We start from the raw sequence: 59,511 nt of genomic DNA, 5'->3' as shown, positions 1-59,511 counted from the left end.
AGAATATGTCCATGTCATTAAAAGTGAGAAAAGATAAATTCGAGAATTTTTACGTCCAGGGGCAAAACAGTAATTTTACACTTAAGAAAATACGAAAACGCTTGGCAGCGTCCTGAAGGATCATAACTCATGTTAAATGATATTATATGATTTAAAATGATGATTTTGATGATAATATGTATTTTTATGATTTATGTTAAAGCTGAGCAATTTATACTGTTTAAAATGCTATTTTTGGAAAATTGTCGTATTTTATGATTTTTAAAGAGAAGGAAAAATATTTTGAGGGATGTGAATTGACTGTGACAAAATATATGATTTATGATATATGATTTTGTGGGGATAACGTGAGGGGAAAAGGCACCAGAGGGAACCCATTTACGGGAAAAGGCCCTAGAGGGAACCCATGTTTGGGAAAAAGCCCCCGAGGGAACCCGTCTATGGGAAAAAGCCCTTGAGAGAACCCCAACGATCGTATTTTCACGGTGGAGCCTAGTGCACACCCCCATAGACCATGTGGAGCTAAGACTCCAGTCGACCAAAGGATAAAAGCTAGTCACTTTCAAGAATCAAACTTTACCCAAAATGATATATGATTGAAAGTTTTATGATTTTAATGATTTTATGATATATGATTCATGAAGGTGATTAAAGCTATTTTTAAATGATTTTTTTAAAGGATTAATTTATGCTTAAAGTTATTTTAAAATCATTTTACTATTTATGATTTAATTATACTTAAATGATTTTTAATGATTTATTTATGTTCAAAAGATTATTTTAAATAAAAATATGATTTTTAAATGCATGTGGATGTATAAGTATTATTTGTTATCCATGTTTAGAACGTGTTGCATCTTTAAACTCACTAGGTTTGTATGATGCAGGATTTGATGATTTTTGGAGGCGGTGATGATTGAGTCGATCGAGTGCAGTAGTACACACCCGATGGCCTTTATGTTTTCGCACTAGCTTATTAGATTAAGGATTTAAAGATTATGTTAATGATTTTTATTAGAGATATTTTATGCTTTATTTTTATTGTTAGTGATCTTTTCAAAGGTCGATTTAGGATTTTATTTTATGCACCTGAGATTTAAATTGTTAAATTATTATGATTCATGATTATGCAAAATTATTTTATTTAGTAATTTAGAATTTCCGATTTAATATTAGAAAAAAAAATCGAGGTCGTTTCAGTTTTTCTTTACATCAGTAACCTTTGATTATTTGATTGATTGTGTTGTCTGGTGAACCGAGAGTTCTTAAAATTCAGAAGTGTAAAGTGATCACTAAAAGTTCCAAAATAGGCAGTGTGATAACTCCTGATTAGAGTGGGTTGTTGCAATAAGTTCGTAAAGCCAAAGTCTTTTAGTGGAATCCTTCCTAAAGAGGAAGAAAAGGTGACGTAAGAGTTTTATCTTCGTACATCCATAAAAATCACGTGTCTTTACCCTCCACGAGCACTTACATTTCAAACCTTTTCTTGTTAACAAGTCGGCCAACCGGTTGAAGGCATCATTATAAATCTTGAACCGTTTTCCGCACTTTTCAGGTGGTTCATATTTCTAACCGTTCGAGAAAAAATTTCAACCACCTAAAAACATTTGAAAACAAATTTTAAAATCAACGATTTTTAAAAAGAATTTATTCACCCCCCTCGAAACTCTTTCCCAATCCTAACTAGTGGTATCAGAGTGAGTTAGTCTTGAACGTTGATATCTACAATCAATATGGCATTATTTAACAAGATTCTTATGTTTTCTAAAGAAGATTACGATGACTGAAAAATTCGTATGCAGGCACGTTTAGCAGCCCAGGACGATGACATAAGGTATGTCATGCACTGACGGACCTATGAAGATCTTGAAAGTCAATCCCCAGTTGTGGCTATAACTGAAGGTGCTTCCCAAATGGTGGAAATGCATCGATCCGAGTGAACAGCTGAGGTCAAGAAGAAGACGAACCTCGACAACGTCGTCAAAGATATCCTTTATAAAACTTTGGAAAATAATATGTTTGCAACAATTAAAACTTGCTAAACAACAAAGGAAATCTGGGGGGAAATCGCACAATTGTGTGAGGGCGACGACCAGACCAAAGAAAATAAACTGACAGTTGCAATCCAGAAGTTTGACAACGCTAAGATGAAGCTCTCTCCGAGGATTTAGTGGTATTATTATTGAACTTATCTCTCTAGGCAAAGAATACTCTAATCGTGAAATTACCTTGAAGGTAATGAGAGCTCTTCCTAGAGAATGGGACATGAAGATAGTAGCAATGCGAGAATCAAAAGATTTGAACAAGCTTGAGCTTCACGATCTCTTTGCCGATATTAAAGCGTATGAGTTCGAGCTCGGAATACAAACTGAAGAAGAACCATCCACTTCTCAACAAAACAAAGCCCTGATTGTTACCACAGTGACTCTTCCGGTCGAAGAGTCCACAAGTAAGAAATCAGTTGAGCAACTGAGCAATGAAGCTATGTCTCTATTTGTCAAGAAATTTGGTAAATTTATGCATAAAAATCAATCTCAGTTTGCTAAACCATATTTCAAAAAGAATCATACAGATGATGGTCAAGCTTGTTTTAATTGTGGGAAAAAGAGGCATTTTATTGCAGAGTGCAACAGGCCGAAGCAAGAAGAAAAGAGACTAGTTGATAGGAGACAATCCAAAGATGATAAAAAGTTCACCAAAAAGGGAGATCAACGAGTTTTAATTGCAGAAGAAGGAAAAAGCAAATGGGCCGATTCAGACTCAGAAAGGTCCATCTCCGAGGAATCTTCGAATTATGAGGCAGTAAAATGTCTCATGGCCGATAAAGTGTTAGAATCCACCGAAGAGATGGTATTTGACTTCGAATCTCTGGAATTTACATGGGAAGACCTTATCACGGCACTGCATGACATGATGAATGAGTTTAAGGGACTATCGCAGCAATTCGATGAGGCTAAGCCAAAAAAACAAAACTTGAAAAACAAGTTAACCCTCTCCAGCTGCTTGCAGCAAAATGAGGTTGGCGGTTTGAAAGTGAAGTGAAGTCTACTAGCGGCTGAGAATGATGACTTGCAAAGATTATTCCATGTCACTTTAAAATAAAATAAACGGTTGATGAACACAGTCAACTCATGGAACAAGTCTTATGCTTCCCTTGTAAGGATGCATGAGATGCAAAAACCGGCCGGAGACACAACTGGGCTAGGTTACAGCATCAATGAATGCAGCACCTCTGAAGCACAAACTCAACCACTACTAGAGAAAGACAGTTTAAAATCAATTAAATTTTTCAGATCAAGTATGGTACATGAACATAACGAGACTGAAATCTAAAGCAATCAGAACGTAAGACTTGAGAACAATGGAAGGCAACGTGGTCTAGGATATGTCAAATTTGAGAGTGCGAAATCCAATTGATCGTGTCTTAGACGCAGGTCAGATCCAACCGCTCACAACAGTTCAGATTGGTCCCGCAGTATAACGCCCAAAAAGTCAACCCACGTAAACCACATGTATGAAAATGATTTAAATCGCTTAATTATTTTATTTAATTGATTTTAAATTCTTACATGATGCATACTATATGATTAAGGGACTAATAGCATGATTTTATGAAACTGTAGAATTTACTTGAATATCGATAATAGGCTGGGGAAAAGAGATCGGGGACGACCAAGATAAAATAAATATTTTCAAGGCTTGTTAATATGATTAAATATGATTAAGTTTTTCTTAAAATGGTAGATTTCAAATTATTTTACGAGACGAGCTTGATTTTATCCGGAAAAACTGGTTTTGGGCAAACGAAAGACTTTTAAAAGATCAAAATTATTATTTTTAAAACTAATTTTTATAAAATTTTATTTTTCAATTAAATAGGTGTTATTGGGCCTATTTTACCTAAGATTAGTAGGCCTAATTGCTCCTAAATTCAAAGGCCCAAAACCCAAGCCCATTAACATGCAAATTAAAATTTATAAAATAGAAATCCTAGGTCTTTCTTGAGGAATAGCAGTCGAAACACACACACACACACATATTTTCAAAAATATCGAGAGCAAACTCAAGGGATTCATTCGTCGTCCGTTCGTCCTTCTTCGCGTCCCACGCTAACTATCGTATATTCGAGCATTTTAAAACGCCAAGGCACGTTTCTAAATTTCTTTAACGTATCATTCAAATCATATTATGCTTGTTTTATTTATTTTTGCATGAAAAATAGTTATGCATGATTCTTTTAACGATAGAACATATATTTTCAAAGTTTGATGATTTTACGCTTATTGGAAAAATGTTATGATTCCTAAGGACACACTGCCAATAGAAGGTGTTTAAGGGATGGGGAAAGAGTCGTTAGGGGACAAAATACATGCTGGAATCGAGCTTGGCAATGGAGACAACCAACCTAGGGTTTTCTAGGGCTTCATGAGGGAGGAAGGCTACGGATTGGTGCATGGCTACGTGCGGCTGGCCCGGGGCTTGGGCAAGGGCATGTGATGGATGTGGTTCAGAGTTAGGAAGATACCTAGCATGGCTAGGACTCAAGAGCAGCCGGTAGGGAATAGTCCTTCACCGCAAGGACTCTTCCCATGCACGCATAGGTGCGATTCAGAGGGAACGGTTCGTGGCTTGGTTGGGGTGGTCTAGGCTGGTCCAGTAGGGTCTAGGGAGGATGGCCTGGGGCGGCTTGGTCCATGATGGCTCAATTATAGTAGGAGAGAACTCGCGCGGCTAGGGAGTTGATCCTGCATGGGCTCTTGCGTGGGCTGGGGCTGGGTGTGCTGGTCCAGGAGGGTTCAACAAGGGTCCAAGAGGGCTAGGGCCAGGTCTGATCAAGGGTGGCTCAGTGGTGGCTCGTGGTTTGGATGAGGCCGAGAGTCCTAGAGAGTATTGGGGTTGGGTTTTGGGCTAGGAAGGAAAAAGTGGTTCGAACCATGGTCCACGAGGGGTCGGTTCATGGTTCACGAGGGTAGTTTAGGTATAGAAATTTGATGTATAATGTTTGGGAAGAGAATATTAAAGTTGGGATTAATTCGAAATTTAAATACTTCACGGTTTAGAAATTAAGGAATTAAATCAAAAAGCCCGGATTTACGTTAAATAAAAATATTAGAAGTCAAATTTAAGCTTAAATAAATATTTGGGAAAATCTCGAGTCAATAAAAGTAAGAAAAAGTCAAAATCGAGAATTTTAGGGTCCAAGGGCAAAACGGTCATTTTACACCTGGGTAGTACAAAAAGGGTTGGCAATGTCTCGAAAAATCATAACGCATGCTAAATGATATTTTAAAAAGTTTATGATGAAACTATGAGATTTTATGATTTAAGATAAAACTGTGCAATTTTTACTGTTAAAATGCTATTTTTCAAATGTGGAAAAGACACGATATTTTATGATTAAAAAGAAAAGGAAAATATTTTGAAGGATATGAATTGACTGTGAAATAAAAGATACGTTATATGTTTTTTGGGAATATCGTGAAGGAGAAGGCCCCAGAGGATGCTCGTTTACGGGAGAAGGCTCCAGAAAGAGTCCAACAATCGTATTTCCATTTTATGTCGGTGCCTAGTGCCCGTCCCCATGCGCAATGGTGAGCTAAGACTCATAAGTCGATCAGATGATACAGTTAGTCAGTTTCAATGATCAAAATTTACCCAAAATGATAAATGATTGAAAACTTTACGATTTGACGATTTATGATTAAATTATGCTTACAAATTTATGCTAGCTTATTTTAAATAAAAGTACGATTTTAATGCATGTGTTGTATAGTTATTATTTGTTACTCATGTTTAGAATGTTTTGAGTCATTAGACTCATTATGTTTGAATGTTGCAGGTGAGGATGAGGTTGAGGGAGGCACTGACGGTTGAGTAGATCGAGGCCGACAGTACTCTCCCGAGTGATACTTATTTTCCGCATTAACTTGATAGTTGAAATTTTAAAGATTTTGATAATGATTTATTAGATATTTTTATGCTTTATTTTGAAGTTAGTTTTGATCATGTTAAAAGGCGGAAGTTGGATTTTTGTTAATTGACAATTTAGGGATTTTATGCATTTTAGATTTTAAATGTTAAAGTAAGTTTTTGGTTATGAAAATGTTTTGTTAATTTAAATGTCAAGTTCGAATTTTATACTTCAAAAAAAAAATTAGCAGGATTTTAAAGTTAAAACGTTATGAACGTTTCACGCAGAATGTCAAGTTCAATCGGACATCACTCGAAAATAAGACCTAACCGACACTACAACGACCGATCAGTTCAAAAGAGGTACATACTGAGTGATAAGGATAAACGGCCAAGACAACATACTACAAAAGAAAGAAACACTGCACACACCACCAGATTATGCACATAACTGCATCCATCTTGAGACACACAACGGAAAATCCCTCAGGATAATCCATGTGTGTGTCCCTAAGGGTCTAATAAATTCAGGACCCAAATAGATATGGATACCAAGTTCTTATTTCAATGATTTCAGGTATTGAAGAAGAAAAATTTGGAAGAATACATCTGATTTTTGGACAACGGTTGCTCCAGACATATGACAGGTAATAAAAATCTCTTACCAGAAGTCGTCGACTACAAAGGACCAAGAATTACCTTTGGTGATAATTCTAAAGGTAAAGCAGTGGGTAAAGGTAAGATTATCCACGGCAAAATTATTATTAAAGATGTACTTTTAGTTGAAAATTTATGTTATAACTTGATTATCATAAGTCAACTTTGTGACAACGGTTACACCGTTGTGTTTCTCAATCACACGTGCACTGTCAAATATGTTGCAGGCAATACTTTATTGATTGATCTTAGATAACAGAACAGATACAAGGTGAAATGGAATGATGATAATTTAAATGTACCTACTTGTTTCATCGCCTTAAATGGAATCACCTTAACTTAAAATCCATTGCCACTATTAGCAAGCTTAAGTTGGTACCTGGTTTGCCTAACATTGATTTTGCAAAATATAGAATCTCTAATGCTTGTCAACTAGGTAAACATGTTTGCTCTTCCTTCAAGAATAAAGGAAGGAACTCATCAGCTCGATGCCTGGAACTACTCCACATGGACCTATTTGGATCCATAGCAGTAATGAGATTAGGGAGAAAGAAATTTACCTTAATGCTAATTGATGACTTCTCCCGGTTTACATGGGTAATATTATTAAGTTCCAAAGATCAAACCGCTGACCAGCTCAATGTCCGATTAGATGTCATGTCACACCATTCAACTGAGGTGTGGCAGGTGGGGTCTACTGTGATAGAATATCATTATCCTTAAGGTAGTTTTCAAATTCAGTACTTAAGTATTTTCCACCGAGGTCTGATCGAAACGTTTTAATACTTTTTCCTAATTGTTTCTATACTTCCGTTATGAATGTTTTGAACTTTTCAAAAGTTTCAGATTTGTATTTGATCAAACACACATACTCATATCTCGAGAAGTCATCAGTAAAGGTAATGAAGTAAGAATGCACGTGTATTGTGCTAACACTCAGCGGGCCATACACATCTGTATGGATCAAATACAATAGATGTTTGTTGTTGAAATCATTTGGACATTCATTTATCATTTCAAAAACACTTTTGGACTAGATAAATTCTTATTTCCAGAATTTTTGTAGTGAAACAAACATATTCTAACTTATCGGGCTTTGTGGGTCTTTTAAGTATTCTTTGGATCACCTTATTATTGCGTTTCTATTTCTTTAAAGGTGGAGAAATATTTTTCTCTTATTTTGTAGAACCTTTTTTGTTCCAAACAAAGAGACTATCAAACGAGGAATGAGTGATAACAAGATGATGTCATCATGGAACTCATTGGGAAACATCGATTCTAGACCCACACTACCTTCTTAGTAAGCCCAATCATATATACATCACGCTCATGTGCCAAGGCCTTATCTTGCATACATATAGTCATGAGATCCTTGAAAGTAATGTGCATCACTGTACAAGTTTGAGCACGATACAACTCTTACATGTGCATTCGAATATCATAAGCATTCAATATTTCCTCAAATTGTCTCTAAAATTCATTTGACATAGAAGTGAGCATATAACATTAAGCTTGCATACTGTGGTCCCACCAACTCGCATGTTTCTACCAGTTCAGCAAGACTTACGTTTCTGGTGTGTCTTTCAAAGAGGACCTAGTAAGTGTGTATGTTATCTCTTCTCGATGACAGAACAATTTTATTTAAAATCTATCTGGGAAGTTCACGTTGAACAGATGTATAGCGGCTGGGCGGGCAGCCGCTCCACGCATGTGCGGGTGCATGTACTGCCCAGAACTATTTCTGAGCAGTACACGTAGAAAATTTTTTCTTTTGTTTCAAAATTTTTCCGAGCCTGCGATTTGTTTTGAATTTTTAAGTAGTTAGAAAACAATTTGTTCAACACCATTTAAACAACAAACAACAGAAAATCCTACGATTGAGAAACATATTCTCTAATATCACTTTTGGAGTATTGTTTTTTCGCACTTAAGACGTAGCGGATGTTTTTTTTACGTTCAAAACGTTCTTGGACGTCGTATGATTTTAAAAACAGTCATATGGTGTTAAGTTAATTTTCCTTTTCTTGTTGAATGATAACTCCAACTATCCTGGTGTTTAGACGATAACAACACTTTTTGTAAATCTCTACGAACTTTTTTCAACCGTCTAATCAGATTCACTATCAAAAACCTTGTTCATCTCCTAGATTGCAGTAGAAAACTAGGAGAAATTTGACGTTGAGATGATCAAAATCTTCGGAAATTGCAGAATTCCGACGGGGAAGCGGCTACGCTATGGTGGCGGGACAGTGGCGTAGCGACGGTGCAATGGTTGCTCGGCTGTGTACTTCCTCCAAGGTTGGTGGCCAGAAATTTCAAGTGAGGGAGAGATATGATCATATTGTGTTATTGTATATTTTTTGTTATGTCAATTGCATTTAATAAACACAACATTCTAGTTCCACCAAGATTTTCTTTTTTATCACAATTTTGTATTTCCATTATTTAAAACCTATCATATGGCATTTTTCATTCTTAAAAATACTATGCATAATAAATGATATATATTTATATATGTATATATATACACACAAACATACACATATATAATTAAATCATCATTATTTAATCACTTAATTAATTATTAGTTATTTAATTATATCTAGATTCTTCTAGAATATTTCATGAAAATTTTATAATTATTAATAGTCACTACTACTAATTTATTATTTAATTAAAAAATTCTAAATTCACTAAATAAATAATTGTGAACTCATTATAACCCCGATCGACGATCAGACAACGCCGATGTCTCGAAGATACATATCTCGTTCACATATTTAAAAAATAAAATTTCGAATGTCAAAATTTTCCAATGATCAATATTTGACAGCTGTTAGTTTTGTGATGTTTTTCAATAAAGACATGTATTTTCACTCTCCTCACTTAATTCAGTTAAGCTAACTTTCGCAACTTCTAATAATAGAATCTACTCATAAACTTCTTTATAAGCAATCTATTTGATCTTCATCATATTACAGTCACCGAATTCAACTGCTTGAATTCGACTATCTCAACGATAACTCAGAATTCAATATTTTTATGACTCTCAATAGTTCATGGATATTGTTCAAAACTTCATGTGATTCAGAACAATATTTGTTCTTATTCGGGCTTATACTAATCAACATCATTCTTTTCATAATTTTTTTGATCAAGAACGTCAGAACAAAATCTGATTGTATTCATTTCCTCGTGATCCAATAGGTAACACTGATAATGCCTGCAAGAACCATTAAGTTATGGTTAGCATACAGTATAGTCCATTCAATTTATCTATCTCGATCGAATCTGTAATCATTGATATATCGTGAGTTGTCGATGAATTCATGAAGTCCTTAAAGGTAATTTGTCAATATTTTTGTTACAAAATTATACGTACGAAGACCCTAGCCTTAAAACAACAAAAAATAAATATTAAAAATTTAAATAAATTTTATTTAAAAATAAAAAAATTACAAAATCGTATTAAGCGTGACGACCTTATTGATTTAAATTACGAAAATTCAAGATAGCTATCCCCTGAAATGTAGAAACCAAATATTCGAAATACATAAAATAAAAAATCATTTTAAATAAAAAAAATACAAAAAATATTCAATGCAATAAAATAAATTAAAAAAATATTTATTAGATAGAAAATACATAATCCAAATACAAAATGAGTATTCTAGCATACTAGCTAACAATTTGCATGAATACTAATTCCAACTTGGTTTCATCCTAAGAGTCATAATCCCAACGCATGCATGCCATTATTGTTGCCCTCTTTTCTTTGGCATTAATAATTACTCTACATAATCAATCCATAATTACAATTAAATTTTACTTATAGCCTTAACTATCTCAATAAAGCAATACAAAAATTAATCTCCTATTGATATATACCTTCCGGTTCTCATCGAAAAAATCCCTGCCCTTAATTCTTTCTTGATCGATCTTCCATGGAGGAAACGGATGTATCTTCCAATGTGAAGCTCGGGCTCGATTTGGGACTCAGTTTAACAAAATACGAGCCGGTTAAAATGGATAATTCGAAGAAAAATAAGAGGGTATTTTTTCTTGATCTTTCAATCCCACTCCATCGAAGTACTGATCTTGGTGATCATCATGCTGGGTACTCGAGCTCGAGTTGCATCGGATTCATGCAAGAAGATAAAAAACAAACGAAAAAGAATGGTGTTTTCGAAGGTTGCAAGGATGATGATATGAACTATTCCAAGAATTATAGCAGGAAAAAACTGAGGCTCAGTAAAGATCAAATTACTTTGCTTGAACATAGTTTCGGACAACATTCTACTCTCACTTTGGTAAATATATTATTAGTCACTTCAATTATTCATGAGTAAAGATGTAGAAAAATATAATTTTTAAACCTCTTTTTGTGATAAATTGTGACCGAGGGTTTATTAAAAAAAATTCATAGTATTCTGACCATTTTTCAATCGAGGCTGCATATTTCTTAGCACTGAAAATTCCTTATTTATTTTAGTTGAAGCATGTGTTTGTTACCATTAATGGTTCTCGAACCTGAGATCTTGTCTACAACTTGTAACTTTTGTGTCATTTAAACTATAAGTCATCGGCACTCAAAGATTGATTTTCTTGACATGTAAAGATGATAATCAGAGAGTTTTGTTTAATTTCATCAGAACTGTTGAGAATTTGCTTTAGTTTCTTTAAGAATAAAAATTCACATGTTCACTATCATATTTGTTTTGAATTAGTCTTTGATTTGTTTATGTTGTCCTAGTCTTATGGAATTAGTTAAGTCATTTGTTACTTTCAGTGTATTTAAATATGTGATTGAAAATAACATTGCTGATATGAGAAAATCATCCATATCAGACTTGATTTGCATTTGTTCTTCCCTAAAATTCCTTCAGCAATATAATTTTTACAACAACAATTGGTATCTGAGCTTCATCTTGAGAGATCTATGTGAGTGAGTGTAAACATGAAAGCACAAACGAGTTTCTCATCTATTTCTCCACCTATGTTCGACGGAGAAAACTACCAGATTTGGGCAGTTCGGATGGAGACACACTTGGAAGCTTTGGATCTTTGGGAAGCTGTGGAAAAAGACTATGAAGTCTCAGCTCTTCCAAACAATCCAACCGTTGCACAACTAAAAACACACAAGGAAATGAGGACAAACAAATCCAAGGCAAAAGCTTGTCTGTTTGCAGCAGTCTCATCAGCCATCTTCACTCGAATTGTTGGCCTAAAATCAGCACACGAGATATGGAATTATCTCAAGACTGAGTATGAAGGAGATGAAAGAATTCGAGGTATGCAAGTTTTGAATTTGGTTCGTAGCTTTGAGATGCAAAGGATCGACTTCTCAACATAGCCACTCAAGTCAGATTGCTTGGATCTAGCCTTGAAGATAAAAATCCTTGTAACTGTGCCTGAAAGGTATGAAGCTACAATAACAACTTTAGAAAATACAAAAGATTTGTCTAAGGTTACAGTAGCAGAATTACTTAATGTCTTTCAAGCACAAGAGCAGAGAAGAGCAACGAGGCAAGAAGGAGTAGTTGAAGGAGCCTTGGCAACCAAGCATCAAGATGATGGAAAGCACAAGAAATACAAGAACAAAAAGAATCAAAGAGCAAACAGTCATGATGTTGCAACCAACAACAAAGACAAGCAAGAAACAAAAGGTGCTGGCAACAAAGGAAATTATCCTCCATGTCAAAATTGTGGAAAAAAAGGGCCATTCTCCGTACAAATGTTGGAGAAGACCTGATGCAATGTGCAACAAATGCAACCAGCAGGGACATGAAGCTGTGATTTGCAAATTAAAAAATCAACAACAAGAAGTTAAAATTGAAGACCAAGGAGATCATGATCAACTATTTGTTGCATCGTGTTACACAAGTCATGTTTCATCTGAAGATTGGTTGATTGATAGTGGTTGCACCAATCACATGACCAAGAACAAGGAGCTGTTCAAAGAATTGAGGACTGCAGATTCGAAGAAAGTTAGAATTGGCAATGGTGACTGCATTGAAGTAAAAGGCAAGGGCACCATAGGAATAGAAAGCTGCACAGGAACCAAGTTAATACATGATGTACTATATGTTCCTGAAATTGATCAAAAATTGATAAGTATTGGTCAATTAATAGAAAAAGGGTACAAAGTGACTTTTAACAATGGTTCTTGTCTGATTGAAGACCAAGCAGACCTGAAAATCTTCAATATCGAATGAAAAAGAGAAGTTTTTCTTTCAATCCACTTGAAGAGGAGCATGTTGCATTCTTGGCAAAGGAAAGCATCACTGAAATATGGCACAAGAGGCTGGGTCACTATCATCTTCGAGGTTTGTAATACATGAAGTCCAATCAGTTCACAAATGATTTGTCTGACCTTGATAAACAAATTCCAGATTGTCAAGCTTGTCAGTATGGAAAGCAAAGCAGAAAGCCATTTCAAAAGACGGCTTGGAGAGCAACACAAAAATTGCAGCTAATACACACTGATGTGTGTGGTCCTCAAAGTACAGAATCACTGTCAGGAAGTAAGTACTACATTGTTTTCATTGATGACTTCACACGCATGTGTTGGATTTTCTTTTTGAAGTACAAGTCAGAAGTTGCACGAGTTTTTTGGAATTTCAAAGCGAAAGTTGAAAATGAAAGTGGATGCAAAATTAAAGCTCTTAGATCAGACAATGGGAAGGAGTATACCTCAGAAGCTTTCCATCAATTTTGTGAGGAATCAGGCATTCAACATCAACTAACTGCTCCATATACTCCACAACAAAATGGAGTTAGTGAAAGAAAGAATAGATATATTATGGAGATGACAAGATGTATGTTGCACGAGAAGAGTTTGCCAAAGAAATTTTGGGCAGAAGCAGCAAACACAGCTGTATTCCTTCAAAACAAACTTCCTACAAGGGTAGTTAATGATCAAACACCATTTGAAGTCTGGTATGGATACAAACCAACCTTAAAATTTCTTAAAATATTTGGTTGTTTGTGTTACACTCATGTTCCGCAGAGCAAGCGTGACAAACTTGACAAAAGAGCATCACCAAGCATCTTTATAGGCTATAACGATGCGAGTTAAGCTTATAAAATTTTCAAACCACAAGATGGGAAAATTGTTGTAAGCAGAGATGTGCATTTCGTGGAAGACAAAAAATGGGACTGGAATATTTCAGCAAAGGAGGACAAAGTTTCACAGCAACTGAAGTTTCAACATCTGACTAATGGTGAAATATCATATCAGATTGATGATGATTGGCAAAATGAAGCATTTGATGATGCTCCTATTAGAGGTACTCGATCTCTTTCTGAAATATATCACAGGTGCAACATAGCAGTGTGTGAACCAGCAAGTTATGAAGAAACCAAGAAAGATCAAAATTGGATGGTTGCAATGAAGGAAGAGTTGTCCATGATTGAAAAGAACAAGACTTGGTATCTTGTGAAGAGACCTCAAGACAGGAAAGTAATTGGAGTCAAATGGGTGTTTAGAACTAAACTCAATGCCAATGGTTTAGTTCACAAGTACAAAGCAAGGCTAGTGGTGAGGGGTTTTGCACAGATATTTGGTGTTGACTACTCAGACACTTTTGCACCAGTTGCTAGGCTTGACACCATCAGAATGCTGCTTGCAATTGCTGCTCAAAAAAACTGGAGAGTCTACCAATTAGATGTTAAGTCAGCCTTTTTGAATGGTGACTTGAAGGAAGAAATCTATGTTGATCAACCTGAAGGATTTGTGAAGAAATGAGAAGAAGACAAGGTTTATCTTCTCAAGAAGGCTCTTTATGGCTTGAAGCAAGCTCCAAGGGTTTGGTACAGCAAATTGATGATTATTTGCTGAGCTTGGGATTTGTTAAAAGTCTCTCCGAATCAACTTTGTATGTAAAACAAGAAGGCAATGAGGTTCTTGTTATATCACTTTATGTTGACGATTTGTTAGTTACAGGATCCAACCCAACACTTGTAAAAAACTTCAAGCTCAAAATTATGAAAGTTTTTGAAATGACAGATCTTGGCTTAATGACATTCTTTCTTGGAATGGAAATTAAGCAAAGAGGAGAGCATGAAGTCTACATCTGTCAGAGGAAGTATGCAAAGGAGATTATGAAGAAGTTCAAGTTTGAAGATTGCAAAGAAGTGAGTACACCAATGAATTAAAAGGAAAAGTTGTGTAAAGACGATGATACTGATAAAGTGAATGAAGAATTTTTTAGAAGCTTGGTGGGATGCTTGATGTATTTGACAACAACAAGACCAGACATTATGAATGTAGTAAGTATTCTATCTAGATTTATGCATTGTGCAAGTGAGGTACATCTAAGGGCTGCCAAGAGGGTGATTCGATATGTTAAAGGTACAATTGATCTTGGAGACAAGTTCACAAAAAGCAAGGAGTTCAAGCTAGTAGGATTCTCAGATAGTGATTGGGGAGGATCAGCTGATGACATGAAAAGCACCTCAGGTTATTGCTTTAGTTTTGGGGCTGGCATTTTTTCATGGTGTTCAAGAAAACAAGAAAATGTAGCACAGTCCACTACAGAGGCTGAATTCATTGTTGCAGCCTCAGCTGTTAATCAAGCAATATGGTTGAGGAAAATTCTAACAGATCTCAACATGGAGCCAAAGAAAAGCATTGAAATTTTTGTTGACAACCAAGCAGCCATTGCTATCTCAAAAAATCCAGTGTTTCATGGGAAAACTAAGCATTTCAACATTAAGTTGTTCTTTGTGAGAGAAGTACAGAAAGAAGATGTGGTAACACTGCTCTACTGCAAGTCTGAAGATCAACTGGCAGATTCATTCACAAAGCCACTACCCTTCAACAGGTTTGAGGTTCTTAGGCAGAAAATTGGAGTTTGCAGTTCCTAAAGCAAGGAGGAGTGTTGAGAATTTGCTTTAGTTTCTTTAAGAATAAAAGTCCACATGTGCACGATCATATGTGTTTTGAATTAGTCTTTGATTTGTTTATGTTGTCCTAGTCTTAAGGAATTAGTTAAGTCATTTGTTACTTTCAGTGTATTTAAGATCAACTGGCAGATTCATTCACAAAGCCACTACCCTTCAACAGGTTTGAGTGTTGAGAATTTGCTTTAGTTTCTTTAAGAATAAAAGTCCACATGTGCACGATCATATGTGTTTTGAATTAGTCTTTGATTTGTTTATGTTGTACTAGTCTTAAGGAATTAGTTAAGTCATTTGTTACTTTCAGTGTATTTAAATATGTGATTGAAAATAACATTGCTGATATGAGAAAATCATCCATATCAGACTTGATTTGCATTTGTTCTTCCCTAAAATTCCTTCAGCAATATAATTTTTACAACAACAAGAATAATAAATATTTCCGAACAGATATAAATAATATTTGGTGACAGGCTCAGAAACAAGCACTTGCAGAAAAGTTAAACCTAAAACCTAGGCAGGTAGAAGTTTGGTTTCAAAACAGAAGAGCAAGGTAATAATTTCTTCTTCGTTTCTTTGGAATATCCATTAATATTTAATGCATAATTTAATCTTCTTCATTCTAATATGGGATTGTAATAAAATCTTAAACTATTTATCAAACAGATAATATATTTTTACTATATATATCTTTCAAATGCAGGACCAAACTGAAGCAAACTGAGATAGATTGTGAAGTCTTGAAGAAGAAACTCGAAAGATTAAGCGAGGAGAATAGGCGTTTGCATAACCAGTTGTTAGACTTGCGCTCTCCACCGCCCACATCCGCAGCGGCAACAGCTCCATCACTACAGCAGTTATTCTATCAAATGCCGAAAGAGTCAGCTATTTACAGAACGTGCTCCTCGTGCGAGAAAATTCTGAAGAGTAGCGATGGAAAGAAGACGAAGGCGGCGGCCGTAGACGCCCCACAGAAATGATCAATGAAGATTAAGCAAAATAATGACTAAAACGGTCTAAACAGCTAGGGCTTGTAGCCTGAGAACTGGAAGAGAGAACTAACAAGAATTAAAGTAACTGAAATTTGGATTATTGTATATTAATGATTGTTTTTTTTTAATTCCGGAACAGAAAATCCACACTTCATCCCAAATTTGAGACATTTGTATCAGATGAGATACGCGTTATTCGCGTGAATATTAACAACACTTAATACTGCTTTTTAATAAATATCAAATCTCTAATATGAATTCAATAAAAGGATTCAAATTCATAATAATTTTTTTTTTTTTTTTTTTTTTTTGAGCTTCAACTTCAATCAAAACTAAATTGGGTTTCAAACAGTAGTAGTATAGTACCATCAATAAGTGATTTCAGCAATATTTGTGCATAATAGCTTAAGATTATAGGTATATCAATTTTTAAAAACTATAAAATTCAGACTCGATTTGGTACAAAAGATTAGATTTAAAAAAACATGATTGTATCATTCTAAATTTGACTCAAATTTTACAATAATTCGAGTTAAAAAAATATTTATATTATGCTTATCTTTCAATTTATCATCTCGACGTCCATCATCTCAAAACTTCAGATTACATATCATCATGTACTTATATGCATAAATAATTGGCTTCAATTAAAATATTATCCACAATTATTACATCCAAATAAAACCCCATTCACTAATTCTAGATGATTTAAAACCTCTAGAAAAAATATTTTCAGGATATATAAAATATATACTATTTTATTTTTGTTTTAATTATTAAATTTGAGGGATATGCATATAAATATATATTATATTTTCTCTAGGCATTAATGAGTTTCATTGTAAAACTTAATCGCAGAAGTTAGATATTTCGCCAAACATCAAATTTAATTTTAAAAAACTTCTCATCAAAAGGGATTTACATGGACAAGAAAATCTTCTTGAGGTACTATAGATGTGATGCGATTATATCATTATTATTCTGATAATTTTTATATGTTTATTAATGAATGATTTAATTTATTTATTACTCAAAAATTCATAACGATCAATATTTGAAATTTTTTGCAAAAATGGCGAAGCATAACAATTAAAAATACAAAATTAGATGCAAAGAAAATAAATAGTTTTGAAGTAATTGATTTATGTAGTATAAAATGGAAAAAAAAATGTCATTTTAATTCTTCTTCTTTTTTTTGTTTTATGACATAAAAAATCGCTGCTACTATCTTTGGTATGTATGCACTAGGTAAATTTTTAAGCTAACACAGTAGCCTACAGATCACAGTAACCAAGTAAACATCATTGGATAAGACATGTGCAACATACTCATCCCAAAACGTGTTAGTAGAGAGACCGCGCGCGTTGGGTTCCACTTGTATGACAACATTATAGAAAAAATTTAGTGTATAAATAATCATTAAATCCAACTAATCAACACAAATAAATATGTTAGAACTTTAAATAAAATGAAAAAAATTGTGCTCCACAAAATTATATATCTACTTTCCATAGTCCACTAACCGTAACCAAAACTAAATATTATTATTGCTATTATTTTTATCATTATTTACACCTTCTACTCTAATTGCAATTAGCACAACTAAAATGAACAAAGAATGCAAGCATGTAGACTACTCTATCAATGTTAATTATTAATAAAGTGTCTATACTATAGGATTATTCTCAATTAATGACAAATGAGTGAATAGTACCCCTACCTTAATAACTCACGAGTATTATATTATTTTTAAAATCTAGAAGACTGATATAAAAATTAGTATCTCAGACACCGCATGACTCAGTGAAATATGATATGCAAAAATTTGTGTTAGACGGTCTCACGGGTCGTATCTTGTGAGATAAATCTCTTATTTGGGTCATACATGAAAAAATATTACTTTTTATGCTAAGAGTATTACTTTTTTATTGTGAATATCGGTAAGATTGACATGTCTCACAGATAAAGATTCGTGAGATCGTCTCACAAGAGACCTACTCAATAGATTATAAATCGAAAAATAATGTTAACATAGTTATTTTTTAATTCCAATAATTTTAACTTAAGTCAAACAACGCGAGATGACGTAAGGATCGATATTGAATCGGATCGACTCATCCTTTGATACAAATTATACCTAAAACCATGTGATACTCCGTGTATTTTCATTATAATATTGAACTACGTTTTAGATGAAATCTTATAGTATCGATTCCCTTTAATGGACATTTCGTAAGTCAATGTACTACAAAGCATAATGTCAAGAAATTACGGACAACCATAAAGTACATGATTTCCAAATGTTTTCGTATTACATTTAAATTTTCTTTTTCAAAATAGATTTTCTTTGTGATATGAATTTATTCAATGATTTACTACATGGGGATAATTTTGAAACCCATTTTTCATTGTTTTTCCCACCAAAAAAAAAAACAAAAAAACAAAAAAAAAAATTGTTCACATATTGGTGTACTAACATACATGTATATAGAGAGCCGTCAAAATGGACCAGCCGAGCTAGGCAACCCACTATTTGGGTATGTCGAAAAATTGTGAAGTCAACCCGTCTTTTGGATTATAGAAAACAAGATATTGTCAACTCATTCCGTCTATTTGGTACCTATTTTAACGGCTTTACATGCACAATTCTCTCTAGAATCAAAACAATGAATAAAATTAAAACTTCTCCATAGAAGCCAAAAAAAAGAGACAAACAATATTTACACAGACCATTTGAAAATAGTATAAATATTACATAGATCGAATTTAAAAGCCTTGTGTATATAATAATGTTAATCCAAACAAAAACACGATACAGTAATTAGAAACCGGACGAAAAAGGTATAATTAAACCAGCAGGGTTAGTTAAAAGCTTTCGACAATTTCTTATGCAAGTTCCATCACACATGCTCCTCTCCACCATCTCCATGGTGGTTCTCACCATTTTCTTTTCCAATCTTCGATTTTGATATCGGTAATGCCGATGATTGCCTCGAAGAAAGTTTGGTTGCCGATTGGTGCCGTGAATTCAAGTTGAGGTACGTGTAGAAAGACATGCCAACGAGTGCCGTGGCGGCTCCAAGAATGCTCGTTGATCCAGGATTTGAACCGAAAAGATGAAACCCCCCAAGAAGTATGACACATGTTTTGAACTGTCCAAGAACGACGTGGGTCGTAGCAGAAGTTGCCCTAATCAAGGAGAAAGAGCAACAACAAAAAAGCAATAAATCTCAGATCGAAGACATTTTAAAATCAACAGGAAACCTGAACCCGTGTGGTCGTTGGTCATAAACCCAAGTGAAAGACAATGTCTGCTCATAGGTTGCTCTACAATTGCTGGTCCAGACAATTAGTACAAAAAGACAGCCCATGAGAAGCCGCTGCACAACTCGATTCACTTTTGATGCCTTTTTCTCACCGAACTATCAAGTGCATGCATACAGCTTAATATAATATGAAACAAAGGTTACATTATCAATATTGACTCAGATGGTAGCTTTTCCAAGGATGCCACGCCTAATTTGCAAAACACTAATGAGGTTTTGGTTGAACAGCGAAGGAACAGATGTTCAAGAGTAAACTCATATCTCAATCTTGAGAGTGGAAATCATATGCTACCATAAAGCTTTTTGAAATATTTTATAAATGGGAGGATCTCTCTCTTTAAAGGAGAGGAACTAAAGAAAAATCTCTGTGTTGGATAGAACTTAGCTTCTTTTTAACACAGCTACCATCTAAGGATAGGATAGGTAGACCCTCACTCTATTCCCTCATAGGTTTGTGCACATGTCCCCAATGGAAGAATGAGTGATATTTTCCCCGGCATATCATGGCCTTACCACTCGGTTCCTGATGGCCAGCGGGGTCCAAGCGATAAGGTAGCGGAGCTAGGAAATAATCCTTAACTGCTTCTTCACCTTACCTGTCTAAAGCTCAACAGAGGATTCCTATTAATCTGTTCTTGTAATTTGCAATTTTTTATTTTTAGTTCTAATGACGGTAAATTTTCATTTTTAATACTGAAACTTTTTTTTTTCCATTTTTCGTACTATTACATTGAATTTTTATTTTTAGTCATACCAACTATTATAATGTATTCATCTTGGTCATTTAACTTATATGATTTTTCATTCGTTATAGGACCCAAAAAAATGCAAGTTATAGGACTGAAAATCTAAATTCATTGTTAACAAGACCAAAATTGAAAAAAAATGCAAATTCCAAGATCAAAAATATAATTTTTCCTTTATAAATTAGTACAATTCTTTCCACGTGAGTGGGCAAGAAAAGAATCAAGAACTTCAATCAACTGTATGATAACCAAATCACGAGAACTTATTGGTCATCTACTTCAGAATTAAACAAATCTGTTGAGGGAAAAAATAAAACTGTTTGGCCATCAGCAGATGTTGTAGAAGTAAATATAGCATCAACATTATAAAGCTGCAAAGAAATGGTCTACAAGAATAGAAGCAACAACCCATTTGTAAAAGCAGAGAACACATACCCGAGTGCTAGAGCACCAGACCATTGAAGCAAGAAGCCAAGAAAGGCTGAAGCACCAATGGCGGCAGAGTTATGAAGGTTCCAATCAAATGACAGGACACCAGGAGGGTCCAGTGATGGCATTAACATCAGCAAGAAAAACAAAGTAATCGGTGTTGTCTTCCACATCAGCCTGTCACAAGGACATAAGCATGCAAGCATGAACATTCAATCAGTGACGTTTTCTGAACGTATCAACAGAATGAATAAAAGCATATTTTACTCAAAGATCCTATGATAACTTACGCTAGGGCATTCCAGTTTTCTTGTTGTTGAAGATTAGACCACAATATTTTATTAACTGCACTTGGCACAATCCAAGCTAGTGCTACGCAAGCACCGAAGAAATGAAACTGAATATCAGTTACTGTAGCCACAGAAACACCAACTGATACGACAGTAAGAGCAAACACCTAGAGACATTGTAATAAGCATCAAACATATCGAAACCAACGTAATGCCCCAATTTTTCTTATTTAAGCAGCAATTACAAATTTCATATGCATAAATATACATGAATAACAAGTATATAAACAGGATGATGACAAATATTAGTGATGGCTGATAAGCCCAAATCTTATAGAGATTTTAAGGATTTAATTTTATAATATTGGTGCTTATCTAGAATTTTTATCCCTAATTATGTGCCTATCTGGATTAATTTTATAATGATTCTAGATTTGAATAAAAGAGGAAAAATGGCTAATTTGGGAGATAAGATGATTTTACAACACTTCAAAGGCAACAAAATACCAAAAGAAATGAAACAAAAATATTTTTATTTTTTATTCTTTGAGAATATTGAAGCTTTGGAAGAAAATCAGTGTAGATCTTGGTAAATAAAATCTCTACAATCTTATCTACAATTTTTGAACTTGACATGGGCTTCAAGGAGTTGGAGGAATAGGCCCATTACGAAATATAAAAGGCGGCGTACACAGAATGGAGAAGGAGACGAGCAAAAAAGTAGAGAAGACTACGCGGAGCAGAGCAGGAGGGAGGAACAGAGGACCACGGAGAAGACGAGGGCAGAGACGTGAGGGAAGGAGAATGGCAGAAGAGGAGGCAGAGACATAGAGAACAGAAGGGAGCAGAAGTGAAGGGAGGAAGCTGAGAAGGAAGAGAACAGATGACTACAGTGAAGACAATAATAGAAAGAAAGAAAAACACGGAAGAAGACCTCAACACACGCCAAAAATCACTGAAAACTCCTCTTATTCCTTCTTGATTATATTTTCTTCTATGAATTTAAATATGAGTTTTCACTTTTGTTTTGAATTTATGAAATAAATTTCTTTAGACTAAGACCACAATAGAGCCAGACAATATTTTGTTTGATATTTGGCTTACTTTCAATATATTATTTTTCTTGATTTTAATTATTGATGTTGGTTTAATATTTCTTGTGAATAGCCTGATCAACCATTTAAATGTTTGTTGATTAATCATGAATCGGAAGATGTTTGGTTAAATATAGCAACAAAGACGTAATCAACACATGGTTAAACTGACTAGAAATAGTATTCAATTTGAGTGTGCGGTTTTCGATGAAAACTGAAATTCCACAAAGATTTAGTGCATTTAGATCTAATTAAATTCAATAGAAATAATTGGACTGTTAGATTTAAATAGGTTTATTAACTCGAGGAAGCGTTTAATAAATAAATTGAGGATTTCACCATGATTGTCAACAATTAAATAATTAATTGAGTTTTAACACGTGTCAACATAGTAGAGTTTGGTAACGTTGTGTGTCTTAGTTCTTTATTTGAAGTTGAATCTCTCCTCAATCTTTGAATCCGTCGTTTTTAGTTGCAATTATTTTATTTAATAGTTTAGATTAATAATTCATATATAATTTTTTATTTATTTTGTCTAACTTAAGTTGAGTTATAAAATTCTAGTAATTAAATATTAGTCTCTGTGGGATCCATAGTTGTCAAGGGCGGGCGCAAGGCGCACCGAGGCGCACAAGGGCTCTGGAGCCTGAGGCACAAGGCGCAAGGCGAGGCGCGCGCCTTACCGAAGCAAGGCGCATGTTTTTAATTTTAAAAAAAATATATTTATCTTAGAATAATATATTAAAATATGAAATAATTAAGTCGCAATGTCACACAAAACAACAAATAATTAATAAGTTCATAATAATAAGTAACACGATTAAAATTCTTCAATCATCAAACTGTCGTCACGTTGTTGGCTGTAATTCTGTTGCAGTCTGCACAGCTCTTATCGCTTATTTAATTTGTTAACTGGGCTCCTAGGGTTTGGGGTTGGGCTGGGCCTTTTACATTTTAAGTTAATATTAAAAAAAACAGAGAAGTTGCATTTTCAAAATGCAATTTCTCTGTTACAGATTTTTTTTAAAAAAAAAGCAACGCGCCCGAGAGCCTTTCCAAGGCGAGCCCAGGCGCGCGCCTAGGCTCGCCTTTGTAAATTGTTGCGCCTGGGATTGCCCCAGGCGCAACACCCGCGCCTGGTGGCGCCTCTCGCCTTGAGGCGCTCGCCTTTGACAACTATGGTGGGATCGATACTTGGACTCATCATCCATTTATTATAACTTGACATAATCCGCTTGCAAGATTTATTTCCAACCGAAATCGTCGGTCAATAGCTTAAGTAATTTGTGAACAACCGAACAACCCAGTGGTAGAGCAGTTAGTTTATCATAATATAAATTTTGGATTCAAGTCATATCAGTGGGTGAAATTTAAAATACTAAAATAATAATGTTGGTCGCTTAAAAGTTTTGCATTTCAATTTCTATGATAAATAAATACCAGATCAAAAAAGATCTAAGAAATCTTAATAAGATCAAATACCAGAGAGTTTTACCTTCCTTGCTGAGATTCTTTTCCCGAATAGCATGAACTCTGCTAAAACAATTGCTGGTGTTACTGCAATTTTAGCCATCTGATAAAATCCAACACTGAAAAATATATCTACTGTATTATTCAAGAAGTAAAGATGACAAGAGGAAAAAAACTAAAAGATACGTGACGCCTCACCTATTATATTTTAAGCTGACATTGGCAAGACCGGTAGAGAGCGACATAACAATACCGAGAGAAAACAATGAAAAATATTTTGTTGACTTTGGTGGAGAAGATAAAGAGAGTATGGACAGAGCTTTTAAAAGAGCCATTATCACCCAACTAAAGAAATAATGAATAAAAGTCAAGAAAATAGGATAATTAAATCCAACTTTTATGATAACCTGAAAAACAAAAAGCAATAGTCAGAATCTTTATTATTATTTGATTTGCATTTGGCATGAAGTATGTGTGGGGGATATATGGCTTACCAATTTATTCATTAAGATTATACTGATAGAAACCAAGAAATTAAATGTAAGTGCAATGGTGGGCCCCAATAAAGTTTGTTGCGATCGCTTCGCCCCAGTAAGTGACCGCAATTTACTAAACATGGAAGCCCGTAACTCCTCCAGGGCTCTACCTAACAGAATTGGAGAAGCATCAGTGATATGCATCTTAAAACACGGTAAGAAATCCTTAGAAATTTAAATTTTTTAAAAAAAAAAACACACCTTGGCGGTTGTAAAACAATCAAGATTTGAGAACAAAATTGAAACATATGATTTATAGATAGAAGCAATGCCTCAACAAATTGTTAGCTATTGAGTCATAGCAACTACTCAAACCAAATTAAACCTAATTTCCAGGTCTTGAGATTCCATATTTTAAGATTTGGCCGTGGAAGCAAAGGATTGTAGGATATGTCCGCCATGATATGGTATCTCAAAACACACAAGTATAAAAGAGAGACAAAATTGAACAGCATGCATGCTCATGCTCTGACCTTTCATAGAAAGGTGAAAATAACAAACGATGACTGATTTTACAAAAACAAATTGATATTGACTGCAAGGATAGAGTAGAAAAAATAACACATAACAAAACTAAGAAAACAGATACTACAGAAAGCTTTTAAAAACCATAGAGATGCATCAAATTAACAATCCAAATCTGTAATATCCCACTCTTGCCCAAGTGAAATAAATTTGAGCACGATCTTTAACATCCCATAAACCAAAGTGAAAAATCAGAATACAAAATGAAAACTGAGTCAATTTGTTTCTATCATGCCCTTCGCAGGATTAATAAGCTATGTTGCAAACCAACTATCCCAGGGCAAAATTTTCAGTTGCATCAGATTCCAGGACTTATTATAGCCTCTTAGCATAAGAATTCGAAGCGAAAGATAGATCAAAGCTTTTATATAGTAGATGATAGGTGAAAGAAGGAAGATTGGAATGTGCAAACAACTGAAACAAGCGTAGATGTCTCAAAGTGAATGGGACTGCCAAATGTAAAGGTGTCCACGAGACAACATGAACAGGGCTAAAACTGGTACTTGTAAAATGACATGTTATGATGTTAAACACCAGTTTGGTTAAATCCACTGCCAAATTCCAGTTCGCTGCCAACTTTTAGTCAGAAATTCCATCATACAAAATATTTTAGCATCCACGACTCTCTTTCCTCCCTTGAGTAATTTTGTGTTAAAAATTGATACTTTTTCAAAATCAAAACAAATAAAGGGACAAAAAAATCATATCTTGCTATATTTTAACCCCTCTCAAGCAATTAAATATTCATTCTTGTTAACAATTCAGAATGGTAAATACAATTCAAGGCTTGAAACGGAAAACCATATGCTTGGAACTATGTCAATCCTACATTCCAAAATCAGTCATCTCAAGCATTCACGAAATAGATAAAACAGATTCCAAGCCAAGTGACTACACGTAAACAGAAGGAAAAGAAAACGCATACTTTAAGCACGGTAAAAATTTCAAAACTACTTCTATACTGGATCAAAAAAATTTCACCAGTGTGTTACTTTTGCTAAAATTTAAAATGAAAACTTTAGTTGATTAGTTAATACCCTTTTTCCCATCGTCAACATCGTTTCAACTAAATGGTGGAATTTGCGATTTCTTAAAGAAAACACATTTCAAATATATATCGCAAAATAAATGTGCCCACGTTTTAATCAGAATATCAAATTCAGAGGAAAAAAAAATACGAGGTAGCCCAAATCAAAAGGAAAAAATGAAAAAGAAAGCGAAAGTAATTGACCTCTTTCTCCAGCATCGCTATCCTTTCTCTTAAGAATTTTCCTTATATCTTTTCTAACGAAAAAACCCAACATTTTTTTCTGCTGAAACTGCTACTTTCTTTATCACAATCCCAGCATTCCCCTTACAGATAGATATGGGTGAGCACTGGATTAAAGAAGATAATATGCATTAATTGGATACATATCCGCAAGCCCAGCTCTTTATCGGATATACTGATGATATGATTATAGATTATTAAAAAAAAAAAAACTTTGTGCAATGCGCAGATTTAGAGAGAGTGCGAGTGTGTGTGAGAGAGTACGGCCGAGGATCTTGCGGCGAGATTTAGTGTGTTAAGGTAAGTTAAGGGCCTGTTTGGGTGGTGTTGACAATGCCATAATTCGTTATCAATTATATTACTAAATCTTTTCTTAAAAAAATATGGCATTATTAAATTAAACTTACTTAAAATCCAAAGTTAATAGAATTTTTCAAAATAATTTATTTATATAAAAGAATATTTATTTATTTATTTATTTTTATAGAAGATTGAAATATAGGTAAGAAGTCACCTACCGACAGAATCATGAGCAATATAATATTAAAAGTAGGGAACGAGGAAGCGAGTGATGGGATTGGAAGCTACGAACAAGTGTACATGTGTTGCTTTCTTTGTCTTATTTATTTTTTTAGTCCCTACATAGATTTGAAAAATCTATACGGGCACGTGCAACGTCCGTGTACATCCAATATGTAGACAATTAATCTTATCATTATATCAAAATTATATATATATATTTTTTATTTACGTTATCCATGAAAAATTATTACTTTTATAGTGAATATCGGTAGGATTGACCCGTCTCACAAATAAAAATTCGTGATTCATCCATTTGAATCTCGAGTTTATTTGAATTCAAAATCTTGGACAAATCACTCATAGCTTGAGCTTTTATGGTATTGTGATGCTAATTTGTCTTTGAAAGGTGGTTTATGGAATTTTGACGAAAAGGAAACATATTTTATCGAAAATTTTACATACAATACAATAAACACGAAAAAAGTAAGGCGAAATTCGGTTTCTTACTTCTCTTACTACAATCTATGTGGAATGTGATGCCTCACTTTCAAAAGTTCCCAAGCTTTTCCGTTTCTTATGACCAAGATATCAATATAGGGTGTTCGAAAGCGTTTGACGAGCAACCAGTGTGGCGTATATTAGCTCGTTCCAGGCGTCGGGTACTCCCGGTAGACACCAATGACTGCAATCTTGCCTTCTCGTAGAGACCTTCCTCTGACCAGTCACATTTTTGCCGTAAACGGAAGGGTGCCCATCTTTACGAAAATTAGTCAAATGTGAGACGTTTAGCAGAACTACCGGCACTTTAATTTCGTTGATGACTTCTTCCAAAATCCTCATCTTCAGAGGATAACTATCGAGAATGGCTCCGCGAGTTACAGGTTCAGTCTCACCATTGCATGTTCCACCAGAATCCCAGTCTCCGCCTCTGGTTTAACAAAATGCAAGCGGATGAAAAATATTGTGTATTGGATACAAGCTAACGATTGATTACAGTCACTCCCATTATAGTATCTATATTCTGTGATATTATTTTAATAACAATACTGTACCACATATTATGTGCTATTATTTGTATAGCAATACTGGTGTTAACAGCACGACTCGAATCTGTTATATGATACAATTTGATTTATGGGAATCCAGGTGACAATGAAACTGAGTACAGAAAAATATACCTGAAATGAGCAGATGAGTACCCACGATAGAACACCAGCTTCTTTTGGCTGACATTTTCTTTGATCCACTTAGCCCAGGTCTCGATGGCTCTTCTATACGCTTTAACAGCATCAAAACGAGGATAGACGTAATCACCTTCTTTATAGTAGTTTTTCCTGTTATGTAACACACCAAATTTTATCCAAGCAATCAATTTTACCAATGGATCGATTATATTAAACAGTAAATTTACTCCAACCACAAAAATTACAAGTTCGATAAATGAAATGGAGAATCCATGCAAGAAAGTGAAATATAAATAGAATGTGGAACTTCTCATTCTCGAAAAGTTGCTGTCTTACATACCCTCTAGAAGTCTTTCCATGGGTCCACCAGTGCCCAGTATTAAACACAAGAATGTCAGCTCTCTTCCAACGTTTGGCAGTCTTGTCGATTCGGTCTATTGATAAAGTTGGATTTGAATTTCCTTGTCCATTGACACGAATTCCTTCCCGGACAAGGAAGTGTGAACGCACAAATTCAACCGTACAATTGTAATCCTGCACAAGAACTTCAACCTTCACAATTCTTCTAACATTGCACCAAACTAGAAAGATTCATCCCCCATAGCCATTAGTAGAAAAACTTGTTTTTGGACAATTGGACTTTTTAAGAGCAAATTGAGCAGAAAAAAGCCACTCTTGCAACTACCTCAAATTTGAAAATATAATAGCCTCTTCCTTTTGTTATCTTGTAACCATGAACCTCGTACATTTTGTTCTTGTCGGGAAGACCGTCGCGTAGAAGACAAAGGAGTGATTCAAACTGGTTCCGGTTCATAGAGTCTCCTACTAGCATTAGCCTCCGTCCATTCATTCTCACCAAGAAGTCTATTGCATTGAATCTGTACAAAGAAGAACCCCGACCAAAGATGAAAACACAAATAAAAAGACGCTGAAACTAGAAGTTCTTGTGGAATCAAAACAGATTATAACATTTTCCAAAACTTGACGATAGAAAGACTAATTGTGGCTACTAATTGTGTACGTGTGATTCAAAAAATGAGGGTTGAGAGTTTTTAACCACATCTGGAAACACGTCAATTAAAGCGACCACCTCGAAAAAAAAAGTAGACTAAACAAACAGCATTCCAAGTTCCAAATCCTGCATTTAACAATACTCTGGAAAGTCAAAGAAATATATTGCTCCACAGAAAACAATTTTGCAAGTCACAGGGCTATAATTTTTAAGGGCTATCAATCATGAGCAGATTTCAAAATCAATTTCGAGTTTTCTTAACAGAAATGAAAAAAATGAAATTCACATCATCAAATGAATCTGTGGATCTAAATCTGCTTACATATGGGCCACCTAACAAGGGCAAAAAGATTGCTAAGATCTACAGACTGAAGGAATTTAAGTTCTGATTTAGTTTAACTTCGATGCTGTTGCCTTAGATATGTGAGCTGAATAAAAATTGAAAAACCATTTCAAGATGTGAGAATGGACGTGGGCTTTAGATGACAGTTTTCAAGTAGGTTGTTAAGAATTAAAGGATTACGCCGAGTTAGTATTCTCGGAACAGCAAAATCACTTCCTAGGCAACAATTTGTTGATTCACCAACAACAATTACCAACAACGAAAATGTGATCCACCACCTTCCCTTCTCAACAAGATGAAATCATGAAATGTTATGTTTGGAATATATAAATAGAAAGCAAAATATTAACTCAAATTCCCAACACAAATTATTAGTGACTGATCGCATAAACTTGATATCATTAAACAAAATTTAATACCACTTGTTTGACTACTTCCCTGCATTTCGACTACTATTTAATTAAGTTGGTGAACAAAATATATCTTACTTTATTATACGAGAAGATGCGCAGCGGTATTAATTTCCACAGTCAACAGATGAACAAAATTATGAAAAAGGAACAGCCCATGATACCGTTTCTAACGTGCAATCACAATACAGAGAAAGTTAAATAAAAATCTATCGAAGAAATGTGTGTGAGACACTAAACCTTGGAAGATCACATCCATCAGGCTTCCATCTCCATTTTAGATACTCAGAATCAAGCCTTCCGTTGCTCTGGCAATCAAAAGCTTCATCAACATAAGGGCAAGACCCTGGCCTGTAAAGTGGATAATCTTCATCTTTGACCCATTTTCCCTTGTATATATCACAATTTTTCAAATGTTCCGCCACTGCATTGCTAATGAATCGTTCACCTTCAGTGTTAGATTCAACGGTCTCCTCCGGATCAGAATTTGATGAAACGGGCACCGTTGTTTTCTCATTTGACAAAATGGGCTTTTCAGAATTTCCTTCTAAAACATCTTGAGATCGAGGTTCCACCGAAATAACAGGCACTGTATTTTCCTGGCCAGTTTCACCGTTAAAACCAGATTCTGACGAAGCTAGCACTGTAGTTTCTTCATTGCTTCCTTCTTCAAATCCAGAGTCGGAAATTCTGGAAGAAAATGGCGTGTTTTCATCGATTATGTCGTCAAGATTGGATCTTGATGAAATGGGTTGCTTTATTTCACCAAATTTCTCATGGAATGCAGTGGATCGAAGTGGAAGATGAAGGGAAGCAACAGGAGTTTGGGAGAGAACTTCTCCGTAAATAGATGATCTGGATTCGAGGGCTCTTCTGCTGAAGACGAACAGACAGAGGAAAAGAAGAAGTAATAGCGAAACAGAAGAGAGTGCATAGCGGTTTCTTCTAAGAGGAAATGCAAAGGTTGAGGAAGTAGCCATTTGGGGAAGAAATCAAGAAAGCCATCCTCATAGGCTCGTAGCCTCTCAGCTCCTCTTCGTTTTTGTCGTTATTATATTAAATTTATTATTCTCGGTTCAACAGAAGAGTTACGAACATCAATCAGAAATCAATCAATTTGTAGAACACGACAAGTTTATTCAATTGAATCCAGCTGTGTGCACTGAGGAAAAACTTTTCTCCAGCCAAAGTACAATAATAGACGTTACAGCAGTGCTTAAAGCCAAAACGTTCCAAAATGGATGTCGGAAAGTACAAGACAAATTTCGAGAAACGAATTCAAACTGCAACGTTCATATTTGATGAGTCTTGATGTACGGTCTCATTGCCTCTATAAATACCAGACCAAGATCATCAATAAAAGTGTATGGAAAACACACAAGTGTGTGAAGATCGAAAAGAAAAATAGGACATGCCAACTGCTTAGTCTAGAAGCAAAATTCTCAGTGTGTGAAAACATTTTCGTGTTGTATTCATAGATAAGTTCTTACACACACACGCACACAATTACTCACATATATATAAAATTGAGCGTACTGATAAGTTGAGTGAGTCTTGTACAAAGACGTAAAACTTGTGTATGTAGTCTTTGACACATACACGTTAAACAAGTGTTGGCTGGAAGGTACTGTCTTCAGTCTAGACTAGGAGTTCAGCTAGGCAGTAGGATAAGTCCTAAACTGAGTGAGTTTGTACAAAGTGTTGTATAAATCAAAGTCTTCTAGTGATCCTACCTATGTGGTAGAACGGGTGACGTAGGAGCAGTTGAAGTCTCCGAACATCCATAAACATATCTCGTGTAATTAACTGTTTAACTATTGTTTTAAACTGATTTGATCAGTTCAGCTGATATCAGTTTAGTTCTCACCATAACTGAATTGATACAAGCTTGAACTGATCCCCCTTATTTTAGTTAGTCGGTTTATACAAGTTAAAATTTTTAAACTGCTTAGCTTTCTTAACGAATGATTATTTCGAATATTTTTCACTTCGTTTAAAACCAAACTCGATCTAATTCATCGGTGTTTACATTCTTAGAACACGAGCTATTGCAGCTCATTGAGAATATTGTGTTTGAAGCGCATTCAAAGGTGCCCGAACCGATCCATCAATATGGTCTAGAAAAAAATGAGATCTGAAAAATCTGAGCAAAGAAGTGGATATTCAAGAATTAGGATGTCATCAGCATCGAACTCATCTCAAAGCACAAGACTTACACCTACAGAGAAAACTTCTAGAAGAGTTCACACTCAAGCTAATGAAAGCTTTAAAGATTACAATTGCTGGGCTGTGGAGCAAGAGGTCACATTTCGACCAACTATATAGAAAATGATATGAAGGTAATAAAACGCTTCGAACCAACTCTGGATATTGAAAAACGATTTGTTACCAAGATCTTGTTCAAGTATACTAATTTAAGGACATTACCTCAGACGGAAAAAAATATAAAGAAAAAAAGTCTTGAGCCGGGAAGAACATGATGGAACAGAATCAAAATCTGACTGAAAACGGAGTGTTCCGACATAAAACACATGAAGATTTGTCTGTTTCTTTAGCAGACAACTATATCTAATAACATGGTCCAAAAGTTCATGAAAGAAAATCATAGTCCTCAGAGATATCAAGGATTTTCTGCGGGACAGATAGAAAAGTTCTTAAAAAAAATTTTGACTAAAGAAACAGAAAGAGCCATCTAATCTATAAAGATTTCATAAGGGAAATGACAATCCCAGTAGAGCTTACAGAAAACCGGTGAAGATGCAATTAATTCATTACGAAGAAATAAAGGATGAATTACAAAAACTCAAGATAGAAGTTGCACGAACTATGTCCTGGGTTCACATCAGTGCAATCCGGATTATGATAAAAAGCTATTTTTAAATGAAGTATAGATTCACCATTGACATTACTATATGCGATAAACGAATGAGTAATATTAAATATTCAATACTAGGAACTAGCTCAAGGAATTTTTGTGCTGGGAAAACTATAAGAGTAATTTATCAAAAAATTGTCTACAACTTGACAGATTGAAATTTGACTCGAACTTTGACGTTGCATCAAAACTTCAAAGAAAAGGCTAATGAAAGGATTTAATAGACCATATTCTGTTATCTATCAAATTTCATCTCTCTAATGCACAACATTCATAATTGTTTATTAGAAATGAGGTTACAGAAATTTCAGCGATATTTGGAAAAATTTCTCAAGCAATTTATCCAGAAAGAACGAGTTTTTAATATAGGAAACTGATATACAGATCCAAGACAAACTGATTTTACATAGAAATCAAAGTTTTAGCATGGAACCAAAGAGACTATCTTTTTAGAAAGATACGATCACAAGTCATATGTGGGGAACAATACATGTACAAGAAATTCAATTGGTAACAAAAAAATTTTCGACAATAGAAAAGTTTAGATGTCCAAAACAATATAAGGAAACTGAAATAGTATTTGATATTATAAGACAAAGAAATCAATTTCTTTGTATTACCATATACTATTTGAAACAACCTATAATAGAACTTACTAAAGAATGATAAATATAAATGGATTGAAAGTTCATATTAAAGGAATTCCAAAAAAAAATTAAATCAATTGGTTCTTGGATTAGAGTTTCTCAAGGAATACAAACATTGGAATGGACTAAAAAACGTAATGGCATTTATGGCAGAAGATCGGATGTGAAAAATCCAATGACCATAGAGATATTCTCAATATACACCTAATAGAGATGTTATGCTGGCAAAATAAGGCAGAGTACTTTGCTGCTTATATTGATTCAGAAGTTAGAATATGTATAGCAAAACAGGGAGTTTTTTTCAAAGAATTGGAAAAAGAATTATCTCAGATAATTGGATGAGATTTCTCAAAGCGAATCTTAATCTTATGTAAAGAAATTAAGAAAGCAGAAATCCTAATCAAAGGTGTAGGACAAACACCTTGATACAAAGTAAAAACACCACCGATTTATTTTCATGGTACATGAGCTGAAATATTGTTAGGAAACAATTTCCTACAACTGTTCAAATCATATACACAAAAAATGAGACTAGAATATTATTGTTTACAATACCATGTGATCTCAAAGTCATAGTTCGGAGACTAAGAGAGGTATTTTATAAAAAAAATGTCGATCTAGTTTCGCAGCAAGCATGGTGATGAAGAAAAACTTCTAAACCAAAATATGAAAGATTTTAGTATGTTTGGAGAAACAATGCTCCAATTAAGAACAAATCAAAACCTCCAACCAGAAAAAATAGAATTCCTCAAAATATCACCAAACCAGACGGATATAGAATATGAATAAAGAAATGCCCCTAGAAGATGTCAAGAAAATGATTAAAGAGAACTACAATGAAAATCCTTTTGTATGGTGGAAAGAAACCAACTCCAAGTTAGCCCTAAAATTAAGGAAGACGAGAAAATTGAGTTTATCAAATGTAAGCCTATCCCATGAACATAAATGATCAAAATGAAATGCAGATTATTATCAATGAACATTTAAACCATGGTTTAACAAAAGCAGGGATATCACCATGCAACCGTCCATGTTTTCTGGTAAGAAATCATGATGAAATCATGATGAAATCAAAAGAAACAAACCAAATTAGTTGTTAATCATCAAGAGATTAATAAAATTTTGAATTTTGATTGGTATTTTATACCTATCAGATATCATCTGATTAGTTGTATACGTAATATCAATATATTCTCTAAATTTTATTGTAAGCTTGTATTCTGTCAGATGAAGAAAGCAAGTAAGAATTTTCAGCTTTCTCCACACCACAAGGTAATTACATTTGGGAATATTACTAATGATATTGACTAATACACCCCATATATTCCAAAGAAATATGGATAATATATTTAAAGATTATTTAAAATTTATGTTTATTTATATTGATGATGTTTTAATATCATCTAAAAATATGAATGAACATATTAAACATTTAGTTGTAAAAAAGGACTAATCATATCTGAAAAATTACAGTCATTGCAACAAGAAATATTGAATTCATCGGAATAGAAATTGATGAGTAAGAAATAACTCTGCAATAATACATTGTGCAAAAAGTGCATAATTTTCTAGATAAACTTGAAAACAAGAAACAACTACATAATTTCTCACGAGTAGTTAAATTTGTTGAAATGTTCATTAAGAACTTAGAAAATATAGGAAAATATTCAATTCATTATTAAAAATGATGTAAGATTCATATGTACAGAAGAACACATGAAAAGACTTAGCCAACTAAAAGATATTTGCAGAAAAATCTCCCAAAAATGGCTATTTCACAATAAGAAAATGATATGATATTATACACAGATGTCATTGATAACTGGTGGACAACAGTTCAACAGATGGAGAGCAACCATGCAGATATTTCAATGGATTATTGATGACATATTAATGAAAATGAATTATATGCAGTAAAAAAGACTTTTGAGAAATGATCATTATTTTTACTTTTTAAGAAATTCACTTTGAATGTTGATAACAGACAGGTAGAAGATTTTTTTGAAAAATAGAAACTAAACTCGAGAATGCGAAATTATTAAGATAAAAAAATTTAATTTTGATATTACTATAATTAAATCTCATTAAAATATTTTTATAGACAATGATGATGTTGATGCAATCATGAAAATGCAGAGACAGTTGAGAGACACCTTGAAATGCTGCAAAACGAGTTCAACAAGCTTGCCTTTAATTGTAAAAAATCAAGGTGGGCTACAACAAGCTGATAAGAGTAATGTCTCTAATCGAATTACATGTTACTTGCAGGCTTATAATCAGTTATGATCTGTAATACAAAAGCCTATCTTCAAGGCTATTGAGAAACCCTTGTTTTCTCAAAAGGAGAGTTTTCGAATACATGGCTCTATACATGTAGCAGGAGATTCCAGTACCTATATCCCAAGTAGTAATTCGGGATCATCCTTAGTTTCTCTATTTTAGGTATATCAACAGATCTGAGAAAAATTTAAAGAAAAATTAGTATCAATCTAGGCCACAATCGGAGTTGATATAACAGGAAAATATCTTAGGATATGAATGAAACCAAATTCATATCCTAAAGAAGTCAAAGCATGGTATAAATTTGGGCTCTTGCCTCGGTTTATACTACATTACCCAGCTTCCTAGATATTTCAGCACTACCTAAGTAGATCCAGGAAGTTGTTCACAAAACATGGGCATGCAATGATTATTTGTCAGGGGATATATTCTAGAACTGTATTTTTTCAGTACAGCATCAGAACCAGCCGAAAATGGCCCTCATGAAGCCTTTCATTTCATCAAGACAAGGAGAATAGACATGAACATTTTGAAGTTCATCAAAGATCCGCCAGAAATTGAAACACCCCTCGTTTTATCACTCAATGAAGATGACATCTCCACTCAATGAACATGAGAATTACGGGTTTGTCTCATATAGATAGAAAAAGTCAAATTTTCAGTTAAATTTTATCACAATTCTATAAATGGATTTTTTTTATTAAACACTATCATAGGAAAACTATAAGTTTTGCTTAATACATATTTGAATGAAAAGAAATCTTAACAACAAGCTGCCTGGGAGCGGAGCAAAGAAACTCACTGAAACTTATTTAACATGACTCATGTTGGAAGATGATAAGAAAACGTCTACCTAGAATGTCGAACCCAAAGGAGCCAGAATTCATTAAAGACTTTCGACCAAAAATTGATCGAAAGTATCTTGCAGAAACATGACCAAGTGGTGAGAGACCACACAAAAAACAATTTTCTTGAAAACCTTAAAAGCAAAAGATTCCCTAACATAAATAAAGAAAGCAAGTGAAATTTGACTAACCACCACAAAAAGATGAGTTCATTTATTAATGAAATATTGAACAATTAGCTAGTGGAAGAATGAACCACTCACACCCACTACAAGACATTGTCAGCACCAACTGGCCAAGAATAATTCAAAAGTTATTACAAGTTTTGGGGTCTGAATTTCATATTTAGATAGACTTTTATAAATACAAGGCATAAGGAAGTTGAATTCATCTACCATTTCTTCAATTTTATTTCAAATAAATTTGTAATATTTGTCTTTCTATCCAACATGTATTGTATTTCTAACTATAATAAGTAGCTAAACAAGTTTCTCCTCTTTTATAGGAGGTTACTACATAATAATATTATATATGCTTAAATAAAAGAATCAATGCTTATTCCCCTCTTATGTATTATTTTCAAAATTAAACTTATTTAATGTAAGTGTGTTGCAGGAATCTACTTCAGGAACCATCTTTTGTGACTATATGGTTAGGGTGTGGAGCAGTATATAAAACTCGGTGGATACGACTTGACGAAATTCCGGTCAAAAAATTAAAATATTTAATTTCTGACACGGAAGCATGATGAGTCATAAAAATATCTATGACATATAAACTGAAAACTATGCGTAGTTTTATGTCTCAGGTTATCTCGATAAGTGTAAAAATGATCACGTGAGTAAAACTTGAATAAAGACTAAATAAAAAAATTTATAAACAAAAAAGACTAAACTCTCAACCTGAAAAAAAACTAAATTGTCAATTGTGTAAACATCAAGTACAGAGCAGGTATTATCCCTACAATGACATTTGTAATATGGATTCTAGAAGCAAAGATCATATTTTTCAATTCAAAATATTTGAAAAAGTCACCAAAATTAATTAATTAATTAATTAATTATATATATATATCTGAACTAAATAGTTATCGTATTCAACATTGGTAACTCCACTTTAGCCTTGAAGCAACCCCTTCTTCTACAGGCGTAGGATCCTCCGATTCCCCCAATTCCCCCAATTCCGAACCAGACCTCTTCTCTTCAAACTCAAACCCTATCAAAGAATCTGAAGAAACCCATTAAAGATCGGTAGAGAAAAAGGGATGGCGTACGTGGATCACGCGTTCTCGATTTCGGATGAGGACATAATGATGGGAACCTCGTACACTGTCAATAACAAGCCGCCGATCAAGGAGATCGCGCTTGCTGTTTCTCTCCTCGTTTTCGGGGCCTTAGGCATTGTCCTCGGGGTACTCATGGCTGTCAACGAAGTTGGAGGCGACCGAGCCCACGGTAATTTTTTTCTTGAGGTTCCCCATCTTGCGATTCAGTCACCTTGTGTTTATTTTTTGGACTTGATTTGTTTTCTGTTGGAGTTGTTGTGGTTCGAGGGTTTGGATCAATTGGCTCCTACAGTAGCTAATTAATTGGTGTTTAGTGAGTTAATAATCTTGATTCTTGAATTATTCGTAATATCTGGTTTTTGCCAAATCAAGTAATTGTTGTCAAGATGCCATTATATCTGTATACCCGTGACATTTATGTTAGAGTAAACATAAAGATTAATTAATAAACACGAAATTTATTTGCATATACATTAAGAGAAACACGATCTCTGCTGAATCTAATTTACTGTGACTTTGGTTAGTTTGTGAAGTTAAAAAAGGAACAACCATAATGAAGTTTCATTTTATCATAATTTATCCTATCTCATAGCTTTTTTCTTAGATTCATAGATTTTATTCAAATTGGCAATTGGCATACAAGTGAAAAGGTTAAGTTGGAGACCATTGAAGATAAGATTCAGTTGGATGACGACGAGGATGATGATATAGATATTTTCAAATTGCTAGAGCCTCATGTTTAGAAGTTTGATGAGTTACCCAATGTCAGGTTTAAAAAGATATAGTGATACTAAAATAACTATGGAATTGTTATACATGCTTTGAATAATTGAGAAATCTGCTATACTTTATTTCTAATGTAGAACACAAAAAAAAAAAAAATGCATTTGGTCTTCCAATTATGAGTTGATTGATTTATGTTCGTAAAAAAATCGATTAAACAATTACTAGAAAAGAACACTATGATTTCCACCTTAAATTTCATCCAAGATTCGCCATCCTTACATTCAAGGTGTTGAAGATGCCTTGACCCTTTGCTGCAGTGCCTTGAACTTTTGAGGCCTAGATGTGCGAAATTGAAGGACAGATGTGTTTGCTTCTAGTCATAATGTTCAAGCTACCCCACACCTTAAATCTTGGGAACCCGTAGTGGGGTTATTAAAACTATGTATAATACTGTGAAATGATTACAAATACTAGAAGTTTTCGCCATGTGAACCTTGTACTATTAGGCATGACTTTATAGTTTGGCTCAATTGATGGACTTCCTGCTCAATGTAGAAGTATGCCCCAAGTATATTTTTTCCCCAAACTAAGATTTAAAGGGTGAAAAAAGGGTATTGAACAAATATGGGAGGCTTAGATTGTTGGGCATGTAAGCTCTCTAATGAAGTGAATAATCTTGTTCCTGTCCATGACCTTATAAATTTCAAGATTTTTCCTATATTTTGAATTAATATACCTGGTTCTTCTATGTAATGGAGAATACTGAATCCATGAAAACTTTTGTGCTCTATCCTTTGTAGTAATGTTTACTTCCTCCTTGTCATTGTATTTACCCTTTACATTACTTCCTCCTTGTCATTGTATGTACCCTTTTTGCTGTCTTCTATTGGTTTGCATGAACTAACATTGGTCTTAGTCCAAACGGCCTTATAGATGTTTAAGCTAACAAGGCATGCACTTGGGCGCACAGGAGGTGCGGGCTCGACGTCCAAGTGCATGCCAAGGTGCTGTTTGAGAATTGAACACATGCTTTGAACGTAAACTTAGTGAAACCAAGGTAAAATGTAATGTGTTATTTGTTTATATGTACTTGCCACCAAGGTAAAATGTAATGTAGTAATTGTTTTTTTGTACTGGCCAACATATTTGTATTTGTCATGTTGTTCCTCTATGGATTGTCAAAGAAATATAGTGCGATAAAAAGTTTTCTATTTACGTCTAGATTTTAGTTACAATATTATGCTCTTAGTGCCCTTTGTTGCAATGAGGTGCACATCTTTACTCTTTACTGATCTTTCTTTTGCTGCATATGGCGCTTCCATGTCGATGTTTGCAATATTCTAATACTTGTTTGCAGGGCTATTTTTCGCTCTACTGGGTGGTATTCTTTTCATCCCTGGATTCTACTACACACGGATTGCCTACTATGCTTACAAGGGCTACAAAGGTTTTTCATTTGCCAACATACCTGCTGTCTAGAGATGAGGTGGACAGTCTTTCCTCAAAAGCTCAACTGTGATTTTCTTTGTTTCTTTAATGTTAGTCGATGTGTTTGTAAATAAATAGCAGTGGACATTATCTACACGTTTCGAGTAACTTGTTTCCTTTTAAACTCAATACCAAGAATCTTTTTTTTTCTCAAGAAACTGAGTCATAACCTCAAAATGAGGATAACACCATTGCAAAATATAGAAACACAGACTAGATTGGCTCATCGAACAGCAACTAGGGACCTTACCTGTAGTGTTATTAACACAAGAGGCCAAGTGAGAATTTTGTTACATTAAAGGAATTTTCTATATGGGTGTACATTTAATATGTTTGTGAGAAACATTATTTAATTAAACCAATAATCTTGCAAAACAGATTTAATTTTAGAGGTTTTATTAGAATAATGGGTTATGCTCCATCTAATTATTTTGGTCGATAAATTTGTTCATATGTTAAAATGTTTTCTGCCGAAGTGCATATTATATGTCCAGCACAAATACCATAATACTCGGTAAACATTGTGCCCACATTAAATTATTTTTTTTATTTACTTTATGTGAAATATAAATATATTAGAGTAATTTTGTTTACAGTTAAGAGATATTTGAGACGTTAATACCATATAAACTATAAATTGTAGTGAAGCTATATCCAGTACTATAATATTTTGGCATAACTAGAAACGCTCTTTCCTACTGGTGGGAATGAACATCCCTGACGGTACGAGGCAATGGAAAAAGCATAAAAACAGCCAAATGCCGCTCCTGTAACTAAATGACAATAATTTTACATACTACAATTCTATTACATTGTAGGCTATCACCTCTCTTTTCTGTATTAACTGGAAGCATATTACATAAAGCTTCGAAAGGGATAGTGTAAAGTTGCCTTCAGATATTTGCCAAAACTCTATAGATGTGCATAGATCAGCCTGCAAAATTAATTCAAGAAAAAACGTTCTTAGAAAATCATGATTCAATATTTTCCCTGATTCGAGCAGCTAACCGTTGCAAAATTTGCTCGTCGCAACAAGTGTCCTTTTCTGTAATTTGTGACGTGAAATCCATGGCGTCTTTGTACTTTTTAGCCTTACAATAACCATCAACAGCAGTGTTATATGTTAGTTCATTTGGTCTGCAGTTATGCTTAATCATATAACTGATCATTTCATTCACTTCCACAAAAAACCCACGAGCAGAGAATCCAGCAATGAATGTATTAAAGGTGATAATACAGGGCCGAATCCCTCTATTTGTCATCTCTGTAAAAGTCCTCATCGCCTCCTGCATGAGCCCTTGCCTACAAAACCCTTTAATGACAGTGTTATATGACACGAGATCTGGCTTCCCACCAGATTCTCGAAGTTCATTGAGAACTTCTTGTGCTCTCCAACAGTCACCCGCCCTGGCGTACATATCCATCAAGCTGTTATAGGTAACCAGATCCGGCTCCAGCCCATTTTCTTGAATCAGCTGAAGTATATTGTGAGCTCGTTCGTACATCCGGTTCCGAACAAAAATGGAAAGCATGGAATTGAAGAGCACCAAATCGGGTTTGTACCCATTTTTCAAGAATTCTTGAAATGCTCTCTCCATGCCTGAGAGTGATCTAGACTTAAAATTTGTGATGATCAGAGTTCTCAAAAGCATCCAGCTGGAAAATATACGACCATCATAAATTTCTTTAGCAATCTTTTCGATTCCCCTCACATTTCCTCCTTTTGAGTAGCAATGGAGCATCAATGAATATGAGGTTCCGTTGGGCTTGAAACTCTTCTTTCTCAGGTCTAGAAGGACGGACTCAGCAGCCCTCCAATCTCCTCTGCGAGCCAATGCATTTAGAAGTGCATTATAAGTGGAGATGCATGGAGTATATCCCACTTTAATCATCTCATTATACATTTTTCCGGCATTCATTTCTGATCCACACCTACCATATGCACTTATCAGAGTATTAAAAGTATCTCGATCTGGCTCAAAGCCACAACTCTTCATCTCTTGGAAAACACGATTAACATAGGTGTGCATCCCTCTGTAGCCACACAAAGCAAGAAGGGTGTTCCAAGTGACACGATTTGGTGTACAACCATTGGATTTCATGCTGCTTACTATTTCCATCATCTCTTCAGTTCGTGACATCTTACCGAGCATCGCAAGGATAGAATTATAAGTACACACATTAGGGACACAGCCAGATTCCTTCATTAATTTGAACAAACTCATTGCTCTTTCCTCTTTTCCAGCTTTTCCGTATGCATCAATCAAAGTAGTATAAGTGACAACATTTGGCATTATACCCCTTTGTGTCATGGTGCTGATTAAAGCCGCTCCTTCCTCGTGAAAGCCTGCCCTTACATGTGCAGCCACAAGTTCATTATAAGTAACTGAGTCGGGAGGGCAATTATTCTCCTCCATTTCTTTAAAAACATTCAAAGCCTCATTGTAAATTCCAGCCTTCCCAAATGCTTGAAGCAAAGCATTATAGGTAACAGTACCCGGAACATAACCATTTAACTTTAGATCATCAAAGAATGTCTTGGCTTCCTCCAACAACCCTTCTCTCCCACATGCAGATATCACAGTACTACAAGTGAACTCATCGAATTCAAGCCCTACTCTCTTTATCTCATCCAAAAGCTCTAAAATTTTATCCCAAGATTGCCCCTTTTTCCCATAAACATCCAACATCACATTGTAAGTAACAAGTGTTGGACAAGATCCTATATCCTTCATAATACCAAATAAAGCTATCGCCTTCTCATACTTCGCACTACGTGAATACGCATGTAAAATAGTCGTCCATGCCCGAACATCTAGCCTAAAATCTCCTGGTGGAATCACGTCAAACAAATTCGAAGTAACCAAATGTCGAGACTCCCTGCCAAGAATCTTAACCATCAATTCAATAACTTGATCATCTAATAAATCATCATCACTCGACTCCAAATTAAGCACAACCCATTCAAACAACATAATCGCCTTCTCACTATGACCAGAAAGGTCCAACCCTTTGAGTAAACTAATCAAATCAACATCTTGAAGCAGCTCGAACTTCACAGAATCAAAGAAACAACGCAAACTTGAAACGGGCTGTTGCAAGATTGATTCAAGCATGAGCTTACACTTCAAAGGAAGAAAATCCAGCGACCCATCATCTATCAGACTATTTGCACCAAGTATAGGGATTGCAACAGAACCACCCTCATCTTTCTTGAACCGGGCAGGCAAATAATCTTGATTATGAGAGAGAATTACATGGGATTGAGTCGATGAATATTTAGCCGGAGAAGAAATGTGAAGAAGGTGCTGGAGGAGGGAATCAAATGGAAAGGAGTGTGAGTGCGTGGATGATTGTTGGGGTAACAAAGGAGGGAGAGGGAGCGTGGTAGTGTTGAATCTGAGGAGCGGAGGACTTGGCTGTGAAATTGGTTTTGTGGGTTGGATGGTTAAAGCGGGTCTGTTGGGGAAAAGGGTGGTTCCTTCCATTGCTGAACACTGTGAATTGTGTGTTTGATGGCGGGTTTACATAGCAAGAATGGAGGGTTTCAGCTGTTTCTGTAAAGGCTAAGTGCAAAATGGATTATTCTATGGTGGTGTTTCGTCGTTCACAACACTCCATCCATATCTTTTCTTCTCCTCTTATTCAAAACTAGCGCACCCGCTAATTTGATTTAGTTATAAAAAGAAATGAAAGCAATCCTTTGAATTAATTATATTTATAAAAAAACTATGAGTAGGTCTCTTGTAAGACGTCTCACGAATCTTTATCTGTGAGACGAGTCAACCCTGCCGATATTCACCATAAAAAGTAATACTCTTAGTATAAAAAGTAATATTTTTTCATAGATGACCCAAATAAGAGATTTGTCTCACAAAATACGATCCGTGAGACCGTCTCACACAAACTTTTGTCAAAATTTATATTTTTATAAGAGTTATATTATTATTTTAAAAATTATCGAAAAAGTAAAGTGTAATTTGATTGGTTGAAATATAATATTATATATATATATATATATATATAATGTACAGCCAATTTTAGTTTGTCTCTGTCATAGAGATGGAAATCGAAAATAATTCAATAATCATAACTAGTTTGATATTTTGTTATTTTTAACTATTTAAAATTATAAAAAAACTACATTTTTTGTACGGAATGTTTATAACTGACTAAGACATTACATACGCAATGATATGCTTTAAATTGAAGCATTGTTTCTCCAAATTATCTAGAATACTTCATTTTAAGGTCCAAATGTTTTCCTTCATCGTTGCGATACTAGATTGTCATTTTTTTGTAAAATGCCTCTCTTGGTTTCTGGTTATGACTTTTAGACCGCATGGTGTTGTGAACAGTTATTTTCTTATGTGAAGGATTTAAAAATTTGCCAGAAATTATTTCCAAGCAGAATGTATGCTCATCCGATTAATATTTATGTCATGTTAATCTTTTTGTGTAAGATTAATGCTCGCTTGGAGAAATCTCATCCAACAATATGAGTTAGTTTTTTTTCCAATTTTGTTGGAAACATTCATCTTTTTGTTGTACATATTCCCGCTTCGAAATCAATATAAACAACAAAATATTTTGTTTTATATTGTTTATATAATATCCCTAGTGGGATGTATATCAAGAATGAACTCGTGATCATTGGATTTTCCACATTCTATTTTATACCATGAATTTCATTCCACTCTCTATATGTTTCCAATATTTGTGTTCCTCGAGAAACTCTAGTTCAAGAACCAATTGATCTAGTTTTTTATGTAGGATTCCTTTGATATGAACTTTCAATTCACCAATATTGATCATTCTTTTGTAAGTTTATCTCATTGGTTATTCCAAATAATATATAGTATTACAAGGAAACTGATTTCTTTATTTCGTAATATCAAATACTATTTCGACTTCACTCCACCCTTCTGAATATCTAAATTTTCACATTCTTGAAAAGTCTTTTAGTACCTGTTAGGATTCTTGGACATGTGTTTTTCATTACATTTGACTTGTTATTCTATCTCCTTGAAAGATAGTGTTCTTGATTCCAGTCTAAGACTTTGATTTCTTTGTAAAAATTGGTTTGCCTTGTATCTGAATATACGTTTCATTTTTATTAAAAGAAACTCAATTCTTTCTAAATAAATTGCTTGAAAAACTTTTTCAAATATTTTTAATATTTCAATAAACTCGTCTCTAATAAATAATTTCGAGTGATGTGTATTAGATAGAACATATGAAATTTGATAGATAATAAAATATGGTCTATTACCATATTTCATCAGTCTCTTTTCTCGGCTGAAATCTCAATCTGTCAAGTTGTTGACAATTCTTAGATAAACTAATACTACAAGTTTTTATTTACATAGATTCTCTAAGATTGTTACCAATATTGAATCTTGAAGATTACTCATTCATTTATCACATATAAAAATATCAATAGATGAATCTATTTATTCTTTAAAAGTAATTTTTATCATAATCTGGATTGTTCCGATATGAATGTAGGATATGGTTCGTGCTACTTCTATCTTGAGTTTTTGCAATTCCTCCTTAATTTTTTCATAAAGAATTAATTGCATCTTCATCGAGTTTCCTGTAGGCTGTAAGTTCCATTGGATTGTCATTTCCTTTCTGAAAATTTTATAGATTAGATGATGCTTTCTGATTCTTAGACCAAGATTTCTTAAGAACTTTTCTACCTGTCCTATGGAGAATCTTTGATATCTCTGTAGGTTATGATTTTTCTTAACGATATTTTGGACAATATTATGAGATATTGTTGTTGGGCTAAAAAACCAGACAAGTCTTTATGTGTTTCGTGTCGAAACACCTCGTTTTCAGTCATATTCTGATTCTATTCTATCATATTCTTCTTGACTTAAGATGATTCTTCTTCTTCTTCTTATATACTTTTGTCTGACATAATATCTTCAAACTGGTATAATTGAACTAGATCTTGGTAATAAACCGCTTCTTCAATATCCGACGTTATTTTGAAGCGTTTTATTCCTTTGTTGTCATTTTCTGGATAGTGGTTGAAATATGACATCTTGCTCCCATGTCCAGCAATTACAAATTTTAAAACTTTCACTAGCTTGAGTTTTAGCTCTTCTGAAAGTTTTATTTTTTTTGTATGCACCGTGTTTTGATTTGAGTTTGATACTTGGGATGACATTTTATTTCTTTATGGTCCACTCTTTTGCCCAGATTTGTAAGATCTGACTTTTTATCTAGACCATGCAGTTCTAAGTTTCCAAGAACTACGTCCACTTCTTCCCCTTTTGGCATAAGGACAAGATTTAAAGCTCTTCATCCTTTGTGTTTTACTTCCAATTGTTGTTGAAAGATCATTTTCTTTTGCGTTTATGAATACACCTTAATAGTTTGTATTATTTTGTAATGTTGTCATATGACACCACTGTGTAAATTTTCCTTTGAGAAAAGACATCATTTGTGCTAAAGTATATGGATTTCCAGGGACATATTTCCTAATCAGCATTTCTCTCCAGGGACTTGACATTTTGGCGAAGAAAGCCGCATTGCTATATTTTCTTCGAATCCTGAATTCTGTCTATATTTAATGAGGAACATAATATATTCATCCACCAAACAGATGTCATGTAATTCAAAACTCTACAGAGCTTGAGTATATATTTTTTTTCTTCTTTGTGTCTTGAATGTAAAATAATCTACCTTTATAAATTATGCTTTAAATAGGGTGGTTATTCTCTCATCTATCTTACTAAGAGATTCTCGGGCTAAGATGACATTTTGGTTTCAGCCGAAATCATGTCTCAAGCGATTTTAATTGATCCCATCCTATTCATTTCTGAAAGTTTGATTAATCTTCTTTGTTGAGATCAAGTGTGTATTCTGCAATTCTAATAGTCAATATCAGTTATCTATGCGATCTTATTTATTTTTGAAATCAGTAAATCAAGGTTAAGCATAACCCTAGAATGATGTATTTGTTCTAAAACAGACTTCTTATATGGTTTTTGGTGCAAGAAAATTTGATTTCTCCTTGAACTTGTTCCCGCTCGTTGTGCTTCTCCACCTACTTGAAAATTTGTTTGAGGTCCTCTCATATTTGTATTATGAAATCTCACATATTATCTTGGTGGTTCATGGGAAGATGACCAAGTTATTGAGGGAAGTTTACCCCTTGTTGTATTTTCAGATATAGGACCTTGAGATTCTCAAAAGTTTCTGCAAGATCTTAAAGATCTTCTAGACCAATATTTTATATAGTTGTCATTAGCTTAATTTTTTTTTTGACATATTTTTAATCAGATTGATAAATTTTTTCGACGGTTATAGTTTTTGACATTACCTTAGTATTCTTTTTTTGGTGTAATAAGGGTTCAATATCAATAGTTGGTGGTAAACTTTAGAGATGTCCTTGGACCGGGTATGGGGCAGGTATGGCTAAACCCAAAACCCGTCCCATGAAGAAAACTTTGACCCATTAGCCACCCCACCTTGCTTAAATATTCTTCGGACGTGCCCCACCTTGAATATGAAATGGGGCCGGGTAAACCCGTGAGACCCGAATTTTTTTAAAATAAAAACAAGAATCTTTCTTCTCACATGACTGAATTATGAAACAGACAAGCCTTTAAATACAACACAATAGAAAATTAATTCATGTCTTCGACCACACTTAATAATAACAAACAAAGTATTTTCACAACATAATGAATTACATAAAAAAAGAGTTACTAGCTCTCCAAAAAAATCTTAACACCCCCAAAAATAAGTCATAACATAACTTAAACAGATCAATATAAAATTAGCGAGTATGCAATATTTCAGATACATTCTTCGAGATCATCTTCCTCTTCATCAAGAATGGTGGGACAAGTTGGTAAATTACTTGAAGAATTAACCACAAAATTAAAGAGAGAAATTACATTGAAAAAATAAAACTGTAATTTAAAACTTAAAAAGATGTAATTTAAAGAGAGAAAGTACAGTAACAAAATTAAAATGAAAGTCAATAACAATATTAAACTGTGATTTATTTACCTTTCACCTCACCCCACAACCATCTTCGCGAGCACATCAATGCATCCAAAGTCTTTGGATTAAGCCTACTAAGATGACGACCAACTATTATTCTACTATTACTAAAAGCAGATTCAAATGTAACAATTGACATATGAATAACTAAAACCGTTATGGTTGAAGTGGGCTACTAAAAAAATAAAAATAAACCCTAGAGTATTTATATCCACATATATGGGACGGGTATTATAGGACTCATGACCCGTCCCATACCCTGACGGGTCTGAAAAATTGGACCTGAGACCCGCCCCATGACCCATTTAGTATGATCAAATCCGTCCCATACGCGCGGGTCCATTGCGGGTTTAGGTAAAACCCGGACCCATTGACATCCCTAGTGACCTTCCTTTCGAGAGTATTTTACTGTAATTTGGTTGTTATTCTAAAGTTTGGATTCTTGTTTGAATATTATTTAATGTTCCAAGAATTTCTTCAATTTTATATTGGTACATAGTATAACTGATTGTCATAGTTCTGTATCGTCTTTTGGATCTCTCTAAGATCTCCAGATAGTTGTAGGAATCCGAGATTATTTATAAGAACCCATTATTTTGAATCATAAGTTTGCCCAAAGACTCTGATGTGTTCATCTTTTCTCTTGATGTTTAACATTGGTTAATCTTCTTGTAAATATTCCAAAGTATTGGAATAAATCCTTTAAATATTTAATCTCGAACACTTTGATATGAAATTATCAGTTAAAAAGGAAAAAGATTAATGATCCCGCCTGAACAAAGACAGTTTAATTTGGTCATCTTTTTCAACAGGAAACAACAAAGAGACCTCGAGCAACATGGTCACGTATAGAGTGATGGTCAATGGATGCTTCATTCTTGAATGGATTGACAGACATGGGGTACCAATGTTGTCACAAAAATTTTGTGTGCGCTAAGGACACTGAACATGTGATTTTTGCAACACATTGTTTTATCTATAAATCCTCAACTGCAGTTGGAGCATTCGTAAAATCGACTTAACCTATTAACAACATATGCATTCGGTCTAGTGAGAGATAAGTACTGTAGTGAACCGATAATTTGCCGGTACTGCGTAGCATCAGTGGAAGGTATACACAAGTTTTAGAGGCAGAGAAGAAGTCGGTGGTGTTGTACATTCTTTAGCACCTGTCAGGTTGGTTTTTGCTACAAGACTACGTACTCGTGTTATGTTAGAAGCAATACTGAGTTGGTCGGTAGAATTTCTGTTGGTGCGTTCTTTTATTTGTCTTGGGAAATCACGGGATAGAAATGAATGAACCAAATAGCTACAAGAAAATAATCGAGACAAGAGTTTGACTCCTTTTACTTAAAATGATATCATCTTGCCCTGGTGCTTACGGTTGTTGGCAATTCGTTTCTCAATATACAACGACTACGGCTTCAAAATATTAGCACTACAAATTTTAAAATCACACGAACTTTGTAAATGTTTAGAATGTTATCAAGATGGTATACAAACTTTTCAGTTTCGAATTCTAAGTGTTAAACTTAAAAATCCAATTACAAGAGTTTAAATTTTGCAAAACTTGGATTTAAGCATAAATGCTTAAAAAAATCAAAACTAGAAAAACAACTATCGAATTTAATTTCAAAATTCGAATTTAAACGTATAAGCTTATAAAATTCAAACTCAAGATTGTACATTTTGAAAATATTTGAATTTTAAACGCATTAATACTTAAAAACTCGCATATAGAACAAACCCTAGAGAGAAAAGAGAAGAAGAGAAAATTGTGTATTAAATACAAATAAATGTAGTCTTATTTATAGAAAATAAAAAACTTTGAATCAAAAGACATGCATCTTCATAAAATGATGTATCATTTCACTTAAATCAATGATCAATGGACTTGGCCTTTAACTAAAGTGAAATTACTCGATGTTTCGACCAAGTAACGGCGCCATCATTTTATATATAATCTTTTCGATTCAATCTTTACACTCGATAAAGTTCAAACTCAGTTAATTTCTCATTCACTTTAGTTGATAATCGAGAAATAATTTCTTTCGTCACATAACTCGTTTGAATTATTTTATCGATTCAAAATGGACACAAAAACTCATTTTTCTAACAATTTCAATAACAATGTTACTAGTAACTATCAAATCATCTACATACACTAGGAAGTATGTTGTAACAGTAGATGTATGATAGATAAACAAAGAGGTGTGACAACGGGAATTTAGAATACCATAGGAAAGTAGGAACCAAGAACCCTTTTAGCTCATTGAAACCGTGCTTGCGAGCCTGGTTTGAGGCTGTAAATGGCATTGTGAAGTCGACACACAAAATTTGGCTTGGGTTCAGCAACAAACCCCCGGGGATTCCTACATAAAAACTTGTAATAGTGTACCATGGAGGAAGGCATTGTTGACATTTAGTTGGCGAAACGGCCAACCATTGGACAAAGCAAGAGCAAGAATAAGATGAATGGTTGTTGGTTTAACGACTGGGTTGAATGTGTCATGGAAATCAATACTTGGCCGTTGATGAAACCCCTTGGAAACAAGCCTCGTGGAAATAAGAATACATGTTTCTCATTTCAGGATCCTCAGACGAGGCAAGAACAGAGCCTACTTCATTATATGAAGATGATAAGCCTCCAACCTTGTTCCCGTTTATCCCAGGGGCTTACAGACAGTACAGCAGTATTTATGAACTTTGGAAACTCATTGTAGAAAGAAAGGACAAAAAGTTTTTTATTGAACACTTCGAACTTACAAACTTTGCATTCTAGTGGCACAAGAGCGGGATGAATTTATTAATAGGATATTGTACCAACTCTTGAAGGAAGAGAATGAGAACTAGCGACTGCGTAGTCCTCTGATTAATTAAAAATCATATTATTTTTCTCGTGTTACCATTTATGTGATACCATATACGTTTGTGCTGTTTCATCTACCACTTTGGAGATGGAAGAGATTTGCTGTGTTGTTGCCGCAGCATTGCACGTAGATCTTGGTTGTGTGAGCGGTCATAATTGAAAACTTATCGTTAACATGATCAAAAGTGAAAAAATTGCAAATTACGGTACCAAAAATATAATTTCCCTTTTTTGCTCATATTTTTGTCTTTGAAAAGACAGTAATTTTTGCAACTGCTTTCATGAGATTCTTCTCAGTCGTCATTGCACTATTCAAGATAAGAGATCTTTATCGTGCGTATGCTCTGAAAAATATTGGAGACCAGTTTTTTTTTTTTTTTTTTTGATATTTATAGAACATACATGATATCGTGGGGGACAAGATTTATGGAATCCAATCTTTTACTGTTCAATTTGGCCAAGAAAAGGTTACTATCAACTAATGACAAAAACTTGTGTGAGACGGTCTCACGGGTCGTGTTTTGTGAGACGGATCTTTTATTTGTGTCATTCATGAAAAAGTATTACTTTTTATGCTAAAAGTATTATTTTTTATTTTGAATATTGGTATGGTTGACCCGTCTCATAGATAAAAATTCGTAAGATCGTCTCACAACAAACCTACTCAACTAATATGGCATTCCATTCTGAAATCGTTTCTTATTTGTATATGGTAATGTTTTTTCAATGGTAGTTTCAAGATTGACTCATTCTTGTATGAACTGCCATGGGGTCTAGGAGGGGTGTAGCTCGAAGGCCCGTAACTTGATCGGTTCCGGTCAAAATTGGATCCGAGAATATAAAATTCCGGCAACTATCCATAGTAAGAATTTTGTTACAATTAAGAGACAGCCCTATAAAAATAGGTCTGGCGATTGCCGAAAGAACATTATTTGATACAATTAGTTGCAAATATTTACGGTGACTTGCTTCCTTGGGCTTCCAGCAATGACTATTTAGAGATACAAAATATAGACTTTTGATTAATGGTGATATTGGTGTTGAAAATGAAGGAATAAAAACACATGCAATTTCAAATAACTGGGTCAGTGGGAAAGCCTTGAAAATGAAAGTCTTCTTTATTCAACGACGACTCTTAATTTTCCAAGTGTATCCTATCCAATCATGGGTCCAAAGATTTATATGTTTTTGGTTTTTTTTTTTTTAAAAAAACAACGATTTTCTCATCAAGAATTCTTGGCCTTGAGATATAAAGTTTAATAAGTAAAATAGAGATTGCACCATCTTTAAATAAATTAATAACAATCATTAATAAATTTTGGGGATCTTGTTCGGTCGTTCCTTAAATTTATGCGATACCGGGAGTTCCTCTTGATCTTTTGGCAAAAATTTGTGTGATACGGTCTCACATGTCGTATTTTGTGAGACGGATCTCTTAGTTGGATCATCCATGAAAAAGTATTACTTTTTATGCTAGGAGTATTACTTTTTATTGTGAAAATCGGTAGGGTTGATCCATCTCAAATATAAATATTCGTGAAACCGTCTCACAAGAGACCTACTCTGATATTTTTTACTAAAAATTCGGACTTTCTCTCATCTTCTTCCTTTTTTTGTGATGGAGAACCCACAACTCAACTATTTTAATTATGTATTAGATAAAACATCAGACTTAACGTGTTACGAGGAATCGAACTCTTAACATTTTGGTTTTTTTTATGTGTTAACACATAATGAATCATACAAGATAATCAAAAAGTTTTAGATTACAAGCAAAAAAAAAAGTTTTAAATTATTTACCAAGAATCTATAAATGTAAACTAGGTAAAAAAACACCCATATTATAATATTTATTTATTTCATAATATAGCTTGTTCTTCGGAGAGAAACAATCGACTGTGACTGTTTGATATTATTCTTTTTGATTTACTGTAATAATTGGAAAAAGAAAATGGAGCAACCAACCTCTCTTAATTACATACCATTCAAAAAACATTTAAAGTCAATGACGATCGTCGATTTGGACATTAAGATCTTAAGTTTGAAATAAGATTTCAGATTCAAAATCCAATCGTAACAAATCTTTTTCTAGCTAAAAAAAGAAAATCAATGGCCATTATCATGAAAATGAGACAATTTTGGGGCAAGATAATCAATAAATGCATTTATTAATTCATTGAAAGAAAGAAATTGTGATTTTATTTATTGGCAATAATTCATCCAAAGTCTTATTCATCATCACCACAAAGCCACGCTCGGCTCAAGTCTCTGTCGTTTGGTGGGCAATGACGCAATGTTCTTCTTTAATAGAGTTGAAAAGTATAAAATAATAATAATAATTGAAAAATGGAAAGAAAATAAATAAGTTTTTTTTTGACAATTAGCCTCTATTTTAAAACTGTGAAATTAAAATCTACGTGATCAAACACACACACAAAAATAGAGAGGAATAATCTTCTATTTATTTATTTATTTGTTTTCCAAACAAGTGTCGAATATACGTGGTCGATATATCGGTCTGATATCATGTAATTTCATTAATATATACAAAATTATTTAAGTAAAACTCGTCTGAGATCCGTCGGATGTTCGATCCGACCTAGATGTAAATTTTTTTAAAAAAAATATCTTTAATTTTTCGGGAAAAAAATTGAAAGATTATTTGTCCAAAAAGCAAAAACAGAAGATATTGTCTGTGACTGTAGTTTGGTCCCATTTTTGCCTGCAGATTTCAAATGTATATAGTTGTCCCCATTATGTATTAAATCTTCGAAAAATGTATTTATTATGAAAGATTATACACCAATCAAAAATATTCGTGTTGTGGTTGGGACAATGAAGAGAATACAAGAGGGAAGAGCCCAAATTAAAATCACACTTTTATTCATCTTAAATCTAATTAAATTGTTTTTAAAAAAATTAATTAAATTTTAGAACTTGTTGAGTATGTCTATTATGATACAGTATTGCGAATATTTATTTGTGAGACGGGTCAACCATGTCCATATTTACAATAAAAAATAATATTTTTGAAATAAAAAGTAATATTTTTTTATGAGAGTCAAATAGAGACATGTCTCACAAAATTAACCCGTGAAACAAAAGTTTGTGTGTATATATATACATGAAAAATATTATGTTGAATTAATCAATGAATGTCATTATCTTACTATTTAATTAAAGCCAACACCTTTGTACTAATTAATTTCTAACTCATTTGGTGAATTTTTACTTAAAATTACAATTATATCAATTGATTTAAAAAAAGAGTATTGAAGATTTAAAAAGAAATATTATTTTAGAAAAATAAAAAATAAATTTCATCGATAAAATTATATCTTATATTTTTATGTATATTTTTAAATCTTTAACATGTGACCAATCGAAACACTCGAAATAGTCTCTTTTAATTATTTGACGGGATTATAATTTAAATGTTGTCTTTCGTATCACTGGAGATTTTACTAAAATAATTTGATTTTTATTGAAATTTTTTATGAAATTAAGATCAAATTATTCTATTATTAAAAACTATGAAACTTGATGCCATAACAATTAACAAAGAACCTTTCAAAGGATTAAAGTAAATCAAAATTATGTTCTTTGTGTTTTGAATTTTATGTTTTGTCTTGATTATGTTTGTCCATATTTTATATTTTTAAAAAAAGAAAAAAAAAAACATGTAACCTCATTCTTTTAAGTCAAGTCAATGATATTTGACTATGTTTCTTGTGAGTGATCTCACGAATCTGTATTCGTGAGTAAGATATCGATTTGATTTATACATATATTGAAAAATAATATATTTTTTGAATAAAAAATAATATTTTTTGTGTGTCGAATCAGGTCGAATATTCATCTCATAAAATTTATCATTCGTATAAGAGGTTTTTTATAATTTCTTTTAAAACACAAGAAGTTAGCCTTCTCCAATTAAATAAATTTAATTAATCACAGACAAATTAATCCCATAGTCTAAAAACAAAAATTACGTTCTCAACAAACAAAGTAAAACACAGACAAAATGCATGATCACAATCATTGTTTAACTATTTTAATTTGAGCAAATTGATTTATTTTAAATTATTAAGTTAATTATTTTTTTAAAAATAAATTTTATACAATAATTTTTTTAATTCATGAAATAGTTATTTTGAACAGACGCAAATGCCTGTCGGATCCTATGCTATTATTAAATAGAAGATCCTTAAAATTAAATAATATGTATATGCTTTTCGATAATTCTAGTCATTTTTCATCAGGGATGTTGATGTGACACTACACACATTGGCATCACATCAATATCATGTCCGAAAAAAGACTAAAATTACTAGACTAACAAATATATTGGACTAATACTAATATTTGACAACATAGTTGACTAAAATTGTAAGTAGACAAACATATGAAACAAAAAAATAATTATATATAGTTTGATCTTGTATATCTAAAAATAAAATAAACTTCATGTGTGTATAATTACTTATTGTTGAAGTGTATTAATTCTTTCCGTAAAGATGTCGATTGAAACATAATATTTTGATTATTTTATAGTTAAGATTTGAGTTGTACCCAAGGATGGAGCCATGATTCAAAGTACATAGGGTTAACTTTGTCCCGAGTTAGATTGTAATTAATACAATTAATTAATTAATTTAGAAATATAAAATAAAAAATATCTGTGAATATTAATTTTCCAAAAATATGGAAAAAAAATATTCAATATTCAATAGATTAAAAACCATTGAGCAAAAACACTACTGAAATTGTGTTCTTCAATTCTTTTTAGAATCAAACTAATTAATTATTATATCGTTATGAATTTTTTTAACCAAATCACATTCAACGTAGACGAACATTAAATCTACTAAAACTCTCCATCCGTATTGTTAGGCAGAGCAGTTTTGAAATTCCAAGCAACAATCTAAGGCACTTAAAATTACAAGCAATAAATTTAAGCAATTGAAATTCCAAAATCGTGATTTTCAAATAAATCAACATTTTTAATTCAAAAACTCATTGAAATAAAATATCAGAAAATTGTATTTATCAATACTAAGGCGTGAAAACTACCAAACTTGAATTACCCGACACTAAAATTCAAAAAATCCCGAAATATTATAGTCTGAAATTTTGAAATAACCAAATATAAATTTTGAAATTCGATTGATATCTCCAATATGTTCAAAGTTTGTCCAAAATTGAACAAACAGCCTCTAAATGTGGAGCAAGGGTTCAAGCTCCAAAAGGCTTAAAAATTAGAGTATATGCGGCGATGGACGTTTAGGGCGGCAGACAAATGGCATGCGACGTGATAATTTTCGCAAAAATATTACCAAAAGATAGCTTGCAACGAGGGCTTTCCAAATATGTGGTCGTTTACAAATTTCGCTAATCGACGACGGTGAATCGGCGGGTCAAAGTGGCAACAAGAGTTTGAGCAAATTTTTGAGAAAGAGAGAGCGTAGGATATTTTTGATATAAAATGTTGACTAATATTGTCTATGTTGAGTAGAACAATCGAAGTACGATATTTGAACTATTATACCGTTTAAAAGATTTGAGTTGCATTGTTACCAACATCTATAGCTTTTGGTAAACCGAAGAATGTTCGATTCTACACCTGATTCTGTTTATTTTAACATCCGTTTATTATTTAATTCAAATATTTACTTTAATATCGTAAAAAATGATTTTTTTAATATCTATTTTAAAGCATACAATTTAACTTTTTGGATTAATGATAAAAAAATTTAATAAGACGGGGCTGCAGACAAAATTAAAAATATGCATTACTAATTTTTGTTTTAATTAATTTAGTAAACGTTAAATGTTCAATCCTACGACTGATATCAGATACAATGTCATATTTTTTATTCTCGTGGATTGCAATGAGTTGAATTATTAAGAGGGGTCGAAGCACAATAATTGTCCATGTTGTGACAGCGATCAAAATGTGACGTTTTAGTGGCTGTACGATAGAAAAAATTTGAATTAAATCGTTACAACTATACACCAGCTATAATTTTTGGTAAAAAAATAAATACTCGGTCCGATACTTATCATTATGATCATCATCATACGCGTGTTCTGTTTTATTGTCGATGTTGTTATTATTAATAATAAATTAACTAATTAATTAGTGAAAGGCAGTAATCGTAGCGTAATTAAACAACTTTCTCGTTTGACATATACGCACAGAGAGTAAATTTGTACAAGGGAAGTGGGTGGATGTCCATGTATCACAAAGAGACGTCATTAATTGATCGAATTAATTTTGACTCCCATTGCTACTGTTATTCAACAACTTGAAGAGGCACGCACTTAATATCAACTAAACAAAAAAACAAAAACAAAAAATAGGAAAGTTGAATCGAGACAATATAAATATCACAAAACATTCTGTGAGACGGTCGCACGAGTCAATTATGTAAGATAGATATCCGATTTGGGTCACACATGAAAAAGTATTACTTTTTATGCCAAAAATATTATTTATTATTGTAAATATGAGTGAAGTTGACTCATCAAAAAGATAAAAATCTGTGAGATCGTCTCACAAAATACTTATTGAATTAATATTTATCATCCTTCAAATGACCAAAAAATTAAATAAATGCACAATTCTTTCCAAATTTCACGAGTTGGCTTGGATATTTGCCTTCTTGAAATAATAGAAAAATCTATGAATGTAACAAGTTCACGTGTACTTGTAAATTGCAATAGTAATAATATAATAATAATAAATTAAAAAATGTGAAGTTTAACAACCAAATGAATGACCCAATCTTTATACAATAGTATTTTTCCCGCCGATGGTTGCACTCTCGCGGCGTAGTTAATAATCTGGTCCCTTCACATCAACGTGTAAGCCAACTTTTTCTATATTTAGTCGTGAAGATACTATTGTCAATAAAAAAATATTGTTATTTCATTTTAAGTTATTTTAATTTCAAATATATATTTTTAATAGTTTTATAATCACAAAAATAATATATAATTATATGTGTAACTCTCGTCGTACATACAACTTTTTTTTCAACTAGCCACCTGGTATCAACACTTTAAGGTCCTGGGTTCAAGTGTTGGGGAAGGTGAACGAAATCACTTTCCATGAGTGAGATATTTTATAGGTGACGGTGTATGAGCATGAGCAACAGTTCATGCTGGACCATACTAACAATTTATGACCAGTAGTGATGCATGGGTATGTGCTAAAGTTTATGTTGGTTCAGCTTAATGACTAATGATCGTTACAAGAGTCGTGTCTATTGGAATAGATCTAATCATATATTATACCAAAAATAACTACCCCTCTACTAGAGTTTTGGATTCGAGGACTCCGAAAGAACAATTAAAGTATGAATACTACATTTATATAAAATGGGAATTTTTTTTTGTCTTACCGATATGTTTCCAAGTTAGTGGAATAGGTGATGAGTATTCGAAAAATGATAAAAAGTTTGATTCTCATTTCCAACATTTTATCGGCTATTGTATGAGGGAAAAATATAAATTTTGAACGAAAAATAATAATTTTAATTTGTATGACAATGAATATTACTTTGTTTTGGGTTGACGTCTCTATATAAGGTCGTTGATTTAGGGGTCAAACGTTCATCAATTTGGAAAAAAAACCGCAGATTTGATGTTCACACTAAACAAATACACAATAATTTCGGAGCATGTGTTGTGACCGACCTCATGCAATTTTTCCGATAAAAAAATTGAAATTGATATTCACTGAAAATTTAGAGTTCGATTGTAGTAGTTGATAATAGTTCGAGTGCAAACCTCGAATTTACTTATGCCTGAAATCACGAAAGAAACTGTTAGAAGGCGGCCGTGAGGGTGTCCCGCCGTAGCTCCTCCGACGCTCAAATCAGAGACTGAGAATATAATGAGAGAGCAGCTAATTGTGCTACTGAAAACCAATATAGTGAATGAATGAATTAGATACTCAAACCTGAAATTTATAGGAGAATACCTGGACCGGATGGACCGGGGTCCAAAATCTGAATTGAGCCTAATCTTGATAGGCCTAATCACGGGATATCAGAAATGATTGAACCTAATTTAGGATTTCAGTCATATACAATATAAAATTCATGTTTGAGCTTTATATAATCGTCTTCGTTGCATTCGTTGTATGTATGTATAATATTTTATTTAAAAAAAATATTTATTTCGATTTGAAAGTTTTGTTTTGTAATTAGTTTCATTTATATTATTAATAGATATGCAGTTTTGAAATTGTAGTTCGATGAAATGTATAAAAGTAATTTTATTTTGGTGTAATTTTACCATATGAATAAAGGGCAGTGAGTTAATATATAGTACCGATTATATATACGTACTAAGAAATTAAGATGTAGTATATCTGAAATTTATTTATAAAAAAATTGTGAGTAAAATATAAATTTATTAAAATCACACACAAAATTTGTTTGTTTTTTTTTCGAATTAAATTTTAGGTATGTCATATCTATTCTTCCGGAACCAGTAGAAAATTATTCTAATCGCTAATATTTTTTTTTAAAAAAAAAACTTTTAAAAAATCGTTTTATAAGTAGTTGTCCAAACAGAACCCACGTCTCACACAATAATAATATTGTAAAGCAAAAACTTGTGTGAGACAGTCTCACGGGTCGTATTTTGTGAGACAGATCTTTTATTTGTGTTATCCATGAAAAATTATTACTTTTTATGCTAAAAAAATTACTTTTTATTCTAAGAGTATTACTTTTTATTGTGAATATCGATAGGGTTTACCGGCTCACAAATAATATTCGTGAGACCGTCTTACAAGAGACCTACTCATAATATAATATAGATTAGTTGGAGATGAATTGTA

General features: G+C 33.4%; 5 protein-coding genes across 7 annotated transcripts; 2 read left to right on the top strand and 3 right to left on the bottom strand.

Moving 5' to 3' along the window:
- The first annotated feature begins 10,296 nt into the window (after positions 1-10,296).
- Positions 10,297-16,626, top strand: LOC142529751 (homeobox-leucine zipper protein HAT4-like). The gene is made up of 3 exons (XM_075635374.1): positions 10,297-10,877; positions 15,942-16,021; positions 16,172-16,626. Exons 1-3 carry the CDS (start codon positions 10,512-10,514, stop codon positions 16,446-16,448), a joined length of 723 nt encoding a protein of 240 aa, XP_075491489.1. The 5' UTR covers positions 10,297-10,511; the 3' UTR covers positions 16,449-16,626.
- A 2,566-nt stretch (positions 16,627-19,192) lies between these two features.
- Positions 19,193-26,452, bottom strand: LOC142528816 (nucleotide-sugar uncharacterized transporter 1-like). 3 transcript variants are annotated; one of them, XM_075634006.1, is made up of 7 exons: positions 26,108-26,452; positions 24,310-24,461; positions 24,014-24,222; positions 23,841-23,902; positions 21,252-21,333; positions 20,968-21,138; positions 19,193-19,649 (listed from the first exon to the last, which is right to left on the bottom strand). In XM_075634006.1, the coding sequence occupies exons 1-7, from the start codon at positions 26,178-26,180 to the stop codon at positions 19,361-19,363; spliced, it is 1,038 nt and encodes a 345-aa protein (XP_075490121.1). In that variant the 5' UTR covers positions 26,181-26,452; the 3' UTR covers positions 19,193-19,360. The 3 variants fall into 3 exon arrangements, with proteins under 3 accessions (XP_075490121.1, XP_075490119.1, XP_075490120.1); XM_075634004.1 differs by having other exon boundaries at positions 21,252-21,418; positions 23,841-23,934; positions 26,108-26,447; XM_075634005.1 differs by having other exon boundaries at positions 21,252-21,418; positions 23,841-23,934; positions 24,310-24,457; positions 26,108-26,447.
- A 643-nt stretch (positions 26,453-27,095) lies between these two features.
- Positions 27,096-30,652, bottom strand: LOC142529702 (protein trichome birefringence-like 5). Its single transcript, XM_075635311.1, has 5 exons — positions 29,858-30,652; positions 28,538-28,730; positions 28,193-28,386; positions 27,847-28,002; positions 27,096-27,596 (listed from the first exon to the last, which is right to left on the bottom strand). The coding sequence occupies exons 1-5, from the start codon at positions 30,595-30,597 to the stop codon at positions 27,257-27,259; spliced, it is 1,623 nt and encodes a 540-aa protein (XP_075491426.1). The 5' UTR covers positions 30,598-30,652; the 3' UTR covers positions 27,096-27,256.
- Positions 30,653-37,364: 6,712 nt separating this feature from the next.
- On the top strand, positions 37,365-39,919 carry LOC142530016 (uncharacterized). Its single transcript, XM_075635768.1, has 2 exons — positions 37,365-37,718; positions 39,633-39,919. Exons 1-2 carry the CDS (start codon positions 37,529-37,531, stop codon positions 39,752-39,754), a joined length of 312 nt encoding a protein of 103 aa, XP_075491883.1. The 5' UTR covers positions 37,365-37,528; the 3' UTR covers positions 39,755-39,919.
- A 601-nt stretch (positions 39,920-40,520) lies between these two features.
- LOC142529191 (uncharacterized) lies at positions 40,521-43,430 on the bottom strand. The gene has a single exon (XM_075634649.1). The coding sequence runs from the start codon at positions 43,249-43,251 to the stop codon at positions 40,735-40,737; it is 2,517 nt and encodes an 838-aa protein (XP_075490764.1). The 5' UTR covers positions 43,252-43,430; the 3' UTR covers positions 40,521-40,734.
- Between the last annotated feature and the right edge of the window lie 16,081 nt (positions 43,431-59,511).

Source organism: Primulina tabacum, chromosome 16, assembly GCF_025594145.1.
Source record: "Primulina tabacum isolate GXHZ01 chromosome 16, ASM2559414v2, whole genome shotgun sequence".
NCBI lineage: Eukaryota > Viridiplantae > Streptophyta > Magnoliopsida > Lamiales > Gesneriaceae > Primulina > Primulina tabacum.
The sequence above is the reverse complement of the archived record's forward strand: the minus strand, read 5'-3'. Positions and strand labels throughout refer to the sequence as shown.

Bases quoted from the DNA above. Each gene is read 5' to 3' on its own strand.
- LOC142529751 (XM_075635374.1), top strand. From the start codon at position 10,512: ATGGAGGAAACGGATGTATCTTCCAATGTGAAGCTCGGGCTCGATTTG. The intron at 10,878-15,941 runs GTAAATATATTA...ATTTGGTGACAG, and splicing joins AACATTCTACTCTCACTTTG to GCTCAGAAACAAGCACTTGC. The intron at 16,022-16,171 runs GTAATAATTTCT...TTTCAAATGCAG, and splicing joins TTTCAAAACAGAAGAGCAAG to GACCAAACTGAAGCAAACTG.
- LOC142528816 (XM_075634004.1), bottom strand. From the start codon at position 26,180: ATGTTGGGTTTTTTCGTTAGAAAAGATATAAGGAAAATTCTTAAGAGA. The intron at 24,462-26,107 runs GTCAATTACTTT...CAATTCTGTTAG, and splicing joins TAGCGATGCTGGAGAAAGAG to GTAGAGCCCTGGAGGAGTTA. The intron at 21,419-23,840 runs GTAAAACTCTCT...CAATGTCTCTAG, and splicing joins AAAGAATCTCAGCAAGGAAG to GTGTTTGCTCTTACTGTCGT.
- LOC142529702 (XM_075635311.1), bottom strand. From the start codon at position 30,597: ATGGCTACTTCCTCAACCTTTGCATTTCCTCTTAGAAGAAACCGCTAT. The intron at 28,731-29,857 runs GTTTAGTGTCTC...TTCTTTGTACAG, and splicing joins GATGGATGTGATCTTCCAAG to ATTCAATGCAATAGACTTCT. The intron at 28,003-28,192 runs GTATGTAAGACA...GTTACATAACAG, and splicing joins CATGGAAAGACTTCTAGAGG to GAAAAACTACTATAAAGAAG.
- LOC142530016 (XM_075635768.1), top strand. From the start codon at position 37,529: ATGGCGTACGTGGATCACGCGTTCTCGATTTCGGATGAGGACATAATG. The intron at 37,719-39,632 runs GTAATTTTTTTC...ACTTGTTTGCAG, and splicing joins TGGAGGCGACCGAGCCCACG to GGCTATTTTTCGCTCTACTG.
- LOC142529191 (XM_075634649.1), bottom strand. From the start codon at position 43,251: ATGGAAGGAACCACCCTTTTCCCCAACAGACCCGCTTTAACCATCCAA.